The 72,089-nt window shown below is 37.9% G+C and overlaps 1 protein-coding gene across 1 annotated transcript; it reads left to right on the forward strand.

Moving 5' to 3' along the window:
- Nucleotides 1-9,873: 9,873 nt before the first annotated feature.
- Nucleotides 9,874-13,499, forward strand: LOC145121932 (uncharacterized). The gene is made up of 5 exons (XM_079057612.1): nt 9,874-11,288; nt 11,571-12,521; nt 12,581-12,680; nt 12,760-13,383; nt 13,473-13,499. Exons 1-5 carry the CDS (start codon nt 9,874-9,876, stop codon nt 13,497-13,499), a joined length of 3,117 nt encoding a protein of 1,038 aa, XP_078913738.1.
- Nucleotides 13,500-72,089: the final 58,590 nt, after the last annotated feature.

A 72,089-nucleotide genomic window follows, 5' to 3' on the forward strand; every position in this document is an offset into this window, starting at 1 on the left:
ATGACCATGTTTGGTAAATGGACACATATAATTAATTCCATAAGTGGCGAATTGCTAATAATTAGTCACAAAAACAATTAATTTTTGTGACTATAGTCTATCATACAGAGACACACAATTAAGTGAAATACAATCATAAGTATTATAAAGACACACATTTTGTTAAAATTAAGGACTATTCGGTATCGTAATAAGACTATTCGGTATATTTTAGATACATATAATTACGGTGAACATGACCATGTTAGGTAAATGGACACATATAATTAATTTTATAAGTGACGATTTGCTAGTATTTCGTCACAACAACAATCAATTATGGTATCTATTGTTAACCATTTAGCCACACGTTAAAAAATGATGTAAAGTAACCATTGTATAATTATAGAGACATTGAAAACCAATAAAACATAGCCAAATTTATATTAAAGCCTCTTTAATTTAATATGTATTGTTACTTTTTATACAATTTTAGACACATTAAAATAATTTAAATTAAAGTAATCAAACCCAACAATATGAAACAAAAGTAAAATTCATAATTTGATATTACTAATAATTAAAATCCAAATCCATACATTAAATTCCTAATTAAAATACCAAAAAAAAAATTGTTCTAATTTCAAGAATTTAAATAATGGTAAAAAAATCAATCACATCATAAACCAAAACCTAAACATAACTAGGCATTCTTCTTATTTGTATTGCTCCTTGTCTTCTTGAGAAAGGCATCCGATGAGATGTAAGTTGGTTTCCTTTTATTTGAGTTTTGATGTTGATGTTCTTGATTTCTGGTACCTATAACAACAACATTGAAACAAAAAAAATTGAGTACATCAAAACCTTAGTATACTACTTAATGAAGAAAATAAAGTGTAATGCAGAAAGTAGTAAACATAATTAAACAAACCTTTGACTCGGGTTGCACAAGGTATTTTGGCCATGAAACAAAACTTTTATATGCATCCTCAACTAATGTGAATTCTCCAGTTTTATGGGGTAGAAATGTTTGTTTTATTACCACTTCATCAATGGAAACTTTATAGCAATCATCTTGTAGAGGAACTCCATGAATGAATTGTCTTTCTGATGATAAGTGAATTGCACCACGAGCAACGATGTTCCTTTTATACGGATGTGATAGAGTACACTTGATTGGATACAATGATAAGTAATATTAGAATCAGAAAAAAAAGACATAAATGTATATTCAACATGTAAAAAACACTTAACTGGTGAAGGGGTTTATTTGGTGAAACGGTTGGTATGTCAGGATTGATAGTGGCAGTCTTAGAGTCAACAGCTTTTCTGGTGGGTTTTGTATTTGCCTAATATAAAGGTTTAAGACATATATGTAAAATTATATTTTAATATAAAAGATAAATTAAAAGTGTTGAAAACTGTAAAGTAAGTATAAACTACTGTTACAGATTTCATGGAAATCAATTGTGTATCGGGAGTTGCAGTTGTAGAGTTGGTTTGAACTTTCTTGGTGGGTTTTGCAATAACCTAAATAAATTAAAGTCCCAAGTGAAAAAACAGAAATTAGTATAAAAAAAAGTATATCAATGATTATCTTATAAAATGATAACATACTGGTGTTACAGGTTCTGATGGTTGCTTGGTTTTGAGACTAACAGGAGTTGTTTCACTACTTTCAACAATCTTGTCACTTGAAATACCCTAGCAAATATAAAGAAACATGGAAAATGTCTAAAAAAATGCAATTTACAAGTAACATTGAAAATACATGTTGTTAATAAGATTACTTACAACAGTATGAGACAGACTTTGAAAATCAGCTCCTTTTGCATTAAGATGAGCCAAAACTAGCTTTAGTGTTTGATCTTGTTCATTAACCTTTGTAGACAAAGCCTTGAGTTCAACATCTTTTTTCTCAAGCTCAAGTTTTCCATTATGCAGTGCAACTTTAAGATCTTTAATTTCTTCCTTAGATGATCCTTTGCTACGAGGAATATTGACATATCTGTTGTAAGTGACTCCTGTGCCGACACCCTTTAAAAATCCTCCCTTTTCCTTGCCAAAAACTAAGGTCATGGCATCCGTGCCTGGTTCAACATTAACTTGTCCTTCTTTTATCTGCTTTTCTTGTTCCATCTAGCACACAAAATATTAATAATTATTGTCCTAATAAAACTGATTAAAATCTTTATAGTAATAGTAATAAAAAAGTTTATTGAAGTTACTAGTTTATCCGCCATGAGTTTAACATCTTCATCCTTAAATACTCATTTACTTTCATGTCCTTTACACCACATAATTGACCTTGGGGGCATTTCTTCCTTTGAAATCACTTTCTCTTCAATCTTGATAAAAAAAATTAAATTGTAAACAATATAAAATAAAATTTTGTTAAGTAGCATACTATGAAGGTAATATAATGGATCGTATAGCTAAAAATAAAGCTTACCAACTTCCGCCTAAGAGTAGTATACCCCCCTCGTCCCATCCGATGAGCGTACTTTGACATCTTGCGCGCTTTGACTGTCTTTTGTGACACAACCTGTCTAAAAAAAAAAGATTTGTCAAGCACTTTTTGGTAATTTTATGATAAATGAATGAAGAAGTTTTGGGAAAAAGTTGTAACATTAAACTCCTCAGATTGCGTATATGTCACAAATTTGTTCCAATCATCTTTTTCAGTAATTATTGCCCGATATCGAATAGGGATTTCTCCAAGCTTTTTGGAATTCCCTAGATGTGGCTTGATGTAAGCTGCATACAATTTCCTTCTGAAGTTTCGTAGAAGGATACCAAGCCTATTCATCACAAATCTTTTTCCAGTTTCATCAACTTTAAAATAGCGCTAAAATGAAACAATAATGAATTTGTTAGTATTTAATACATGATTTGTAAATAAAATATGAGATGCAGTTAAAAAAAGTGAAAAAAATATTTACTGTAATCTCTTCCCAAAGTTTGTCCTTCACTTCCGGTTTTACTTTCGTCCAGCAAAGAGAACTTAATCCCACCTTCTCGCGGACAAGATCTCCCAAATAACTAACAAACACTGCATTATTCTTCCCTGTAAACTTACCGAATTCATCAAACTTCACACGTTTTTTTCTACCACCAGAATTGACATACTCGGTCTTCAGCTTTGGCAATCGAGTCAGTCCCCTCTTCCTAGGTGACCTTGTAGGAACTTTGCTTTGCATTTCTTCTTCCGAATCTGAATGGCTATTGTAGTCATTGTCATTATTTTCACCATCTTCTGTGTCCGATTCATAAAAATGTGTTCCATCATCTTGCTCATATTTCATATCATAGTCAGGCATATCCTCATGTTGTTCCTTGTTCACCTCCATGATTCTTCTGTTGACATGAAACATATGAATTAAGTTTGATTATTTGTATGTTTAATAAAAAGTATGACTAACTTATATTACATACAAAATTTCACATTACACATTTCATCGAACAGTTGGTGTGCAACAAGCACAGTAATATGAAGAATCAAAAATTTTATGTTTTATGTATAATCCCCTAATCAATACAATCAATAACATTGACACCATATACAGAGAATATACTTACAGTAGAAATGCGTGATGAATGTTGTTGAATGATGAACTGAAATATAATCCAACTGGGATCGATATAACCTAGAGAAAAACCACACAATGGTTGAAAAAAATCAAAGTCTTTCAAATAATACATTGTTAGTACGTCCTAATTTGAGGGTGGTTACCAAATTTACCAGATTTTCCTTCATCTGATGGATTGATCTTCATAGTTTTGGCGGTGAGATAGATGAATACTTCCCGCATTGATTTGGAGCCCAAAACAAAATGGAAAAAATGTTTGCCTCCCATTATATTTGCATAATTTTGATTGACGAATTCAAATTTTTTCCAAATTTTGATCTGATAGTGAACTCACACGATGAGAAGCGTAAATCGTGGTTTGGAAACATGTTCTGGCTTTTGAAACATTACTACGAGTTATTAGATAAAAATAGAAATGTTACAACTTTGGTCCTTGTAAATTAACAATTTTACGTTAGGATACAACTATATCACTATTGAAATTGAAAAATATTTAACATTTAATTATGTATATACAATGGGATAATAGTATAATAAAACGAAAATAAGAATAAGGTCTAGTTAGCGTACTAATTTTTCCGTGCGAACACTTTGTTAAGACTTTTTTTTTTATTTTATATTAAGTAAGAAAAAAAATCCATACACCTACTATAAACCCGTTTCGGTCCTAAACCCGTACCCATATTAGAAACCCATTTTGGTCCCAAACCATTACCAACACCCCTACATGACCTAATGATGGTCAACCCATACCAACACCCGACCACCTGGAAACCATACCCGTATTAGAAACCCTATTTGGTCCTAAACCATTACCAACACCCCTACATGACCTAATGATGGTCAACCATTACCAACACCCGAGCACCTGCAACCCATACCCATATTATAAACCCATTTTGGTCCCAAACCATTACCAACACAACTACATGACCTAATGATGGTCAACCATTACCAACACCCGACCACCTGCAACCCATACCCGTATTATAAACCCAATTTGGTCCCAAACCATTACCAACACCCCTACATGACCTAAGGATGGTCAACCATTACCAACACCCGACCACGTGCAACCCATACCCATATTATAAACCCACTTCGGTCCCAAACCATTACCAACACCCCTACATGACCTAATGATGGTCAACCATTACCAACACCCGAGCACCTGCAACCCATACCCATATTATAAACCCAATTTGGTCCCAAACCATTACAAACACCCCTACATGCCCTAATGATGGTCAACCATTAACAACACCCGAGCACCTGCAACCCATACCCATATTACAAACCCAATTTGGTCCCAAACCATTACCAACACCCCTACATGACCCAATGATGGTCAACCATTACCAACACCCAAGCACCTGCAACCCATACCCGTATTAGAAATCCAATTTGGTCCCAAACCATTACCAACACCCCTACATGACCTATGGATGGTCAACCATTACCAACACCCGACCACCTGCAACCCATACCCATATTATAAACCCATTTTGGTCCCAAACCATTACCAACACCCATACATGACCTAATGATGGTCAACCATTACCAACACCCGACCACCTTCAACCCATACCCGTATTAGAAACCCAATTTGGTTCCAAACCATTACCAACACCCCTACATGACCTAATGATGGTCAACCATTACCAACACCCGAGCACCTGCAACCCATACCCATATTATAAACCCAATTTGGTCCCAAACCATTACCAACACCCCTACATGACCTAATGATGGTCAACCATTACCAACACCATAGCACCTGCAACCTATACCCGTATTAGAAACCCAATTTGGTCCCAAACCATTACCAACACCCCTACATGACCTAAGGATGGTGAACCATTACCAACACCCGACCACCTGCAACCCATACCCATATTATAAACCCATTTTGGTCCCAAACCATTACCAACACCCCTACATGACCTAATGATGGTCAACCATTACCTACACCCGACCACCTGCAACCCATACCCATATTATAAACCCATTTTGGTCCCAAACCATTACCAACACCCCTACATGACCTAAGGATGGTCAACCATTACCAACACCCGACCACCTGCAACCCATACCCGTATTATAAACCCAATTTGGTCCCAAACCATTACCAACACCCATACATGACCTAATGATGGTCAACCATTACCAACACCCGACCACCTGCAACCCATACCCATATTATAAACCCATTTTGGTCCCAAACCATTACCAACACCCCTACACGACCTAATGTTGGTCAACCATTACCAACACCCGAGCACCTGCAACCCATACCCATATTATACACCCAATTTGGTCCCAAACCATTACCAACACCCCTACACGACCTAATGATGGTCAACCATTACCAACACCCGAGCACCTGCAACCCATACCCATATTATAAACCCAATTTGGTCCCAAACCATTACCAACACCCCTACATGACCTAATGATGGTCAACCATTACCAACACCCGACCACGTGCAACCCATACCCATATTATAAACCCAATTTGGTCTTAAACCATTACCAACACCCCTACATGAGCTAAGGATGGTCAACCATTACCAACACCCGACCACCTGCAACCCATACCCACATTATAAACCCATTTTGGTCCCAAACCATTACCAACACCCCTACATGACCTAATGATGGTCAACCATTACCAACACCCGAGCACCTGCAACCTATACCCATATTATAAACCCAATTTGGTCCCAAACCATTACCAACACCCCTACATGACCTAATGATGGTCAACCATTACCAACACCCGACCACCTGCAACCCATACCTATATTATAAACCCATTTTGGTCCCAAACCATTACCAACACCCCTACATGACCTAAGGATGGTCAACTATTACCAACACCTATCACCTGCAACCCATACCCGTATTATAAACCCAATTTGGTCCCAAACCATTACCAACACCCATACATGACCTAATGATGGTCAACCATTACCAACACCCGACCACCTACAACCCATACCCATATTATAAACCCATTTTGGTCCCAAACCATTACCAACACCCCTACATGACCTAATGATGGTCAACCATTACCAACACCCAAGCACCTGCAACCCACACCCATATTATAAACCCAATTTGGTCCCAAACCATTACCAACACCCCTACATGACCTAATGATGGTCAACCATTACAAACACCCGAGCACCTGCAACCCATACCCATATTATAAACCCAATTTGGTCCCAAACCATTACCAACACCCCTACATGACCTAATGATGGTCAACCATTACCAACACCCGACCACATGCAACCCATACCCATATTATAAACCCAATTTGGTCCAAACCATTACCAACACCCCTACCTGACCTAAGGATGGTCAACCATTACCAACACCCGACCACCTGCAACCCATACCCATATTATAAACCCATTTTGGTCCCAAACCATTACCAACACCCCTACATGACCTAATGATGGTCAACCATTACCAACACCCGAGCACCTGCAACCCATACCCATATTATAAACCCAATTTGGTCCCAAACCATTACCAACATCCCTACATGACCTAATGATGGTCAACCATTACCAACACCCGAGCACCTGCAACCCATACCCGTATTAGAAACCCAATTTGGTCCCAAACCATTACCAACACCCCTACATGACCTAATGTTGGTCAACCCGTACCAACACCCGACCACCTGGAAACCATACCCATATTAATTTAAAAAATGATTTTATATATTTATAATTAATTTATATATAAATTTATATTTTGTATGGTAATAATAAAAACAAAGCAAGTATGGATGTTACACTTATTTACTATTATATATATTAATGTAAATAATATATTAATGTATAATACAATATCGATAATTATTATCACAGCCGTCGTTGAAATTGCACCTCCCCTGTAGCCTGCTATTAATCGGAAGTGATGGCATGCGTCGATGTCCCTTCAGCTCCGAATGACAATCCATTTAAATCCTCCCCTTATATCAAAATCGTCATTCTTACATCTTCATTACCAACATACGATATCTTCTATTATTTGCTCCTACTCTGTGAAAACAACTCCGACGATCAATGGAAACAAAGATGAATGCTGATCCATGGGCAAATCCGAGGTTCCAACTCTGGAGTGTAAGCAGTGAACCACCGCAAAACACACCATTAGTAGAGTACGGGAAAGCAAACGATAAGAGATTCACCATTAGAGTTGTACATGGCGGGTTTTTTATAGACTATCCAGGTTAGTCGTATCAAACGACAAAAGTTAACTTTATTTCATATGTCAACATCGATTTTCTGAACATGGAGATGCTTGGTCGTTTTTCGAAAAGCTTGGGGTATACAACTATAGGTAACTGGTATTATATGCCAATCGAAGAAAACTGTGGGTTGTCAATGATTCCAATTCTAAATGATGATTGTTTGGGAACTTTCAAGATGATCGTTAGGGCACACCAATTCCGAGAGATTGAACATCTATATGTTGAACATAGGCCTGTATTTGTTCCAACCAATTTCCCCTACTTTTTGATGAACTCACCATCCGAAAGAGTTGAGAAGCTTATTCATCTGTTTGTAACAGAACACCCAATGGCAACAGTTGATGATGGAATAGCATACATCAGACATATGCTAAACATGACCATTCTAAGAGAAAAAATGGAAGATGCAATGGACATGGCGAAGGAGAATGTGATAGCATGGAAGAATATAGTGTAGGGGACCTATGTTGTACTCCATTTTGTGTTTAATACAGAGTACATATGAAACTCTTTTTTGTAAGCAATATGATGTTGTTTTGATTATAACTGTCTTAGGGGCAAAATGGGAATTAATTATAATTATAATTTTATGTTGTTATTTATATTGTGTTTCATACTTATAACTGAGTCAGTATTGTCCATGTTTTACTGCATTGTTTTGTAAACAAAGCAATGTACTTTTCAACTTATTTCCACTTTAGAGGTAACTTATTGGTTAGATTATTTAGTTTGTGCCATGTTTGTTATCAACATATGGAGATTATGCTAAAGCAGGGGTATATCCGTCAACTAATTGTTTTTATCATAAAAGAAAGAAAATGTTATAATTTCCATTAAAACTATGTTTGAGATATAAGGGTATAATGGTCATTCAGTATATATAATGAAAAGAAAAAGGAAACATCATCTAAGGGTATGCATCATCATAGTATTGTCCCTGTTTTGCTGCATTGTTTTGTAAACAAAACAATGTACTTTTCAACTTATTTCCACTTTAGAGGTAAGTTATTGGTTAGATTATTTAGTTTGTCCCATGTTTGTTATCAACATATGGAGATTATGCTAAAGCAAGGGTATATCCGTCAATTAATTGTTTTTATCATAAAAGAAAGAAAATGTTATAATTTCCCATTAAAACTGTGTTTGAGATATAAGGGTATAATGGTCATTCAGTATATATAATGAAAAGAAAAAGGAAACATCATCTAAGGGTATGCATCATCATAGTATTGATAGAAAAAAATAAGTTTATCTTGGATACATATATGATGTGCATAACTACAATTAAACAATAAGAGTGCGAGAAGAATCAGGGGTATTTTTGTCATTTGTTTTTATTTCCAATTGTGAAGGGTAATTAAAAACAATGTGCAACCACAGTTAAGTATATTGTCTCACATGAGGAAAGTATGATTGATGGTAAATGTGGTTATCTTAGATCAGTTCTATAGGAAGCAGGGGTAGTTTCGGCAAATGTTTCTCTTTTAGTTTATTGTTATGTTTTTTTCGTAAACTAATAACTTACAAACAGTCAGACACCCCAGTTGGTAAGTGTAAATGTAGTTAAAGGTATATTTTGGAATGTCATGGGTTCGAACCCCATTAGGAATAATTTTTTTCTCTTTTTTTTTTGTTTTTTCTCGATATATCCTTGATCATCCACACCTATTGCGTAGATATTAATTTTTAGACTATATGCATTCCCATCGAATCACTCTCTGCTTACTACAAACGCATTGCAACTACGTTTATAATTCAACCACGAATTGATACTTCAACATGAAATTCATACAGGTACACATACTACCTTAATTTATACAGGGACATAAAAAACAATTACCTTCAGAATATTAATCTTTGCTATTTCGTTTGGTCATGTTTCATTATATATTCTTCAATTAACAAGTATTTGGTTTCCAGTTATTGGATTTAATTGTAATGTGATCTTTTTCGTTTATGCACACCAACTGTTTGTTAAAATGCTTCAATGAATAGGAAACATATATTGCTTGTTGATGCTGTTATAAACTGAATATGGATAAGTCTTGGATGGGAGCCTACAGAACATCAGAAACGCATGTAAAGGGTGTTGCAGAGTTTTTGAAATATGCAGTACATAATTACAAGATTTCTAAAAATATGGATGCTGTAGATACCAAAAAAAAGATAAGAATTCCATGTCCATGTGTCAAATGTGTAAACCACATATCTCATTCGGTGGATGTGGTAGATGATCACCTATTTAGGAATGGAATTGATCAAACATACACGAATTGGAATAAGCATGGAGAAACAGAGGAACCACCCAGAAATTATATATATGAACATAATTTTGACATGGACACGTCATACGTTGTTGATTCGACGACCATGAACACAGAAATGCCAGCAGATGCTGCAGAAACAGTAGAGATGGTGGAAGCTATAGAAGAAAATTTTATTGGGAACCCTAAGAAGTTTAGAGAACTGATTGAAGATGCCGAGAAGCCCCTATATATAGGGTGTCCTAATTTCACAAAATTATCTGCAGTCATAAAATTACTCAACCTAAAGAGTAAGTATGGAGTATCAGATAAGTGCTTTACAGAATTATTGGTTTTGATCAAAAATATGTTACGAGAAGGTAACGAAATGTACAGTAGTACATATGAGGCCAAAAAAGCGTTCAAGGCAATGGGTTCAGGGTATACTAAGACACATGCATGTGTCAACAACTGTAAACTTTACAGAAACGAATACACAGACATGGAAGCATGTCCTACTTGTGGTAAATCAAGATGGAAGGTCGATGATCAAAAAAATAAAATTTACAAAAATATTCCTGCAAAAGTTTTGTGGTACTTTCCAATTATTCCGCGCCTGAAACGACTTTTTCAGTCTAAGACTACTGCAAAAGATTTAACATGGCACGCAACAGACAGAAAGGTGGATAATGGTGTTTTAAGTCACCTAGCTGATTCACCAGCATGGGCTGCCATTGATGACAAATATCCTGACTTTGCTAGCGAGCCAAAAAATTTGCGGCTAGGCAATTCGGCTGACGGGGTCGATGTGAATAGAGGAAATAGGAGTCATAGTGTGTGGCCTATTTTAACTGTCATTTACAACCTTCCACCATGGTTATGTATGAAGAGAAAGTTCATCATGCTTTCTTTATTGATTTCGAGAACACCAGGAAACGATATTGATGTGTTCCTAACACCTTTTATTGATGATATACAATTATTATTTGATATTGGAGTTGAAACATACGATGCATATGCACAAGAGCAGTTTAAACTACGTGCAGTAGTGTTATGGACTATTAATGATTATCCTGCTCTAGGTACATTAAGTGGTTGTCCATACAGCGGATTTCAAGGTTGTGTTGTGTGTGGAGAAGAAACACACAACATTAGACTCCCTAAATCGAAAAAGCAGAGTTATGCTGGTCATAGACGATTTCTACCGTATGTTCACCCGTTAAGAAGACAAAAAAAAGGAATTCAATGGACAAAAAGAGTTCTCACCCTCTCCAGAACCTATGAATGGGGAGGAAGTATATAACAAGGTCAAATTTATAATTAATAAATGAGGAAAGGTGTCTAAGGGAAAGGAGGCAGAAATCCAACAATCTACAAGTGGAAGAGGTGGGAAGAAAAATAAAAAAAGAGAAAATCACAGAAAGTGGGTACTTCAGATGTGGGCCAGCAAAATAATACATACTGGAAGAAATTCAATATATGGTATAGACAGCTAAGGTATTGGCGCGACAATTTGATTCCACATTGTATAGATTTTATGCATGTCGAAAAGAACGTGGGCGAGAGTTTAACCGGAACTGTGTTGAACGTTCCCGAGAAGACGAAAGATGGTTATAAAGCTCGATTGGATTTGGTTCATTATGGTTTAAAACCAGAGCTGCATCCTAAGATAGAAGGGAACAACACAACACTTCCCGCAGCAGGTTGTACATTGACAAAAGAGGAAAAAGACAAATTCTGTGAGACTTTATACAACTTAAGGGTTCCTCAAGGGTATTGTTCTAATTTTTCTAGTTTGGTGAGTCTGAAGGATAGGAAGTTGATCGGACTAAAGTCACATGACTATCACATGCTCATGCAACAATTTTTGCCCATATCAATTCGATCTATTATGCATCCACCCACCAGAGTTGCTATTACAAGGTTTTGTTTCTTTTTCAAATCAATATGTAGCAAAGAAATCATACTGGATGAGCTCGATAAGTTGCAAGAGGAATTATGTGTAACCTTATGCCTTCTTGAGAAACACTTTCCACCATCATTTTTTGATGTGATGATTCATTTAACCGTTCATCTAACTAGGGAAGTAAAATTATGCGGTCCAATATTCTTTATATGTATGTACCCGTTCGAAAGGTTTATGAAGGTTATTAAGGGGCACGTGCGAAACAAAAATAGACCAGAAGGATGCATTGCAGAAGAAAATGTTGCAGAAGAGACGATTGAGTTTTTTAGTGAATTCCTCAAAACGATGGATAGTGTTGGTATTCCCCCTGACAATCATAACACATGTGGAATTCAGATAGGTGTAGATAGTAGTTCTATTACGGACGGTAGTCCTCTATCAGCTGCTAAATCGGTAGAAGTTTCCGCAGAACTATTCAGAAAAGCACATTTCTTTGTATTGCAAAATACATCTGAAGTACTCCCGTATATCAAGTAAGTTTTTTTACATGTATGTTTTTTTTGTTATAATATTAACATTAATGTATTGACAGACGACACATGAATTTTTTGCAACATCAACACCCTACTAAACGAAAGGCACAACTAGAACAAGAGCACAATAATACATTTGGTCATTGGTTACGAAAGGAGGTATATTTATTTCATATGTGTTGTGTTTTTTGTTATGTATTTCTTTATATCTTAAATTTATTATCTAATTACAATTCAGGTAGAGAGAGAGTTAGGGGGCTGTAGAGAAAGTATAACAGAGACAATGAGATGGATTTCACATGGACCCAATAAGAACATTATTAAATACGATGTATATGCTATCAATGGATATACTTTTCGTACAAAAGCTCGTGAAGGTAAAGTTTACCAAAACAGTGGGGTTAGTGTCGTTGCAACTTACACACACATCAGTAAAGAAGTTGTAACATATGCCAAAAACACTTATTATGGTGTTTTACAAGAGACATGGGTACTAGATTATCATTTTAAACGAATTCCAATTTTCATGTGTGACTGGGTTGACAATAGAAATGGGGTTAAAAGGGATAAATTGGGGTACACACTAGTTGAACTAAAAAGATTAGGCCATGAAGGTAATCCCTTCATATTGGCCTCACAAGCACAACAAGTATTTTATGTCACAGACCCACTCGATCAAAAAATGTCTATTGTGTTCAATACACCTCCCAAAAATTACAGAGATACATATGAAGATGTAGATGAAGAATTTAGTACAGTAGTTCCTCAGAATGATAATATATTGCCACGTGTAGACACACTTGAGTTGCAGAAGGAAAATGATTATTTTCGTACTGATTGTCATGGTATTGTTATACGTACGGTATGTGTTTCTTAATGTCATGAATTACATTTGTAGCGATAATATTTTTCCTTCTTTTAACATTTAATGATCTTTATTTTTTATTGTAGAAGGGAAAGGCCAAACCTTCATCCTAGCGTTACGTGGAGAATAAGAAAATGACAAAAAATGATGATGTACTTTCCTTAATATTTTTTTACCATATTATACCATCAAACTATTCTGGTGTAATATTGTTATAACTCAAAGTTATTTTTTTTTTCAGTTTTTTACTATAATGGTGGATGACATGTTATAACATAAACTCCATGTTATAGTAATGTACTTTCGTTATGCAATGTTAGACAAAGTTGTATTCTTTTCATTTATTTATCATACTATTCTGTTAAAATAAGTTGTATTCTTTTCATTTTTAATGGTTTCTGATCTGGTGCAATTAAAAGAATAGATGATAAAAAGAGCAATTTGATCATTTCTTATAGCTCTTATTCAACACAACTATATTGTTATTTGTTTTTGTTTTTATTATTTTTAGTTTTTTTTAGTTTTCTTCTGAAATTGTTTCTAACTTTACAAAACTGCAATTCATTTTTTTTCATTATTTTATACAACCCTTTAATTGCAAAATAAGCAATGTACTTTTATAAAATGCCATGATTTAACTTTTTGTTCATTTTTAATTCTGCCAAATGATATCAAAGATAATTATGGTCAAATTTAAGAGTCTTTCAAATACAATAGTACAACCAAAATAAACATTACATATGTGTCTATATATAGCTGTAATCGTAACTAAATGGTACCTACACACACAATATTTGTTTCTTCTTAAAGCCAATTCATAATATTTTGACACACATAATAAATGATACATGACCATAAGTAACCAATACTAACTTGTTTTAATTTCTTGCGTTAACTAAGTACAACTAGTACAGAACCTCCCTATGGACACACAAATATTTAGTGTGACCATATGTATCATCTTTTAGCTACTTTGTCTGTTATGTGGCTAAATAGGCACCAGGTAACAAACACACATAGAAATAACTCATGTCACGATACGTTAATCTACTGTCTCTCATAAAAAAATTATGACAATCTTAATCGATACCTGTGGCTGATTGTGACTTATGGCCTCAGTGGTCGAGTGTGACTAATATTTGTCATATTTGGTATAATTAAGTGTGGTTAAAGTTTTGATTTTCTATATAATGGCCACACAAAATAATTTAAATGTATCCAAAAACAGTCTCTAAATTTTTTTAGTGACCTTTGGCCACACTTTTAATAAAAAGTGTCACAGGCCGTTTTTCAGAAAGTGTGACCGTAGATCATTTTTGTACTAGTGTTTCCTAACAATCGAACTAATATCTTTTGTTCCTGGAGATGGGTGACTTAATCCGCGAGATGACTACCAAATTTGCCAAACTGGAGAAGTTCGAAGGTGTCGACTTCAGGCGTTGGAAGAAGAAGATGCACTTCATGCTGACTACTCCAAGACCAGCAGAGCCTGTAGAAGGTGTTGTTGAGATGGCTGAAGAGACAAGAAAGTGACAGAAGTGGGACAATGATGACTACATCTGCAAAGGTCACATTCTGAACGGCATGTCTGATGCATTATTTGATATCCATAGTGAAGCCTTGTGCGCCAAGGAGTTGTGGGACACCCTTGAACTGAAATACATTACTGAGGATGCTTCTAGCAAGAATGTTCTGGTCAGTGACTTTAATAATTATAAGATGGAAGATTCAAGGTCTGTCACTGAAAAGTACAATGAACTCCTTGGCATATACGGTCAGTTTAAACTGCACTGTATGAATATGGATGAATCCATTGTTGTGTCCACTATCATTGACAAACTGCCTCCGTTCTGGAAAGACTTCAAACATAACTTGAAACATCAAAAGGAGGAACTGTCATTGGTTCAACTTGCTAGTCACATTCGTATTGAAGAATCTCTTCGTGCGAAGGAAAGTGACAAATCTGAAAAACCCAAAAGAAAAGTTGAACCTGGACAACCCTCGGTTCATATGGTTGAAAACAAACCAAGGAACCAGAACCACAAAGGACATGGAAAACGTAAGGAGGAACATGTCCCAAGCAACTCCAATAAAAAGAGAAAGGATCTGGTTTGTTGGAGGTGCAATCAAGTTGGGCATTGCAAGTGTGATTGTCGTGTGAATTTGGGCAACAATGGTGCTGGAAACAGTGGAGCCAATGGGAAAGTGAACGGGTCTTCGGCCCAAGTTACAGGAGGTCAGTTTTTGACTAACTTTGATAATTCTAATCATAATTATGTTTATTATGTTTCATTTATCCCTGAATCATTCTATTTGCAGGATGATGATGTAGCTTGGTGGATCGACTCCGAAGCAACGAACCATGTATGCAAGAATAAACGGATGTTTGAAACATTAACTCCGGTTGAAGATGGGTCGGTGCTGAAAATGGGAGACGATTCTTATATTCCTATTTGTGGTTTTGGTGTCGTGTGTCTTGAATTTACTTCTGGAAAGACATTTAAGTTATTTGATGTTTTGTTTGTTCCCAAGATTCGCAAGAATCTTGTTAGTTCTAGTTGTTTGAATTTTGCTGGTTATAAACAAGTTATTGAGTCGGATAAGTTTGTTTTATCCAAGGGTGAAATGTTTATTGGCTTTGGATATTTAAATAATAGAATGTTTTGTTTAAATATTGTTGACAAATTATTACCTGTTCAAAATTCTGCATTTGTATCTTCTGCTTCTAATGTTGATAAATCTATGCTTTGGCATGTAAGATTAGGTCATGTCAACTTTAGAAGGATGCATGAGATGTCAAAAGATGGATTAATTCTAGCCTTTGATATGACATCTGATAAATGTAAAACATGCATGCTTACAAAAGTGACAAAACAACCCTTTCTTAGTGTCACTAGAAATTCAGCTGTTTTGGAACTTGTACACAGTGACCTGTGTGATTTCCACTCCATTCCTTCTTTGGGAAATAAAACATATGTGGTCACTTTTATTGATGACTGCACTCGGTTTTGCTATGTGTATTTGTTGCATTCTAAGGATAAAGCCTTCGATAAATTCAAAATATACAAAACCGAGGTGGAATTGCAATTGGGCATTCCGGTTAAATGTCTCAGGACTGATTAGGGAGGTGAATAGATGGATCCCATATACTTCCAATAAGTGGGTATCATTCATGAGACCACAGAACCTTACACGCCCCAACATAATGGTATTGTTGAACGCAAAAATCGAGTTTTAAAGGAAATGGTAAACTCGATGTTGGCTTACTCGGGATTGAGTGAAGGATTCTGGGGAGAGGCCATGTTAACGGCCTGCTATTTATTAAACAGGGTTCCAAATAAAAGGAACAAAACAGTCCCATATGAACTTTGGTTCAAGAAAAAGCCGAATTTGAGTTATTTTCGGGTTTGGAGATGTTGGGCAGTTGTAAAACTCACCGATCCCAAAAAGAACAATTTGGGAGAACGTGGAATTGATTGTATATTCATTGGATATGTTGAACATTCCAAGGCATATAGGTTTTATGTAATAGAACCTAATGATTCGGTTTCGGTTAACACTGTTATCGAATCACGAGATGAAATTTTTGATGAGATGCGGTTTTCATCGATTCAAAGGCCTAAGGATCTGACTTTTGGTGCTTTTAAAGAGCAAAATTCAGAAATTCAAGATGGTGGTAATGTGCAAGAACCACAAGAGCTTCGTAAAAGCAAAAGAGGCAATATTGCGAAAAATTTCGAATCCGACTTCCAACTGTATTTGGTGGAAGGTTCAAGGGATGAAATTAATCTTGAATACTCTTATTGCTATAGTATTGAAGATGATCCTAAGATTTATCAAGAGGCCATAGAGTCTCGTGATAGTGCCTTTTGGAAGGAAGCAATTGATGATGAAATGTCATCAATTCTTGAGAACAACACATGGGTGTTGTCTGATTTGCCTTCAGGTTCTAAACCACTCGGTTGCAAATGGATTTTCAAAAGGAAAACGAATGTTAATGGGACTATGGACAAATTCAAAGCCCGGTTAGTCATTCAAGGTTTTAGACAAAAACCCGGTATTGAGTACTTTGATACGTATGCTCCGGTTGCACGTATTGCTACTATTAGATTGTTGATTGCTTTGGCAAGTATCTACAATCTGGTTATTCATCAAATGGATGTGAAAACAGCGTTTTTAAATGGTGATCTTGATGAGGAAGTTTACATGAAACAACCTGAAGGTTTTATTATGCCCGGTAAAGAGCATATGGTTTGTAAACTTGTCAAATCTTTGTATGGGCTGAAACAAACGCCTAAACAATGGCATCAGAAATTTGATGAAGTTATTTTGTCCTCTGGTTTCAAGACAAACCAATGTGACAAATTTGTTTATAGTAGATTTGATGATGCTACTAAAGCTGGGGTGATCATTTGCTTATATGTAGATGACATGTTGATTTTTGGTACCGACCAAAATCAAGTAGATGAAACAAAGAAATTGTTATCATCTAAGTTTTCTATGAAAGATTTAGGAGAGGCTGATGTAATTCTTGGAATAAGAATTAAAAGGATGAACAAAGGTTTGGTAATGACTCAAAGTCATTATATTGAGAAAATTCTCAAGCGGTTTAATTTTACCGACTGTTCTCCTGTGAGTACTCCTATGGACCCAAGTTTGAAATTAATGCCAAATAATGGTGTTCCTATTTCACAGTTGGAATACTCTAAGGCTATTGGTAGCTTGATGTATGCCATGACAAGTACCAGACCTGATATTGCTTTTGTTGTGGGTAAGTTGAGCAGGTACACTAGTAATCCTAGTGCTCAACATTGGCAAGCAGTGAATAGAGTGTTCAGGTATCTCAAGGGAACCATGGATTATGGCTTGAGTTATATGGGAAGTCCTTCGATTTTAGAAGGTCATTTGGATGCAAGTTGGATAACCAACATGGAGGACCATTCCTCAACTTCTGGTTGGGTATTCTTGCTTGGTGGAGGTGCCATTTCTTGGGCTTCCAAGAAGCAATCTTGCATTACAAACTCGACAATGGAATCTGAGTTTGTTGCGTTAGCAGCTGCTGGTAAAGAAGCAGAGTGGCTAAGGAATTTAGTCTATGAGATTCCTTTGTGGTCTAAACTGATAGCACCTATCTCTATCCTTTGTGATAGTCCAGCCGCTTTGGCTAAGGCATATAGCCAGGTTTATAATGGCAAGTCTAGACACCTAGGTTTTAGACATAGTATGATTAGAGAACTAATCATGAATGGTGTGATTTCGGTTGAGTTTGTCAAATCGCAACAAAATTTGGCAGATCACTTGACTAAAGGTCTGACAAGAGAATTAGTGCACAAGTGTGTAATCGGGATGGGATTAAAGTCCATTTAATTCTATAATGATGAGACACCCAATTCCCTCCTAATATAATGTTAGGAGTTGAATTCAATGTGGAAAGCTCATACTTATAGATTGGAACACATGAAGTATTCATCCCAGGTATGTGTTCGGTTCTGCATGTTAGCCAAGTTGAAGTTTAACTTCTTAATAATTCCTTTGATAAATGTATATGCAGATACATGGAAAGGAGTTACCTACGTGATTGTGAAGTGTAGCTGCATTTCAAGAGGTTATGGACTTGACCTTGATACGATCATGAGAGGATTGGGACACACGGCTTTATAATAGTGTCAAGTTGTAATTTGCTAGAAATTCAATAAACTAGTATGTATTTTACTTTCTGGTATTCAAATGGGTTGATGGGTTCAATTCTTAGAACACCCTGATTCTCGAGTATTTGCAAATGTATGATACTAAGTGGAAATTCAATCGTTTCGATATTTTCATTATGTACTAGTTTGGTTTGTTTGATAAGGTTATGTTTGTTCAAGGGTTACACTAAAATGGTGGAGGATTGTTGGTGATTTTAGTGTCACCATGTCATTTTAAGTAACTGGAACTAACATGTGAGCTAAGGGGCTTCATAGTTTGTACTCTAATATATGTACGGGGTTGTGCGGAGTGCACGCATGTATAAGATCGAATTAGAAGCCGGTTCGACGACTAGTCGAGGGTCCGGGGGCAGCGCCCCGGGTCTGGGGTTTCCAAAAGGGCAGCGCCCCTTTGGCGGGGTCTAAGGGCAGCGCCCCTAGCGGGGTCCAAGGGGCAGAGCCCCTGGCTGGGGTCCCGCTGAATCCTCATTAAATCCGGATTAACATTACTTGCTTCCAAAGCAACTAATGACGGCCCAACCTAGTAAAACCCTAATATCGTTTATTATATAAACGACTCTTCTTTTCAGAAGAGGGTTATGATCTCAAGCTCTCGTTTGATCATACTTTCACAGAATCCTCTAGCATATTCACTTATGATTTCTGTGCCTAGAATCGTAAGTGTCCACTTGGATTATCCTAGGCTGAATTTCTTGTAACCCAGGCATAGGGTAGAAATATCAGTTCGGAAAGTGATATCACGATCTAAGTCGATATCCAGATCTCCAATACAAACCCTAAATTTCCCAACATCATATAAATTAATCACCCACACACCATTTCCCCATCTCACACTGTCTCTGTAGGTATACCACTTGATATTACCTTGGTGCCCAAGGTATGAACTGAACAAAGAAAAAAAAGAACAAGAACGATGAATTAATTGGTGAACTTTATTGCTGGAAAAAGTTAATTTTAACATCCTAAACATTAACCTTATTTATACTAATAAAACTAGAATCCTACTCTACTACCAAAACTAGGAAAAACAACCTTCTAGAATCAAAGTTATCCTAATATAATAATACTTTCCTTATTAACTAACTGAATAATCCAACAACCACCCCCTTAATCGGTTTAGTCATAGCACTCATTCATAGCAGTGTTGAATCACCACCTTCTGGAACCATCCCGACCTTTCCCGGACACCCAACCTCCATCTCGGTCACTTCCAAAGTCTTCTAACAACCCGTTTTAATTGTTGATGACACATGTGACATATACCATGGCATCCCGTTGGACATGTTCATTAACATCTAGACTTTTCCCAGATTCCCGACCTCTCCACAGCCAGATCCAAAGCCATCCGATTTGAACTCCAACTCCATTATGTTCACAGCATGTAGTTTTTCCAATCACTTCCTTTGTTTCGATCACCGATGTTCAAAGAGGCATTTCCACCGACTAAGAAAACAAAGCCACCCGCTTCACCGTTTTATTTCAACCTGCCAAACGAACTGAATCCAAAGCCACATGCTTTGACGGATCCTTTATGCCCGGTTTTCATGCACCTATTGTGGTCTCCCCTTATCACGAACAAGTCGATGTTATGTGAGGCTCCACTCTATCATGTTGATAGCTGGAGGAAGAAGGAAAATGTCACATCCCCAAACCGGAACGGCGGAAACGTTCGGGGGCGGAGGACGTCATGTTTAGTATCACAAGACATGTATCATAGTAATCAAAGTAACAAACAACCATTGTATTAATATTAAAGTGTTTACAAAGTAGTGATTCACAAAAGATTGAATCCAAAAGTAAATAACAAAACAAGACATGAAGCTACTATGTTCCATCTTCTGAATCCCAGCACTCGTACCTGTCTACTAGTTACCTGAGAATACAAGTTATTTTGAAAGAGTAGATCAACATTTAAGTTGGTGTGTTCATAAGTATTTTAGTGATGTATTAGTAAGTTGAAAGTTCCTTTAGAAAAGTTCGCCTGTTCCTCCAGAAGATCCTATACCTTCTGATATGATGAAAGATAAGAATAATTGGCTCTACAATGCTTTCTATGAGTACTAAATGAATATAAGTTATATAGAATACAGATCAAACAAACAATCGATTGTGTGAATCTGCCATAAGCCCACAACCAAACAAGGAACAGGGAATGAGGCGGAAGTCACACATCCCATTGTTTGTTAGATCTTTACTGTATATAACCCTGTTGCATTCATTTGGTACTCACAGAGTTAATTTTAGTAGTTCCTTTATATTTGATGAAAACATTCTTTAAGAAAACCCTTATTTATTTTATGTAAAAATGGTAACCACTATAGTTCCTTCTATAATCACTTAGTTTATACTAGCTATATATAATCTAATATCGAACAGATAGTTAATTGTGTGAATCTGCCCTAAGCCCACAACCAAACAAGGAACAAGAAGTAAGGCGGAAAGCACACATCTAACTATCTATCGGATATTACATATATATAACCTTAATGTGTAAACTAAGGTATTATAGAATTAACCATTTAATGTCCTTTAAGTTATACTGGTTTAATAAAATGGATTAAACCTTTCACTAATAAGTTTCTAGTTTAGTTTACTCAATGGTCTATCTGAAAGTATGTTTTTGTACTAGAAAACAGTGTATTGAATTTTGTATACTGTGACCTGACCTATACCTGGTACTCCTTATGATTACTTGGTGTATACGGAATATATATATAGTCATGATCGAATAGATAGTAGACTGGGTGCATCTGCTCTAAGCCCACAACCAAACAAGGAACAGGAAATGAAGCGGAAGGCACACATCCTACTATCTGCTGGACTCGATTAATATATATATCCCTAATGTATCTACAGAGGAATAATAAAGTTAGCATTATAGGCCCCCTTCTAACTGAATGTTCATGTTATGAATAAGTTAGGAGGCGTTGTTCTAATATTTGGACAATTACTAGAAGTAATGAAATCTTGTACTCTTAATGCCTCAGTCGATACTACTGTGAGTTTTGTGTATATTTATGTCTTTTATTTATTATTGTCCGGTACTTTGTCTATGTACCCTTTATAAATAATTCCTGTATCATACCCGTGTTTGCTAACCCTGGTACGTTGTATTTGTACCTTTGTTAGCGTAAACCCGGTATGCTGTAACATACTCGTGTGTTACTAACCCTGGTACGTTGTATTTGTACCTTTGTTAGTGTAAACCCGGTATTCTGTATTATCTCGTGTTTGCTAACCCTGGTACGTTGTATTTGTACCTTTGTTAGAACAAACCCGACATCGTGTTTGCTAACCCTGGTACGTGGTATTCGTACCTTTGTTAGTACAAACCCGGCGTGATGTATTACCTTAATTTGTTATAAATAATGAGTTAAAGATACAATCTCTTCCTAGGATACTAGGAATATATAGTATAAGTGTGTAATTCATGATTAGCTCTTCTGTTATAGTTATAGTATGTTCCTCCCTGTACTAGTTATAGCATGTTTCTCTCTGCACTAGTTATAGTATGCTCCTCCCTGTACTAGCTATAGTATGAACTCTCTGTAATAGTTATAGTATGCTCCTCCCTGTACTAGCTATAGTATGAACTGAACCCCTAAACTATACCTATTATAGTTTACTAGTATGTTTGTTTGAATTGTTACTACCTTGAAATAAAGACTCATTTATCTACCAAGTTATGATTGTACTTTAAAAACGGAGTTTTATAAACCATAAAGTAACATAACTTTAAAAGAGTTTTTGCAATGATTTGATCACTTAAAAACACATAAGCAATCCTTAAAAATGATGTTTATCACAAAACATTTACACAATTATCATTGTGTTCAGCTTGTATTCCCCCCTTAAAAGCATTTAAAACATTTAAAAGATTGATTATAGGGGTATGAACTCACCTTATGTGGGTGATTCAATTGTAGCTTCGCGTAAGGATGAGAAGTTCCACGAATGAATTCCCGAGACACAAACGAGTCCTAAATGACATATAATGGTATATATAGGCATGTAACTAGTGTTTTACACAACTAACATGCAAGAAAACAACCTTAGGGACTAAGAAACACTTGAACTAAGTGTGATAATCACATGTGATTGATCAAAGGGGGGTTTTAGGCCACAACATGGAGTGTACGGCCAAGGTGTGCACGGCCATGGAGTGTACAGCCGTACACTCATGGTAAAACATGACAAAAATGGGTGTTTGATCCATGGGGAAGCTAGTATGACAAGTGCTCAACAAAAGGATGAATAAAGCTTTCATTTTGGAGGGCTTTGAGGTGTGTACGGCCGTACACTCTCCAAAATGGATGTATTTTTGGGTCTTGATTCAAGGGGGTTCAAGGTTTCAAGTGTTCTAATGGATAACTAGCACCTAGCAAGAGTTTAAAGCCTTAGATTATGGACTTAAAAAGGGTATACGGCCGTATATAGAGTGTATGGCCGTACACTCTTGATGTTCTTGAGTTTTAAAGATGTTTCATGGATGAAACATGAAGAATCAGGGCTTGGATCAAGTGGTCTTTCAAGTATAACAAGTTTAAGGATGAAACACTTACGTTTTTGAGGCTTTGGAGTGTTATTGGACGAAGCTAGTTGAGAGAGAATGGAGTTGTTTTCGGCAAAAGAAGGAAGAAATGAAGAAAATGAAGTGATCTTATATATATAGGAGGTCGTGTACGGCCACATTGAGTGTACGGCCGTACACCCATGTATACGGCCGTACACTCCTCTTGAAGGAGTGTATGGCTTGAATACAACTCGATGAACTGAAGATAACATATCCCTATACCCAATCCTTAAGTGTATTAGGCTTAGAACTCATAAAACTATCCTTATCAATGCTAAAAGATAACGTAAATGAGTCTGACTCTCAATTGATTCGCTGGACTTACAAGGGAAAATTTTTTGGGTTGTCACATTATCCCCCCGTTAGATGGAATTTGGTCCCGAAATTAGCTTTCTGATCAGTACTACTGGGGTTGAGCTCCTCTGATTGGTAGAATACCCACTCGTAGACCTGGGCAACTTTGCCCTTACGCTCATGATAGGATTCTTACCTGGTCCATCTATCATTACCTCGTGTATACAAGTCGTATAAATTAAGATTAGTAAGATGGTAGGATGTGCGACTCTGCCCCAGGTCCACAACTAGACAAGGAACAGGAGATAGGGCGGAAACACACATACTAAATCTGCATAATCATAATTATATACTACTCTAACGTATACACTTAATAGTGATAGGTGGGCTGTATTCGTCCTTAGCCTCTGTGCTTGAGCTTGATCTGTTGAACGAGTGGTATTACGGGAAAGTCTGCTGAGTATAAGGTGGCAAGGTTTCGGAGGGCAAGGTACTCCTCGCATGAGTACTTCGGGGTTTAGAAAACGAGGTAGACGATTCCGAGGTCTGGGTCGGGCTGTCGTTACTAATGACGAGGGTTTCGTTGATTTGACGGTCAAGGTGACAGAAACATATGAACTTAGTATGGTGAGGACCACACAAATCCATGACGAATGATGACAACGGACCCTTTACAGAAACAAATGTTAAGCCGATTTGAAATAAACGATTGTTATTCGGTGGTGTATCCCGAGTGTGTTCGACAATGTACTCTGTGTAAACGTTCTAGTGCTTTCTGTTTTCTCCTTGATATTACCATTGCCACAAATCGTACCGCAATGAGCGAGTACTAATAGTGCAAGTGTTTTGATAACTAGTGTCAGTACTTTATGTTTCGATCCTCTTCGGTACCTCTATGATCGCCTGACATATACAAGTTATGTATAATTAAGATGAATAAGACGGTCGACTGAGTAACTCTGCCCTAAATCCACAACCAGACAAGGAACACGAATTAAGGCGGAATCACTCACTCTAAGTCTGCAAAATCTTAGTTATGCACAACCCTAATGTATATTCTAAGCCATCATAGTTTCCCTGAACGGATCTTTAGTTCTCTTGTGAATGTTGTGACTCGTTCAGACGAATGAGTTATTATAATTACTTTTAAATGTTTTTCCCCAAGTTTTAATCTTATATAAATATAAATTAAATTTTAAAGTAATTTTATTTAGAAGACGTACCAAAATCTCAAAAGAGGGCTCCTTCGTTGCTCCTTTATGTCAAGTCATTAGATTCCTCCTTCTCCTCCGTCACCTCTCTCTGTTGGGCAGTCTCTCTTGGCATGTTCCATTTCACCACATGCATGGCATACCTGAACTATACCAGCATCGGTGGTTGAAGTGATGTGCTGAGTCGGAGTTCTGCAGAAGCTAACTCCTTCGTCATTTCTCTCTGTTGGACATTCCTTCCTGAGGTGTCCAGATTCGCTGCACTTGAAACAAATCTGTTTTACTTGGGAGATTGGCTGTGCCGGCGCCCTGCAGAAACGGGCAGTGTGCCCCTTTCTGTTACAATTTCTACAGTGTAACTCTCGGCAGGCTCCATAATGATGGAAGTTACAATATTACATTTTGGGCGATTCCCCGCATATTGTCGTCTCGGCGTTGGCGTGTCAGGTTTGGCAACTGCTTTTGCAATTGCAGGGGTGGTTACGGATTGTCGTCTCTTAGTAGGATCTTGAGCCGACTTTTTCCCCTTTTTACCCCAGAACTTTCATTTCTTGTTCTTAGGTTTGTGGTCTGGGGTGTCCTTGTCAACCGACACTCACTGGTTCCCTTGATTGTTACTGTGATTAGTATAACTAGCACCATTTCCGCTCCCTGACGTTATTAGCATTGAAATGTGCCATGACGGCTATCACAGCAGCTGTGACCGCAGCCTGAAAAGTAGCGGAGTCTATCTGCAGAATTGGTGCCTCGCCTGTTGGTTGGTTTCCTCCTTGTGAAGACATGATTCTGTTGCATGGCAAAGAATGATCTCGTGAGTAATGATGGTCATCACTAGATGTATCCCATCAACTAAAATGTATTAAACAATTTCACGCTTTGTTGGACTACTCTCAATATCTCTGTCAACATTTCTGAGATATGTCCATGATAGTAAGTTGAAGTGGGTTTTGTACGAGTGATATTTGAACTAAGTTATCCTTGTTTCCTAGTGTATCTGGTTCTGACCTTCTCAAGGTTCTGAAAAACAATTCATAATGGGAGTCTATATATAAAATAAACTTTATGAATTAGAAGTGGTTATCCTCGAATGAATTTCTGTGAACTGAATATCAGTTACTGGCTGCATGAAAAGTAATAATCTTAACACATAGTGTGAGTAGTGTATTCACTAACTCACTAAGTCAGATAAGGTTATTATTTATTAGTGTGACACATAAGACGTTTTGTTTCTTCGGCTGATCCTTTTCATAAAACTTCTCATGAACCTGCTCTTGTTCCTCCTTGACTCTTCTGCTGACCGCTACGAGGAAGTGGTTACATCTATATGGGTTTGTCGTGCGAGAATGGAAGTGTCTAAAGAATTCATGAGTTTAAGTGTAACATTATGGGGTGATCATTTCCAGGTCCTCCTATAATTGCGCAATGTATATAGGTTGTATATAATTTAAGATTAAATAGACCTTCGAATAAGTGATCCTACTTCAAAACCACAACCAAACAAGGAACAGGTAGTGAAGCATAGATCACAAATTCTAAGTCTATAAAATCTCAATTATATAAAACCTTGGAAGTATACACTCCGGAATCATAGACCTACCAGAAGGGTCTTTTAAATTCTCACATAAGTTGTTTATAGTGCCTAAAATACTCCTATAGTATTTTAATGTATTGAACTTGATATGTTTTATACTTGTTGTTTCCTTATAGTATCATAAAATACTCCCATAGTATTTTAAATTTATGTACTGATCTAGAAATCCCTTGAATGGAGTTAGGTAAGTTTTAAGGCTGTTGTAACACCACATCACTCCCAAACACATGTCAGTCACATCTCAAATAAATATAGTTGATCAGGCTATATTGATTCCAGATGTGATTACATAACTGTCCAGGTTTGACCGCAGTGTTCAACCTTTAAATACTTCTGTTCTGTTCTTCTTGTGATACTTGTTCTAGTATGTATATATGTATAAGCAAGTATGTATACTTTTGTAAGGTATTGTTATACCTTTAAAATATATTATTATCCAGAGCACTTCGGCCCCATTGTATTTATAGTTGTATATCTTTTATATGTTGATATACTTAGTTCACTATAAACAATGCTCTGATACCAATCTGTCACACCCACAAACCGGAACGGCAGAAACGTTTGAGGGCGGAGGACGTCATGTTTAGTATCACAATACATGTATTATAGTAATCAAAGTAACAAACAACCATTGTATTAATATTAAAGTGTTTACAAAGTAGTGATTCACAAAAGATTGAATCCAAAAGTAAATAACAAAACAAGACATGAAGCTACTATGCTCCATCTTCTGAATCCCAGCACGCGTACCTGTCTACTAGTTACCTGAGAATACAAGTTATTTTGAAAGAGTAGATCAGCATTTAAGCTGGTGTGTTCATAAGTATTTTAGTGAGGTCTTAGTAAGTTGAAAGTTCTTTTAGAAAAGTTCTCCTGTTCCTCCAAAAGATTCTATACCTTCTGATATGATGAAAGATAAGTATAATTGGCTCTACAATCCTTTCTATGAGTACTAAATGAATATAAGTTATATAGAATACAGATCAAACAAACAATTGATTGTGTGAATCTGCCTTAAGCCCACAACCAAACAAGGAACATGGAATGAGGCGGAAGTCACACATCCCATTGTTTGTTAGATCTTTACTGTATATAACCCTGTTGCATTCATTTGGTACTCACGGAGTTAATTGTAATAGTTCCTTTATATTTGATGAAAACATTCTTTAAGAAAACCCTTATTTATTTTATGTAAAAATGGTAACCACAATAGTTCCTTCTATAATCACTTAGTTTATACTAGCTATATATAATCTAATATCGAACAGATAGTTAATTGTGTGAATCTGCCCTAAGCCCAAACCAAACAAGGAACAAGAAGTAAGGCGGAAAGCATACATCTAACTATCTGTCGGATATTACATATATATAACCTTGATGTGTAAACTAAGGTATTATAGAATTGACCATTTAAGGTCCTTTAAGTTGTACTGGTTTAATAAAATGGATTAAACCTTTCACTGATAAGTTTCTAGTTTAGTTTACTCAATGTTCTATCTGAAAGTATGTTTTTGTACTAGAAAACAGTGTATTGAATTTTGTATACTGTGACCTGACCTATACCTGGTACTCCTTATGATTACTTGGTGTATACGGAATATATATATATATATATATATATAGTGAAGATCGAATAGATAGTAGACTGGGTGCATCTACTCTAAGCCCACAACCAAACAAGGAACATGAAATGAAGCGGAAGGCACACATCCTACTATCTGCTGGACTCGATTAATATATATATATCCCTAATGTATCTACAGAGGAATCATAAAGTTAGCATTATAGGCCCCCTTCTAACTGAATGTTCATGTTATGAATAAGTTAGGAGGCATTGTTCTAATATTTGGACAATTACTAGAAGTAATGAAATCTTGTACTCTTAATGCCTCAGTCGATACTACTGTGAGTTTTGTGTATATTTATGTCTTTTATTTATTATTGTCCGGTACTTTGTAGATGTACCCTTTATAAATAATTCTTGTATCATACCCGTGTTTGCTAACCCTGGTACGTTGTATTTGTACCTTTGTTAGCGTAAACCCGGTATGCTGTAACATACTCGTGTGTTACTAACCCTGGTACGTTGTATTTGTACCTTTGTTAGTGTAAACCCGGTATGCTGTATTATCTCGTGTTTGCTAACCCTGGTATGTTGTATTTGTACCTTTGTTAGAACAAACCTGGCATCGTGTTTGCTAACCCTGGTACGTGGTATTCGTACCTTTGTTAGTACAAACCCGGCGTGATGTATTACCTTAATTTGTTATAAATAATGAGTTAAAGATACAATCTCTTCCTAGGATACTAGGAATATATAGTATAAGTGTGTAATTCATGATTAGCTCTTCTGTTATTGTTATAGTATGTTCCTCCCTGTACTAGTTATAGTATGTTCCTCTCTGCACTAGTTATAGTATGCTCCTCTCTGTACTAGCTATAGTATGAACTCTCTGTACTAGTTATAGTATGCTCCTCCCTGTACTAGCTATAGTAAGAACTGAACCCCTAAACTATACCTATTATAGTTTACTAGTATGTTTGTTTGAATTGTTACTACCTTGAAATAAAGACTCATTTATCTACCAAGTTATGATTGTACTTTAAAAACGGAGTTTTATAAACCATAAAGTAACATAACTTTAAAAGAGTTTTTGCAATGATTTGATCACTTAAAAACACATAAGCAATCCTTAAAAATGATGTTTATCACAAAACATTTACACAATTATCATTGTGTTCAACTTGTATTCCCCCCTTAAAAGCATTTAAAACATTTAAAAGATTGATTATAGGGGTATGAACTCACCTTATGTGGGTGATTCAATTGCAACTTCGCGTAAGGATGAGAAGTTCCACGAATGAATTCCCGAGACACAAACGAGTCCTAAATGACATATAATGGTATATATAGGCATGTAACTAGTGTTTTACACAACTAACATGCAAGAAAACAACCTTAGGGACTAAGAAACACTTGAACTAAGTGTGATAATCACATGTGATTGATCAAAGGGGGGTTTTAGGCCACAACATGGAGTGTACGGCCAAGGTGTGCACGGCCATGGAGTGTACAGCCGTACACTCATGGTAAAACATGACAAAAATGGGTGTTTGATCCATGTGGAAGCTAGTATGACAAGTGCTCAACAAAAGGATGAATAAGGCTTTCATTTTGGAGGGCTTTAAGGTGTGTACGGCCACACCAAGTGTGTACGGCCGTACACTCTCCAAAATGGATGTATTTTTGGGTCTTGATTCAAAGGGGTTCAAGGTTTCAAGAATTCTAATGGATAACTAGCACCTAGGGTATACGACAGTATATAGAGTGTACGGCCGTACACTCTTGATGTTCTTGAGTTTTGAAGATGTTTCATGGATGAAACATGAAGAATTGGGGCTTGGATCAAGTGGTATTTAAAGTATAACAAGTTTAAGGATGAAACACTTACGTTTTTTAGGCTTTGGAGTGTTCTTGGACGAAGCTAGTTGAGAGAGAATGGAGTTGTTTGCGGCCAAAGAAGGAAGAAATGAAGAAAATGAAGTGATCTTATATATATAGGAGGTGGTGTACGACCACATTGAGTGTACGGCCGTACACCCATGTCTATGGTCGTACACTCCTCTTGAAGGAGTGTATGGCTTGAATACAATTCGATGAACTGAAGATAACATATCCATATACCCAATCCTTAAGTGTACTAGGCTTATAACTCATAAAACTATCCTTAACAATGCTAAAAGATAGCAGAAATGAGTCTGACTCTCAATTGATTGGCTGGACTTACAAGGCAATATTTTTTGGGTTGTCACAGAAAATAGGAAGATCACCCTGCTTTAGGGGGACTTAAGTAGATTCCCTCATCTTTCGCAACTCCTCGCTAATCATTCTTGTCCGATTAATGTAAACACAACCCTTTTATTTTTCAGCTTTTTGATCTTTCTTCCTCGCTTATCAACGTCTTATTCTCTCTTTTGACAACCCCGACCTCTTTAATCAAGCTTGTTCCGAGAGCACTCTTCCACCGAACGACAAGACAAGGTCACAACCACGTTTACCGTCTTCCGTCACCCGCAAAACGAACCAAATCAAAGCCATCCACTTTGACGTCTACCCGTCCGTTTATTCCGCGCCTCCGGTTAGTCTCTCGTTAACTTAGAACAAGCCCGATCAAGAGAAATCGTGGCTGCTTGCTATCAAAAACTGAATCACACCCCCTTCAACTTAACCCAATTCCGGCTATATCTGCCTCACGGCGAAAGGCTACGCTTTTCTTGAAACCGACTCTCAAACCGGCCTTCTATGTCTTCACGAACCCTAGGCTCTGATACCAAGTGTAGGTATACCACCTGATATTACCTTGATACCCAAGGTATGAACTGAACAAAGAAAAAGAAAAGAACAAGAACGAGGAATTACTTGGTGAACTTTATTGTTGGAAAAAGTTAACTTAAACATCCTAAATATTAACCTTATTTATACTAATAAAACTAGAATCCTACTCTAATACCAAAACTAGGAAAAACAACCTTCTAAAATCAAAGTTATCCTAATATAATAATACTTTCCTTATTAACTAACCGATTAATCCAACAGTCTCAACGGCTTCACCTCCATCTCCCTGTTAACATTCAACAACAATAAATACCCAATAGATCATCTACTGAGAAATAAAATTGTCCTACGCAAATAAGTAAAAACACATACAAGCGAAATCCCACTCAAACCACATGAAAATTTTAACCAAAGTCTAGCATTATAGGCTATGGGAATACCACCACCACATCACACAGGGGCGAAGCCAGAATTTCGGGACAAGGAGCATACATCATAATAAGATAATAACTTGTTTTGATTATATAGTTAGTTTAAGATTGGAGGTTATTCTCTAAGATCATGAATAAAAAAAATATAATTTACTTATCCAAAATTAAAATATAATTGTTTTAAGTTCAATATTAATAGACTCTTCTATATTATTCTTTTCACATTGGGAGACATTTTTATAAACATCTTCTATAATAATATTATTAACATATTGTAATTGTAGTTCATAAACATTTTCTTTTTGTTTGAAAAAAAATCAATGGTTCTTTATATGCTCCGGACTAATTTACCTCATGATTATCATATTACCAATCATAATAAAATTATTAATTATAAATTGCAAAAATTTAACATGTTAGAAAAGTGAAAGGTTTTCTATTACTAATTAGAAAATGAAATGCTGGTATATGGTAGCAACGACATCACCTTCTTAATTACAACCAAATCCCCACTGTTAATAAAAAAGGCACTAAGTTTCAAATATTAAAATAAGATGAAAGGAGCTTTGGGCTTTATTTACCGAAATAGGCCCTAAATTTAATAATGGGCTGTGTATTATGTCCAATACTATATTAAATAATTGAAAGACTTGGAGGGGGCGCAACATCCGGCTGCCCCAATACCGGCTCCGCCATTGACATCACATCGTGTTTATGTCATATATAAGAAACGCGATTTCTCGTATCGTGCTCGTGTTCAAAATTCGACACGCTAATAACACGATAAAAACACGAAATTAACTGTTTGTGTCATGTTCATCTTCGAGTATATATTTAGTAGCATTCTATGTTGTATTGTTATTATATGTTATTTTCTTGGTATTACTCGTGTTTGTCGTATGTAAATTATTTTTTACAAGAACATACGTTATGATATTATGCAAATTGTTAATTGTAGCTATTTTTTGTAGTGTGATGGTGTTTTTCGTTTTTTCGTGTTTTTCGTTTTTGTCGTCTTTTTATTGTGTCGTGTTCGTGTTAATAAACAACAACGCAATATCCTGTCGTGTCATGTTCGGGTTAAGAAAAAGTAATTTGTGTCGTGTCGTGTTAGGCAAATATGGATGACTGCCTGAATTGCCACCCTATATATATATATATATATATATATATATATATATATATATATATATATATATATATATATATATATATATATGGGACGGTTCACTTGATATTAAAAAAACTAGTGATCTTGATATTCAACCTCAACCACATATTTCTCATTTGCCGTTCTAACGCTCCAGCATACCGGCATCAGCGGTGTATGCCTAATCATAAATGATTATATGGAAGAAAGGTAAAATCATATATGATTATACATATGTGTATATTCACGGATTGATTAATCATATATGATTATAACGGTTGACGATAGAAGAGGTGGTGGTGGCAGAGGTGGCACTACTATAAATAACGGAGGTGACAGTGGTGGTTCGGTTGGTGGCAAAGGTGCTGGTACTGGTGGTGGTGGTGGTAGTTGTGGTGGTAGGAAAGGTGGGGGAGGTGAAAGGAATGAACGACACTACATAATCATTTATTATTATAATTTGTTTTTGGAAACGGCAAACGAATTAAGTGGAGCCTACTCACAATATTCCAACGAGCACCACGGGTTCGAGCTCCTTTACAGGGCAAACCCATCCCCCATAGGGATTTCCAGGGAAAAATTCCCCACATGTGGCACCACAAGAGGTAGTTTATGGGAATAACACTCCCAGCCTCACGCCCCACATGAGTATAAAACCCGGTGCATCAACCCAGCTAAGCTGGACATCACTTGCATTTATTATTATAATTGACCCGCCCCGCCGGTACTCCAGAAGGTTAGAGCGGTAGATGTGAATTATGTGGTTGGGGTTTAATCTTAAGATCTCTATTTTATTTTGAATCGCAACGGAACCTACCTTTCTCTCTCTCTCTCTTTATATATATATATATATATATATATATATATATATATATATATATATATATATATATATATATATATATATATATATATATATATATATATATATATATATATATTGTAACACCCGGAATCCAGAAGGCTAATTAAGGTAAGAAAATCTCCAATCAAGAGGGCAACCCGTCGAGTTCAAGGGTGGGAACTCGACGAGTAGGAATTTGTCACGCGTGTTTTTGGAAGACCAACTCGACGAGTTGGAGGGGACCAACTCGACGAGTTGGACTGGGTTTGGGAAACCCTAGATTCGGGATTTTGAACCCTATTTAAACACCTTAATCCTTTTACCTTGGCCTCATTTCCAACCTCCATTGTCCTAACCCTAGATCTCGAAACCCTAATGCTATTGTGAGTGTTTGTGAGCTATTTCAATTGTTTTAGTGTGTGTTTTGAAGCCATTGGAAGAAGGAGAAGATTGAGGACACAAGAAGGAGTTGTAGATCTAGAAGCTTTGCTTCATCCAAGACATTTTGCTGGTATAAAGCTTGAACCTTGCCTTGTAGTTGATTAGATCTCTTTGTTGGGGTTAAGTTTTGGTTCAAATGCTATGATTCTTGGGACCTGGATGTCCCAAATGGAATTACACTTCAGATCTAGTGTCTAGAGGGGCTCTCATGGCATAAAGGTGCCAACTTTATGGCCATGGAAGTCCCATGCAACCTCTAAGCTTCTATTTTGGCCTTTCTAGCTCTAAATGGCCATGCATGTGGATAAATCTTGAAGCTTTACGAGATCTTCTTGTCCCTAGAGTCCAGATCGATGACCCCATGGTCTATCTTGCAGCTTTGGTGATGTTTGGATTAAGACCTTGACCTTTTTGGGTTAGGGTTTGAGCTTAATCCATTTAGGAAATGTATTAATGGGTAAAGTTGGAAACTTTACCCTTCTAGTAGCAATTCCAGTCTGGATTCGGAGTATAGAGTGTAGATCTAAAGAATAAGGGCTTAATGCATTAAGAAATGCTAACAGACTTAAGAACTAAACGAGTTCATAGAGAAACTCGACGAGTTGGGTCGAGGAATCCCGATTCTGTTAAAGGGAAGAACTCGACGAGTTCATGGAAGAACTCGACGAGTTCATGGAAGAACTCGACGAGTTGGATCACGATTTCACAGTTATGTGATTCATGGGAACTCGACGAGTTGAAGGGCAAACTATGACTTGGATGTTGACTTTGACCTTGACTTTGAATTTGACCAAGGTTGACCCTGGAGGGTTATGAAGTATGAAATGGGTTCAAAAGGGTTTAGTGGACTCCATATTTGGACAAGTGTAGGTGAGGGGTAGAATGGTCTTTTACCCCAGTGACGACTTATGGCTATGTTATGAGAATCCCGAACTTAATTAGTTTGTATGATGACTAGCAGCACGGGGAGCCGAAGGATCAGCAATTCGGGGATTTGCCAGCTAGCAGCCAGAGAATTATCCGTGGGATTAAGCTTTACGAGGCGAGTTTCCTCCTGTAGGAACGGGTCGAAAGCACCAATGTCGGCCCGTATACGTATGATTAAATTTTTATATGTATGCTTTTCCAGACGAAGGTCCGATGTCAGGCGGGTTCTTGGTGTTATTTCAAGGAAGTGAATCTTGGTGAGCAAGCTTGATGTGGCTTTGGGGTTGTAGATCCAGAACCCTCATTCTCTTGGGAAGCTTCAGGAGGTTTAAAGTTCTTATCTTGATTCCTTCTCATGCTAGTTTGAGTTTAGGGCAAGATTTGAAGCTTTTATGGTGTATTAAGTTATCCTTGTGAGTTGGAGCCACTCCAGGAGCTTGGAGTGATAGATCTTGCCCCTTCTGATGTTGTTAATAAAAATGCCATCTTAATTGTGAGTATTTGAACAAGCATGAGTTTGATCCCTTATTGTGACACTTGTTGGACAAAATCAGATTTTGGTTCCCATTAAGTCATTCAAAAAAGTAAAGTTGCCAACTTTATGAGTTATGGACTTAATTCGAAGGTTTCCTGAGATTTGGGGGCTAAGTGCTTAATGAGTTAAGTCAAAAATGAGTTTTTTTTAAGGACGCTAATACGTCGCGCGTAATGTGCAGTACACCCTACGTACAAATTTTTGTCCCCGTCCTAAATCGTTGAGCGTACTCCGAGCGTACAAGGTGTATGCCGAGCGTACGCGTCCAACATGCAGTTATGGAGTTCAGACCTTTTTGGACTTTGGAGCTTGGGTCTTGGGCTTGGATCGAGTTTTTGGGCTTATTCGTTGAAGTGAGGTTTTATTTTATTAAGTTGGTAATAATTTATTGGGTTGCCTTATTGGGCCTTGTGGTGTCATTTCGGTTTTGGGTTATTTTTAGGCTTGGTTGCTTGGGGCATTGTTGGACCATCAGAGAACAAGTGTTTTGGATTAGAGAGAAGTTAATCGGCTTTAGGGTAAGGCCCATGTAAGGGTTTGGGTCCAATTTGGAAAATTATGCCATAAGCAGGCTTTGGATGATTATTTGGTTTGTGGGCCTTTTGATTGTGAGTTTGGGCCTTAGTCTTGGACCAAACTAGGTGAAGGGTAAAATGGAATTTTTACCCCCCCCCCATTTATGGATTGTTGTTTTTGGGTTTGGAAACCCAATTTTTAATTGAATGTTTTCATGTTTGTTAGCGCGGAGATTCCAACGGATTTGCAGTCAGAGATATATTTGTGGGTTCAGCTGTCGAGGTGAGTCTCCTCACTGTACTATGGGTCTAAGGCACCGATGCCGACCCATTTGGTTTATTTATTATAGGAAGAACATGGGGCTGGCCCTTGGCATTTTGTATGAAAGACCAGTGTGACAACTCGAAATTCCTATCTGGTACAAATCTTTCAAAAATGTAAGTGTTTCTTCTCTTGATTTGTTCATACAACACTTCATCTAGTAGTTATACATGATTTCATCCATGAAATCTTCTCTTTTTCATAGATCTTCATGTGTTCTTCATTTCACCAAGAACACCAAGAACACACACTAGTGTTTTTGCCTATAAGTAAGTACACTCCTCCTAACTAGTTATTTACTTAGAATACTTGTTAAACCATTGAAAAACATCAAGAATACCCAAGAACACATGGGTTTACGGCCAAGGCAATCTCCTTGGACCGTAAACACCATAAGGTGGTGCATATGTGCCATCATTACCTTCTAGGGCTTGGGTATTGGACTAGAACCTTGCATGCATGAGCTAAAGACCTTAAACCACGAAATGGTAGGAGTTACCATGGGTTTACGGCTGTAAACCCACTTGGACCGTAAACCCAAAACCGTAAACTCCATGGGAGTTGGTCCATGAACCGTAAACCCTAATAAGGGGGCCATATGAGCCCTAGTCCCTTCTAGAGCCTTGGAACCAAGTCTAGATCACTTCTTTGAGGAGTATAGCACCTTAAACAAGCAAAAGAATCAAGCACACATGAATTTACGGTCGTAAACTCATGGGGTTATGACCATGGGCCGTAAACTCTAAGAGTTGGTACAAATTGTGCCACTATTACTTCCTAAGGCTTGGACTTGATCATAGGATGCTTAAACTTGACTTGTAGGACCCTAAAACACACAATGGTACTAATTACCATGAGTTTACGACCATAAACTCATGGGGGAAATGACCATAAACCGTAAACTCATGTGGTGTTACCATATGGGCAGTAAACTCCAATGTGAGGCCATACTCTCTTTAGATTCAACCCTTTGGTACTCCTAGCACTTGAATCAAAGTGTTTTCCATGTTCTAGGGTGTCCTTACTTGATTAATTAGTTGTTAAATGACTAATTAGATACATATATGTGTCATTTCATGTTAAATAGGATCCGTGTGTGTGTTCAAGTCTTCACTTGACACTTAGCATCATATTCGACACTTTCATCCAAAACACTCACTGCAGGTGAGTTCATACCCCTTAATCAACCTTTGAAATGATTTTAAATGCTTTTATGGGGGGAATACAAGTTGAACTATTAAGTTATTATATCAATCACATATGATTAATAACTGTCAATCAAATAGATTTTTGCATGTTAAACTGTTTTATTCAGCTAAAGGTTTTCATATATTACTTTCAAATCTCTTTTAAAGTACTATAATCTCTTTTTTTAAATTACTAAACTTTTATCAAAGTCTTTTCAACTTATATTCTTGTTAGATTCATGTCTATATAGATATAGTTATATAAGTAGGGTTTGAAGGACTTAGGACTGATAGCCCGCTTTATTTTCTGTTCCTTGTTTGGTTGTGGACTTAGAGTATCCGGTTATTTGTCCGAGTGTCGTTGAAGTCCTAGTTATATATTATATATATCTGTTTAGATATTAAAACTCTTACTCCAGTTCAACGCCTTTGGGTAGCAAAGGTACCTAGATAACCTCTCAAGTAAACTATAATAGGTATAGTTTAGAAATCAACAATAACTTTTATGAGGAGAAACTAGCTATATCAATATTCTAAAACATGTACTTTTAGTAAAAAGAAACGTATATAGAAATCAAAACACGAGATACATCCTCATGACGCGGATTTCACCGTTGTCGAGTTGGTAACTAGAGTCTCCTGGAGGGAGAGCGGGCATTGTGTGTATAGATCTATACGGGACAGACCATCCCACATCCCGACTGCTAGCTACAGTCCTGGCCGACCAAGCCAAGGGGTGACAAATGTCACATTCATTTCGACGCCAGCAGGTCGTCGTGTTTACATCCGTCAATCAGTATGGTTACGAGTATCTTCACATTTACCTTATAATTCGTGGTCTTAAGGTAATTAATACCACGATAGTTTCTACATATAAAACTACAGTAATACAATATTTTCCCTAATACATTAACTTGGAACGTTTTTGATATAAAACGATAATGTAAAACTATATTTTGATAATGATAGTAACATTCGGGAAAAATGCACTTTAAACACAAAACGGTCGAGTCTTGGAGGATGACTACTTTTAGTAGAGAAACTCATTCTTTTAAACCTGAAACAGTCGAGTCTTGGTAGAAGACTGATTTTAGTAAAGGAACTCATTCTTTAAAACATGAAACAGTCGAGTCTTGGTAGAAGACTGCTTTTAGTAAAGGAACTCATTCTTTTAAACATGAAACAGTCGGGTCTTGGTAGAAGACTACTTTTATTAGAAAATATAGGATTTTCTGGAAGAAATTCAAATACATCAGAAACTTTTATCACGTTCATCTAATGAGATTATTTTGAGGAAAAACATGTATTTATATCAATGTCATTAAAATACTTATGAACTCACCAGCATTAAAATGCTGATACTCTCTTTCAAAATAACTTGTATTCTCAGGTTGTCAGTAGACAGGTACACTCCGGGAGCTTTTGCGAAGTCAGCATTGTACCGAGCTGCACCTTATGTTATTCTCTATATCTACTTTGATGTTGTTGCTAAATGTAACCTATGTAAAAACTTATACTATTAATGCAATGGTTGTTGTACTTTGATTACTATACTGCATGTGTTGTGATACTTGACATGACGTCCTCCACCCCAGAACGTGTCCGCCGTACCGGTTTTGGGGTGTCACAGATTGGTATCAGAGCATTGTTTATAATGAACTCAGTATATCAAATCATAAAAGATATACAACCTATAAATACAATGGAATAAAAACACTCTGACCAAGAGTTATACTTTAAAATATAACCATATTTTACAAAAGTATAAGTACATCCAAAATAAATATACTAGAACAAGTTGTTGGATAAGGTGTCTAAGTCCATAACTTATTTGGTATATACTTGACCCGACCCGACATGGTCCATTTGGGTTGCACTTCACCCAAACTGTTTATAGATAATTTTATGAGAATTGTATACTTACAATTTATTAATATATTATAAGTTATAATATATTAATATAAAGTCATGTTATTTAATTAGTTTTAATCTTGAATTAATTATGAATTAATTTAGTGATTAAAAGGAAGACTAATTAAATCATGGGCTATTATATTTATATGGTGTGGGCTAATACTCATTTGTTAATGGGCTAAGCTTATATGGAAGTCCATGGATGATCCATGGAGCTTTTAACCCATGGATCCTTGGAAAAGAAAAGACATGGGTTATTAGGGTTTCACCCTAACCATGCACACTATATAAACAAGCTCATGTTGCATGAAATAACACGCTAGTGTGTGTGTAATAGTGGTGGCCGATTTCTAAGTGTTAGTATACTCTCTCATACATTTTCCAAGTTTGTGGTGATTTGTGATTTCCATTTGAGGCATTCACATTATTGGTGCTTGGCTCTCAAACTCCAAGGAATCAACAATCAACAAAAGGTATGTAATTCATCTAGTCCTTTTATGTTTAAAAGTACCCCATGCCATGCTAGATAGGTTATAAACCTTGGAAAATAATATTTTGCATGTACCTTAGACAAACATAGATCCAAGGTTTATTAGGGTTGCATGTACACTTAGGAAGTGTTAGAATGCTCAAAACCCAACAGTGGTATCAGAGCCTAGGCTTGTTTGTTTGATACTTGATGCAAAATAGTGATAAAAAGTCGATTTTTTGCTGTCTGACTGATGAACTCGCCGAGTCCATGGGGGGACTCGCCGAGTTCATGTCTAAACTCATCCTACTCGCTAAGTAGGTTCGTGCACTCGGCGAGTAGGAGCCTCAGAATGCAGATTTTCGACTTTTGCTGCTGGAAATGGACTAGAAACATTACCCTAAACTGTTTTGGTGTTTTAAAACTTGTTTTAGTTGGTGTAATGGTTGTTCTAATCTATTTACAATAGCTTATATCAAAATTTCATGCTTTGTATGTGTTCATATAATTCTTGAAACTTTGATGATCATGTTCATGTTCTTATGAATTTAGAAGATGATAGGAATTATTTGCTGAATTGTTTAGGATTAATTCTTGATCATTTATGTGTTTTAATGGAATCCATAATTTGTCCTCAAGTTATGGATTTCCAAAGGTCACTTCTTTTAAACACACATTTAAAACACATAAGTTACATAAAATGAAGAGTCTTCATTTTTATGAACCTTTAATTCATAAGTTATGAAATGAAAAGTTTTGGATAGTTACAAAACTTGCCCTCAAGTTTTGGAATTTGTAAAGTTTCACACACTTTAATAAACTTTAATTCCAAACCCTTAGAGTTTTAAAAGTTAAAATTCAACCTTTATACTATTTATAACATTAATGGTTAATTATTATATATATGTATAAGATCAAGTCGTTTTACCGTTAGTAGGCCTCATTCACGAAGCCGGTCTATAAGGGGGGTATAAGGTTGTTGCCTATAAAATGGCAACTTAATGGGTGTCCATTCTCACCCACCGCTTCCTTGATCGGTGGAGGGTCGTTAGCCGAACGGGTAGGACAATGACTTTAAATTCTCATTAAAAGTATAATGAATATTATAAAGTAACTAAACCTTTTATAAATTCCCAATCTTAGTTACTTTAGGAAAATGTGAATATGGTGCTAACCCATGAAATTCACACTTTGTACCTCACCAAGTCGTTGGTGGAGCGTGTGTGGTTAACCGGTACACTAACTTGGACTAGTAAGGATCACGAAGGGTGACTTAATGTTTATCATAGATCGGTGGAGCGTGTGTGGTTAACCGGCACATCGATTAGGTGATAATATTAAGGGTACCAAGTGAGTTTGCATGGTTATTCACACCTTGTTTTGTGATCCTCGGCATCCCAGTCACAAAACTTGAAGGGCACAATCGAGATTGAAACATGCCATTGAAAAGTTCAATGAATCTCAAAAGATCTAGGAGTTTCAAATCCAATTAAAACCTAATAAATTATTTCGTTTTTCATGGTGGAAATTGGTGAATCGTCATTCACCTACCTTCAAATATTTTATAGCTTGGATTACGGCATCCCTCTTCCAAGTTATAAAATATTGTGTTGGGTCCTAGCCTTAATATTTCATATTTGGTGTAATATTAAGGACTTGAATCAACTAACTTGATTTTCTCCCATTGTAGATGTCTGGTTCAGACAACTATGATCTTTCCAAATCGCTTGAAACAAGCTTTCCTCCTGAAGATGATGTCCCTCAACATCATGCTTCACTCCCCCCACCTCCTCCATTTATTCTCCCTGACCCACAAGCCCGAAGACTTGAAAGGTTCAAGATCACTCAAGCTCTACTAGAAATGAAACGTAAAGATGGAAGACCTGTGTGCACTTATGTCTTAGGAATGAAGTCACACATAGACAGGTTGAGAATGTTGGGTGCTGTTATTTCAAGGAAGTTTGCTGTTGACTGGGTTCTTCAGTCACTTCCTGAGTCATATAGTGAGTTTATTAAAGACTACCATATGATAGATCCCGACATAACCCTAATAGATCTTTCTTATTTGCTTGTTGCTGCTGAATCAGCAATGATTTGGCGCAATGGTCAAGCAAATATTGATGGAAAATCTATTTCTCAAACTTCCATGGACATGGACAATGGTAACATTGGAAGTCCAGAAAAGCTTTCTCGTCCCAATGGAAGGGGATCGGCCTTGGTCAACCCGGTTGACTAAAAGGTAAAGGGAAAGGCTAAGTCTGTGATTGTCTCGTGTACCATTCCCAAAGAGTCTATATGTTTTTATTGTCATGAGAAGGGACATTGGAAGCGAAGCTGCCCTGAATACCTGAAATATTTGAAAGCAAGTAGAGACAAAATGTTTGACTCGGCTTCAGGTAAGTCCACTATCTAACTTTGTTAAAGTTCCTAATTGTTGATTCTTATTACATGATGTGACTAGGTTGCATCTTGATGTTTAGCAGGATCGAGCAAAAGGAAGGTTAAAAGAAGAGTGTGTTGAATCTGATCACGAAGATGGATTTCTATCGCATGGTTCGAGGATCGGATTTTTGAGCCACTACTTAAAAGTTATGATAGATTGCTAAGAAATATGTAATAGCATAGTTTTCATTTAAAGTTGCATTGTAAGGAATATTTTTCCGCATTTTAATAAAGAAATAAAAGTTTTGTTTAGTTTATTTTATATTATATCCCCTTACAATGGCATTTATGGAAAATTGATGTTTGTATGTTTCTAGCAATATTGGAAATATGAGTTTGATTCTCTCATATGTGGTAGTGTCTGAATTTACCAAATGAGGAAAGGTTCTCATCACCCAAGCTTCAGTTAGACAGAAACTTGGAATCATACAAGTTGTATTGTATGATGAATGAGAATTTTCATCTTTGTAAAATTGAGACTAATTCATTGATCACATGCATATGTCAGTCAATTGAAGGACTAAGGAATTAGGCACACTGGGTGTGTGCTGGTCAAGGTCCACCACAAAGATCAATTCGTCATGATTTACTAAAGATTAGTAAATATGGTTATACTTATAAGGTTAAGTATAATTCTGTAACATTGGAAAAGTTTCAATGTATGGCAGAACGGATGAGAAGAATCAAATTTGGCAGAGAGATAAAAAGTTTCTCAAATCTGAAAAGATGGGAGAGTACTTTAGTATCATGTTTTATGATCATCTTAATGATTATGAAACCATATCACAAATTCATACTCTAAGGACATCTTAGTGCATTGTTATGACTAAGATGAGGGGTCGTGAATTGTTGGAATGGTAAAAATCAAGAAGATGGATCATACTTCGTTCCAAAAATAACTCTTAGAGTCATAACTCCAAGATTGTAACATTGAGTGACATAAAGTAAGGTTTAAAACACTTATCAAATGTAGTGTAAAATGTTTTCTACTCCTGTACATTTGAAATTGGTAAGTTGTGATGTCTTGGATAAGACAAAGACCAACTAAGACCAATTGTGTGAAGCGTTTATCTTGATAAGAGTCCGCACTATTCCTTGAATATTTGTTTTGTCAAGGAATGGTTCTTGACTAGGGAAACTAATATGTCAAGAGGACAGTGGGAGTCTTAAAGATCCTGAAAGGATTTCAAGATTTAATCAAGAGTAAAACCTGAGTTTTATCACTAGCACACGACTTAAGGTTTGAAACCTATTAAGTTGACATAATTCTTGTTTCTGTGTATGTTCCTATTAAGTTGTCTATGCATATGAGTTCTGTTAGTTCTAAACTGTATGCATAATAGCTTGGAAGCATTGGTGGGCCTTGTGCTACCAGATGACAAGAAATTAAGATTGAACAAGTTCAATCCATGTAAGGCTGAATTTGTTACTAACCTTGTCTTGTGATTATGGTTTTGACAAATTCACATGGATAGAAACTCATACACTATAAAATCTAAGTGTCATAAGGTTTCTCTCTGATTCATGAAAATGATGGTGAGGAAATGCTTTCACTAAGAAGATTTTAAGTAGATAGCAATTGTGATGTTTGCATTCTCAAAGACGTTAGTGGAGCGTGTGTGGTTAACCGGCACACTAACATGGACTTGTGAGAAATGGCAAAAGTCTAAACAATTAAGACTATGATTACGACATCCCTTTTCATAGTTCTGGAAATTGTTTAGACACACATGTGAGCTATCTAAAAAAGGGTGTACGAATCTAAATTTCAGAAGTCCAGCTGATTTCTGGAAATATGTCAGAGCTAGTGGGAGCATAAGTGTTATGCTGATAATCATCATGTTAGTGGGAGCATGATTATTATGCTTAGTGTTGCAAGTTAGCAATGTTAATTATAGAAAAACAAAAGTTTCAATTCGTAATGTTGTAGGGGTTGAAAAAGTTGTTTTGCTATAATTAAGGGAGAGGAAATTATACTTCATTTCAATTCTAAAAGCTTAGATTGAGTTTTTTAATCATCTTTAGTCAAGGATATATATATGTATTTTATGTTGGAATGGTTCAACTTAAAGAAATTCTATATATATTGCGTTTTCAAAAAAAAAAAAAAAATTCGATTATGATTACAGCATCCCTCTCCATAGTTAAATTTTGAAAACATGGCAAATAAAAAATATTGTAGCAAAAGACTGGTCTGGTATCATGTCTTTATGAGAAACATCATGAATCGTGTCCCATATGCTTCGGATATAGGATCGATTGCATGTGCTATAATATTCATCCTTTCTAAATTTTCCACATGCTTAGGGCATTGAGAAGGGAAAAGTCTAGAACGGGATATGACTAAAGTGATTAAGAAATTGTCGAGGACAGTCTGAGGCTCACCAAAGATTGGTTGCTCAGGGACAGTTGGAAGTATAGTGTTAAATTTTGGAAGGACCATATGGATATATTCTGAAAAGAGGTAGCTCTTGTTCAGATATGATAATCAAAATAGGAATATGGAAATTTTCCATATTGAGAGTTGGATATTAAGAATGTATGAGAAATTTAGAAACTTTTATGCAAGAAGGATGTTCAAAGCAATGTACTTTGAATATGAGAGTTCGTTTCCATAGAGTTGATCTCCTTTGGAATCCTCTATAATGACTGATGACAAGGTTTTGGTGACCTTGTGCATAATCATTACGAGAGGATCAGTGCATATAAGTTTAAAATCTAACAGTTTTTTTTTGGTAAAAGGTAGGAATTAGGAATTCTTACATTTACAATAAGGATTTGGGATTGTGAAATGAGCATCATTGGAATCATGTTCAATTGATCTATTTCACAAAGTAAAGATCATAGACAAACATAGTGTGCATACTTGGAGTATGGCATTACTATTGTTTAGAAAAACAAAGTGTACATGCTAGGAGCATGGGACGACTGTTGTTTTTGTTCAAGTATTAAGTTGATTATTTGAAACATTATACAATGAATAATGTGTAATCAATATGGTGATAAATAAAAGGTGGTTTTATTTATATTCAAAAGGGTTCTGAGACCATATTGGATTCGATTATTATTGTGTTTCACTTTGCATGTTTTGACTTCCAGAATAGCTAGGTTATTCTTTCCGAATGACTAAGTTATTTAAACACTCCACAGTCGTTCATATGTTGGAAGTAGGTATGAATTAAGACTGTCATGAATCGAGTTTGTAGATGGCTAAACGTGTTTAGACATAGCAATGGTTGCTACAACATTCATGAGTACTCATAAGTTATGAGTATTGGAATTAACCCACGCTCACTTGTATCACTTCATGGAATTTATCTCGAGTGATCGTGAGACGGTAATATCATATAAGTCTTCAAACCTAGAGATATGAGTTGTTACCTATGAGTTGGTTGTGCATTGATTGCACGAAAACGCATCAGTAACTTGATGTTATAAAACGTGCCTTTGTGTATAATTCAACAAGTAGTAGAAACAAGTATATGAGTCGAAGTTTATCTGTTCCTTCTAGTCCTTGGAGGATTAGAAGCGATATCTGGACCCCTCGATGATTTTGTTTTGACCTATGTACCGGGCCCGGTCAGAACCTAATTGATGTGTTCAATTTAGTTCTTTGTCAAACAAATCGGAAATCGGGAAACAAACTGCTGGACAATAAGTACGACGTTGTTCCATGTATTTGTCCGGCTGATATCATGAGAACAGAGTATTATATGATCACTTATCTAAAATGGCGCTTCATAGTTCAACAGAGTTTTCGAGAGCTACGATTGCTGGTTGGTTCCTGAAGTAACATACGCAAATACAGTTATTAGACTTATCCAAGTGGGAGACTGTTGGATAAGGTGTCTAAGTCCATAACTTATTTGGTATATACTTGACCCGACCCGGCATGGTCCATTTGGGTTGCACTTCACCCAAACTGTTTATGGATAATTTTATGAGAATTGTATACTTACGATTTATTAATATATTATAAGTTATAATATATTAATATAAAGTCATGTTATTTAATTAGTTTTAATCTTGAATTAATTATGAATTAATTTAGTGATTAAAAGGAAGACTAATTAAATCATGGGCTATTATATTTATATGGTGTGGGCTAATACTCATTTGTTAATGGGCTAAGCTTATATGGAAGTCCATGGATGATGCATGGAGCTTTTAACCCATGGATCCTTGGAAAGAAAAAGACATGGGTTATTAGGGTTTCACCCTAACCATGCACACTATATAAACAAGCTCATGTTGCATGAAATAACACGCTAGTGTGTGTGTAATAGTGGTGGCCGATTTCTAAGTGTTAGTATACTCTCTCATACATTTTCCAAGTTTGTGGTGATTTGTGATTTCCATTTGAGGCATTCACATTATTGGTGCTTGGCTCTCAAACTCCAAGGAATCAACAATCAACAAAAGGTATGTAATTCATCTAGTCCTTTTATGTTTAAAAGTACCCCATGCCATGCTAGATAGGTTATAAACCTTGGAAAATAATATATTGCATGTACCTTAGACAAACATAGATCCAAGGATTATTAGGGTTGCATGTACACTTAGGAAGTGTTAGAATGCTCAAAACCCAACACAAGTATCACAAGAAGAACAAGAATAAAAGTCTTTGGATGTTGAGCATTACCGTCAAACCTGGACAGTTATGTAATCGTAAGCTGGAATAAATATAACCTGATCAACTTTATTTATTCGAGATGCGACTAACGTGTGTTTGGGAGTGATGGTGGTGTTGCAATGAATCTGAAACTTACCATATAGGAATGTTAGAGCCGAACCTAAAGTTTAAAATACTATAGGAGTATTTTATGATACTATAGACTAACCATAACCCAAAAAGCATGTTCAGAAGTTCTAGAATCAAACATGTAATTAAAATACTATAGGAGTATTTTAGAAACCATAAATAACCTTGCGTGAAAAACTAAAAAGACCCTTATTGATCGGTCTATGATTACCGAGTGTATACTCCCAGGGTTATATATAGTGAGGATCTCATAGGCTAAGAATGTGTGGTTTCGCTCTACTTCCTTTTCCTTGTTTGGATGTGGATATAGAGTAGTATCACATATTCGAAAGTCTATCAGATCTAAGTTATATATGATTTGTGTACACTACGTAATTGTAGAAGGACCCGATAAGGATCACACAGTAAAATGTTTTAATAATCTCTTGAGATTCTTTAGACATTCCCATTCTCGCATAAACCCCTTTAGAAAACCTTATCCATTTCAGTAATCGGCAGAGGAGTCGATAAAGACCTAGAAGAGGTTCATTGAGAGGATTTCCAAGTAGGAAATAAATGAACAACGATGAGACTATTGAAATCACCATGTGCCTATACCTTTTAGGGACGTCAGTGGGAAATTCGCCTGAACTTCCGAGATTCCAGTCATCCATTATGAAGTGATGACGATCAGAGTCAGAATCGAAGTAAGGCGGAGCAGAAATTCGATATGTCTACAGGAGAAGAGAACCCTATATAAATACCCGAAGAAAACCAACGTTTATTCCAGTCAAGAGTAAACAGAGAACAGAAGGAGCCAATGTATGAAACCCGAGAAGTGTTCTATCCCTATAAAGTCACACTAATAACCCCTAAAATTAATACAACTTAGTGAGTCAGTGGTTACACTACTCACACTATGTGTTAGGCAAATCGTCTTTCCCGTCACGACTAAGATAAATAGATCGGATTACAAAATCTCAATTGAGAGTGTTTAGCCCTAAACTTTCATGAGTCTTTTGTTTTTCTTTTTTTTGTGTAATCTTCATTCCGAAGTTCTTTCAAATCTTTTCAAGCCGGAGAGTGAATCTCTCCAGTATAAAGATAACTCAGTTGGAACGACACCCATTTTATGGCTTTCCGATACACTTACTTCTACCCTGTTACCAGGACTACATCATAGGGATGTAGGTCGACACTTAGAGAACCATAACTCAAAGCGCGGGGAAAATTTTATGCCTATTATAATAAAGGAAAATACGTCTAGGGGTAACCATCGTCTCTCATTAGTTTGTGTTCCTCATCGTGTAGGAAAAACCATGCCTCCGAAGAAACGTAACCAACCCGCTAGCAAGACACCGACTCTTCAGATCGATGAAGCTACGTTCCGAGCTGCAGTTTCAGCAGCCGTAGCAGCTGTCATGGCTCACCTGAATGCTAACAATGCAAATGTTAGCAGGAGCACTATCGGGAATCCCGATCATAGCAATGGACAACAGCAACCAGCACCGGTGTGTAAAGCCACCCAAGAACTCCAACCTAATTCCCTGAAAAGAAAGTTTGAGAACGAGAAGGGGAGTACCTCGACTCAAGGACCTTCCGAAGGGCAGCAAGCTGAGGTAGACAATACCCCTGTGAAACCGCCTGTCTCGACACCAAGAAGACCATACCTAGGAAACTTTCCCCACTGCAGCAAGTGTAACTACCATCATTATGGAGCGTGTCGAGAAACCTTTTGTGTTAGGTGCAACATGAAGGGGCATACCGCTCGCAACTGCAGAACCCCGGTTGAGTTCATTACATCAACCACCAATGTTGGGATCAGTCCAACATGCCACCTATGTGGTGAAATTGGGCATCTCAAGAGGGACTGCCCAACTGAAAGAAATGACAACGACGCAGGAGGAGTTTAACCCTAATACCTAGGGGAATATCAAGGAACCCGGTAGAATTTTGGTACGCTTCTCAACCTTAAGTAGCTAATCGAAAACTTTAAATAATCAATTCTAATTGTAATTACTCCCTCGTTAAGGCAAAAGTCGCAGCACTGTTGTAAAACTTAAAAACCCATCAGGTAAAGCTATGATGGCTTAGTATATATGTTAAGGCCATTTATAATTAGGATTGATAGACCTCGAGTGAGTGATGCGGCCTTATCTCCCGTTCCTTGTTTGGTTGTGGATTTAGGGCGGAGTCGCTCAGTCAACAGTCCTTTTAATCTTAATTATACATGACTAGTGTATACTAGGCGATTATAGAGAGGCCTCGTGAGAAACCTATTCATGAAAAGTACATCTTTCCAAAGTATCGGGACCCCTAGCGTTCAGCGTCAATCATGTTGGTCCAAGTATTCGCGATAGTAATACCATGGACGAACCCGAAACGCTAAGAACTTGTGTGCTCTGTTCAGCACATGGTCCTATCAATCTTCATTCTATATCGTGTCGATGTTTATTAATTTCGACACTACCATCAGCCATGGTTCGACGTGGTTCGACCATACGAGAATTCCTAGTGCTGTGTAAAAAGAACTTCCACCTTATCCTAAGCGTCAAATAAAATCATTTCGAACCTAATAGAAAACCTAATGAGAACCATCTGTTGTCTCTTCCATCCAACCTGTAGACGTACCCAGGAGAGGGGTACCACGCGCTGTTAACCAGACCCCCCTTAGACATTAAAACCAGAAGCGAAAGGCACTGCAGATATTTCGGAAGACAATAACCGCCCGAGGCCTACTCAGTAGATCCCCCAGAAAGACCACTTGCACCGCACGATCTAGTTCGTGAATCAAGAGAAAGACCTCATGGGATTAACTTACTACTACTGGGTATATGCATTAGGGTGGTATATAATTTAGGTCAATAAGATTTAAGATGTGTGCTTCCGCCCTACTCTCTGTTCCTTGTTTGGTTGTGGGTTTGGAGTGAGGCCACACATCTGAACATCCTGTCAATCTCAATTATATACGACTTATATACACTGAGTAATTGTGATTGAGCCGAGTATGAGGTCTACCACGAACCTTAAAATAAAACCCTTCATCATATACCCATAGGAAAGGAGCTGAAGTCAAGAGAACAATTGTGGGTTGGGCTACTAAAATGACTACAAATTCGAAAATTATTGTCATCCCGGGGTAAACCAACATAGTAGCTGACACCCTCAGTTAGGAAAAGTAACTCAAGTCGTAAGAGTCAAAACATTGACCACGACCATCCATTCACGCCTGATCCCACAAATTAAGCAATCTCAGTAGTGGGCCAAGAAACCTGGAAAGCTCTGACAGGTTAAACTCTGAGAGGAATGGATGGGGAAATTAGAGGTTCTGAGTGACAGATTCTTATGCCCTCTAGATTTAATCTAGATAGAGAAACTCGGTAACATCGGAAGAATAGCTGCAAGGGATGCTCGCACTACTCAAGCACTTCATTCATCCAGATACAGACGAGAAGTGCCTAGGTCGGAAAGAGTTGTGATGATACCTCGTCATGTGAGAAAGTTACCGTCGCCCTATAGATGATAGTCTGCATTCACCAAAGTTAATACTAGGATTCTAAGAACCGCATGATTACCTCCGCGACCAGGAATACTTGAGTAAAGTAGACAACAAGTTGCGTTAAGCTTTATAACCCAGGTCATAAAGAGATTGTGGACTCGACACCAGTCTAGGTGTTAGTCGACGGGTTATACAAGATCACGTGCTTCCTACAAACTAGAGGAAACAGACACAATGGAGAAACTAATGGAGCATGTCTTAGAGATTTGTTAGACTACTAGGTGTTCCAAGGAACATTATCTCTAAGAGATAGTAGAACCACCTCCCAAGATAGTCAATCACTTCAGAAAATCTCTAAGGGCGAAGCTAGCCCTGATCAGAGACTGCTATCCATGAAACAGCGAACCGAATGAGAGAACGATTCCTTCCGATTAGGGATTATGCTGTGAAAGCATCTATTAGACGATGATGAAAATTGGAGTTATCTAAGCATCATCTGGTAAAACCCTCTATCATCCTGATGTTGAGATATTCCGTTAGAAACACCTCATGAGTCGAAAGTGCAGGTCTTTTCTGCACTGGGCTGAGGTAGATGCCACGCAACCAATAGATTCCAGCATATACTCAGCACCTTCAATGATCCATAAAATCTCCGAAAGCAAACCAGTAGGGAATACGAATCCGAATACGACCTGAGACTCCTAGGAATCCAATCAGAAGGACTACACCTACAGTAAGAGAAAACTTTTGGAACTTCAGAATGGTGATCACGCCAAGTGATGATCTCACCATGGAAGTACATTATGTTTTCGGTACGGAACGTGCTATTTTCCCAAGAACTTAGGACCATCAGAGATTCTTAATAAGAATTGGTCCAGCATCCGCCAGACCCCAACTACTTTAGGGATTCCATAAATTCCACCCTAATCTATCCACGTCTTAAACTTGAAAAAGTGCTTGTCCGACGAGACTCTTGTAATCCCACTCGACGAGATTGAAATCAATGAGAGCCTTAACTTCATGGAAGAAACTGTAGAAATCATGGACCGAGAGATCAAGCGAACAAAGCAAAGCCGTGTCCGATAGTGAAGGTTCGCTGGAACGCCAAGCGAGGACTTGAATTCACTTGGGAGCGAGAGAATCAGATGAAACTGAAATATCCTCATCTTTTTGCTTAGTTAATTGTAACTACTTATTTGCTTAAACTCTAATTTCGGGACGAAATTCCCTCTAACGGGGGGATGATGTGACAACTCGAAATTCCTATCTGGTACAACCATTCACCTCATTAGAAGTCAGATTTGTTTTTGCTAACTTTTAAGCTGTTTGGAGTCATTTTGAGTGTTCTAAAGCCTAATACTTCAGGAGGTAATTATAGGAAGTATACTTAGAGTTTGTTGTGCATCATTTATGTCTCAAAACTCCAAGAGTTTGGAGTTTACGGCCCCAAACATGGAGTTTACGGCCGTAAACTCTAAAGAGTATAAATATGACACTTAGTCATGTTTGGCTCATTCTTCACCTTCCAAGCTCAAGAACACCCTCATTCTCTCTCAAGTATCATAAGATCTTCTTCAAAATCTTTCAAAAATGTAAGTGTTTCTTCTCTTGATTTGTTCATACAACACTTCATCTAGTAGTTATACATGATTTCATCCATGAAATCTTCTCTTTTTCATAGATCTTCAAGTGTTCTTCATTTCACCAAGAACACCAAGAAAACACACTAGTGTTTTTGGACCTTAAACACTCTTACAAGCTTCCTATAAGTAAGTACACTCCTCCTAACTAGTTATTTACTTAGAATACTTGTTAAACCATTGAAAAACATCAAGAATACCCAAGAACACATGGGTTTACGGCCAAGGCAATCTCCTTGGACCGTAAACACCATAAGGTGGTGCATATGTGCCACCATTACCTTCTAGGGCTTGGGTATTGGACTAGAACCTTGCATGCATGAGATAAAGACCTTAAACCACGAAATGGTAGGAGTTACCATGGGTTTACGGCTGTAAACCCACTTGGACCGTAAACCCAAAACCGTAAACTCCATGGGAGTTGGTCCATGAACCGTAAACCCTAATAAGGAGGCCATATGAGCCCTAGTCCCTTCTAGAGCCTTGGAACCAAGTCTAGATCACTTCTTTGAGGAGTATAGCACCTTAAACAAGCAAAAGAATCAAGCACATATGAGTTTACGGTCGTAAACTCATGGGGTTATGACCATGGGCCGTAAACTCTAAGAGTTGGTGCAAATTGTGCCACTATTACTTCCTAAGGCTTGGACTTGATCATAGGATGCTTAACCTTGACTTGTAAGACCCTAAAACACACAATGGTACTAATTACCATGAGTTTACGGCCGTAAACTCATGGGGGAAATGACCATAAACCGTAAACTCATGTGGTGTTACCATATGGGCAGTAAACTCCAACGTGAGGTCATACTCTCTTTAGATTCAACCCTTTGGTACTCCTAGCACTTGAATCAAAGTGTTTTCCATGTCCTAGGGTGTCCTTACTTGATTAATTAGTTGTTAAATGACTAATTAGATACATATATGTGTCATTACATGTTAAATAGGATCTGTGTGTGTGTTCAAGTCTTCACTTGACACTTAGCATCCTATTCGACACTTTCATCCAAAACACTCACTGCAGGTGAGTTCATACCCCTTAATCAACCTTTGAAATGATTTTAAATGCTATTATGGGGGGAATACAAGTTGAACTATTAAGTTATTATATCAATCACATATGATTAATAACTGTCAATCAAATAGATTTTTGCATGTTAAACTGTTTTATTCAGCTAAAGGTTTTCATATATTACTTTCAAATCTCTTTTAAAGTACTATAATCTCTTTTTTTAAATTACTAAACTTTTATCAAAGTATTTTCAACTTATATTCTTGTTAGATTCATGTCTATATAGATATAGTTATATAAGTAGGGTTTGAAGGACTTAGGACTGATAGCCCGCTTTATTTCCTGTTCCTTGTTTGGTTGTGGACTTAGAGTATCCGGTTATTTGTCCGAGTGTCGTTGAAGTCCTAGTTATATATTATATATATCTGTTTAGATATTAAAACTCTTACTCCAGTTCAGCGCCTTTGGGTAGCAAAGGTACCTAGATAACCTCTCAAGTAAACTATAATAGGTATAGTTTAGAAATCAACAATAACTTTTATGAGGAGAAACTAGCTATATCAATATTCTAAAACATGTACTTTTAGTAAAAAGAAACGTATATAGAAATCAAAATACGAGATACATCCTCATGATGCCGATTTCACCGTTGTCGAGTTGGTAACCAGAGTCTCCTGGAGGGAGAGCGGGCATTGTGTGTATAGATCTATACGGGACAGACCATCCCACATCCCGACTGCTAGCTACAGTCCTGGCCGACCAAGCCAAGGGGTGACAAATGTCACATTCATTTCGACGCCAGCAGGTCGTCGTGTTTACATCCGTCAATCAGTATGGTTACGAGTATCTTCACATTTACCTTATAATTCGTGGTCTTAAGGTAATTAATACCACGGTAGTTTCTACATATAAAACTACGGTAATACAATATTTTCCATAATACATTAACTTGGAACGTTTTTGATATAAAACGATAATGTAAAACTATATTTTGATAATGATAGTAACATTCGGGAAAAATGCACTTTAAACACAAAACGATCGAGTCTTGGAGGATGACTACTTTTAGTAGAGAAACTCATTCTTTTAAACCTGAAACAGTCGAGTCTTGGTAGAAGACTGATTTTAGTAAAGGAACTCATTCTTTAAAACATGAAACAGTCGAGTCTTGGTAGAAGACTGCTTTTAGTAAAGGAACTCATTCTTTTAAACATGAAACAGTCAGGTCTTGGTAGAAGACTACTTTTATTAGAAAATATAGGATTTTCTGGAAGAAATTCAAATACATCAGAAACTTTTATCACGTTCATCTAATGAGATTATTTTGAGGAAAAACATGTATTTATATCAATGTCATTAAAATACTTATGAACTCACCAGCATTAAAATGCTAATACTCTCTTTCAAAATAACTTGTATTCTCAGGTTGTCAGTAGACAGGTACACTCCGGGAGCTTTTGCGAAGTCAGCCTTGTACCGAGCTGCACCTTATGTTATTCTCTATATCTACTTTGATGTTGTTGCTAAATGTAACCTATGTAAAAACTTATACTATTAATGCAATGGTTGTTGTACTTTGATTACTATACTGCATGTGTTGTGATACTTGACATGACGTCCTCCACCCCAGAATGTTTCCGCCGTACCGGTTTGGGGTGTGACAACCAGGAGGCGGCTCCTGGCAATCTGTATGCAAGACCAGAGTCTAAACTCTGGCAGTTAATTAGTTAAATAGTTGTAGATAGTATGCTAGCTGTCTTTGTGATGCTTGCATGGAAGACCAGGAGATGGTTCCTGGTACTTGTCTGTAAGACCTAGGGTTTTGGCCCCCGACCTAGGAAGGAAGACCATGGTACGGCTCATGGCATAATGGCAAGACTATGGTTGGCACATAGCACTTTCTATTGAATGTTGGATATGTATGTTATGTATGGCTCGTATGTTATGTATGGTGTGTGGTATTTAGGTAACTCACTAAGCTTTGTGTTTACAATTTGTGGTTTATGGTTTCAGGTACTTCCGGTTCGAAAGGGAAGGGCCCAGCTTGATCGCAGCGCATACACCCGTTTTTTCCGCAACTCGTGATTTTGGTAATGAACTCTGATAATTGTTTGTATTTTGAAATTCTTTTAAATGTTTGAATAAAGGATAATTGAGTGTTTTGATTATATTAAAAATAAAATTTTTACCCTAGTTTTTGGGATGTTAGAAGTTGGTATCAGAGCCTTGGTTTGAGGGATTCGGGCATACTCTCGGGTGTGCCTGAACTCAAACTGAGGGTTTGGTGAATTTTTTTATAAAATAAACATTTAGTTAAAAAGGGATTTCTAATCAAGAAAGGGGTGTGATGCGTGCAATCGGCCGAGCTCAAGTAAGTGGTTCACAGAATACCAATACATGTTTATTATGATATATGATATGATTATGAGAATTGCATGCTAGATTAGGGATAAGGATCTACTCAGGATTCTATAATAGGATAGATGCATTTATATGCTTGATTGTATGAGCTTTAGAATTGCATGCTAGTATGGATTTCAGATAAGTAGATAGAATTGCTTGATTAGTGTATGCTGGTTAGATTTTTCGTTGCCTGAATGTTGCTTGCTTTGTGCTTTGTGGGGCTCTTAGCAATATGGATCAACTACTAAGTGAATACGCTAAGTCACATGTGGCACAGGTTAAATAATCTCAAAGTGGTGGATCTGGCCCTATTGCGCAGCTCTTGTTTGAGTGCATCAGTTTGAGAAGGTGGCTTAAAGGATTCAGGATGATTCCTGAGGAAAGTATGGATAGGTGTGTACAGTAGTATTGGGCTCATACTACTGAAAGCACATGATCCATACTCGAATCAGGGAGGGTCTTGGAGAATCTAAGAAGCTTATGGGAGGAGGATTTGTGGGTATGCTATGATCATTGGCATGTTGTATTTTAGTTTAGTGATGAGCACTCATGGAGGAGGTTCAGGTTCTGGTCCTGGCTCATGTGTAGGTACTGAGCCGATTAGCGAGCAGATGCGGGAGTTCATCTCGTCGGAGATTACCTGCGATATTTTGGAGCAGACTTCTGTTATCTTTGGTTCGGTCAAGGAGGGGATTTTGGAGATCTTGGATGAGCTCTTGGGCGCGCTCTGTGCTGAGGTTATGGCTATCGTTGGATCACGCACTCTTTCTTTCCGTGAGTTTCGTGTATGTGGAGCTCCTGCGTTCTATGGGGAGAGGGACCCCATTGCTAGTAGGAGGTGGTTAGCAGATATGGCTAACACGTTCAGGACGAGTTTCTGCCCTGAGGAGGCGAAGGTCATATTTTCTTCCAACCTTTTGAAGGATAGGGCACGAGATTGGTGGGAGGAGGTAGGACGTGAGGTCGGTGATGATGTTGTTGATGCTATGTCATGGGATGATTTCTCGACCAGGTTCCGAGCTGAGTTTGCACCGGTGATTGAGGTGCAGCAGTTGGCGCAAGAGTTTTAGGATCTCCGCCAGACTACTGAGACAGTGGTAGAGATCACTGCCAAGTTCCGGGAGAGGGCTTTATTGGTTCCGCAGTATGCGGCAGATGAGAAAATGAAGAAGGTAAGGTATCATGATATGCCGAGGGATGATATCAGGGAGTTTGTGAATATATCAGGGTGCAAGACCCTAAATGATATGATTTCTAGAGCCCAAGAGCGGGAGATCGATTTGGAGCACCTAGGGTAGAGGGGGACAGATTAGGTGCATATAGTGGAGGGTCCCGGGAAAAGACTCAAGACTTATGATCAGCGTTTGAGAGGCCAACAAGGTCGTGGTCAGTGCAGCACATGTGGGAAACTGCATAATGGGGTTTGTTGTTCCAGGGGTTTAGGCTGTTACAAGTGTGGCAGGGTTGGTCATGTCAGCAGGGATTGCCCTCAGGGGGCAAGCCCATTATGTTTTCATTTCAACCAAGTGGGCCACAAGAAGGCTGACTGTCCGATGTTGATAGGAGGAGCAGTCAGTGCACTTGCTCCGGCTACCTTGAGGATCACTGATGGTCGTGAGGGTAGGGCTGGAGCCACAACAGAGAGGAGTCGGGCATTACAGTGTCAGACAGGGGAGGTCAGGACTCCAGCAGGCGATATTGCGGGTATGTTATCTTTTGCTTTCTTTCAGTTATTATCAGTATTTAAGTTGTTTGGAATTTTGTATCGGTTTGGGTAAGCATCATTTAAGTTTTAATTATTGGTTATTGGTTATGTTGTATCGTTAGGAATTGTTATATGTCATTCGCATGCCATGAATCATTAGTGGGTCAGAAGGGGTTACATTTTGTTGAGCGGGTTTCAGTATGTGTTCGGTAGTTATTCTGGTTTTTGGTCGAGATCGGTTCAGGGGTATTATGTGGAAGGTCTATGGACAGGATTCAGCGGGTTAGTTCTCTATTATCGTCAGGGTTCAGTGGTTTTAGCAGTTGTGCTTGGTTGGCTCTTGGGGGTACCAAGGGAAGTGGTCTAGTTCTGAGGTTTTGGTATGGGCATCAGTTCATAGGGCTTCAAGATTGGGTGTTGTGTCAATAAAAGCGTTTGGGTTATCGGTTTTGTTGGGATTTCGGGGAGTGTTCATATGGTCTTTAGGATTGTGCAGTCTTTGGATTTGGCTAGTAAGTGAAGGTTGTCAGCGGTTCGATTAGGAGGGGTAAGAAGGATTGGGAATCCTTCAAACCTTGTGTGCTGGGGGAGCTTGGCCAAGTCAAAGTCGGGGAGAACTGTTGAGGTTTCCGGGAGCGGAATCAGACGTGAAACTAGGATGAGTTTCACATTCCCATCGGGGAGGAAGGCGGACCAAGTGGTCGTCTGGATTAAGGATTGTACGAGTTGGGAGTTCGGGAAACTTCCTAACAGTTGGTTAGCGTCATCTTGGTAATGGATAACAGGTTTTGATGGACCCAGGTTGTAGATTCCAGTCATGACTCAAGTTCAGCTTGGGTGCTTGGTCGAGTACGTGCTCGACTCTGGGTGTGCTCGGATTAATAGATGAACGGTAAGACCACGGGCGGTGGCTATGTCAAAGTAGAGGTCTTTTAAGACTGCAAGGTGGCCCATAGCATTCACTAGTTGGAAATTAGTATAGAAGTGTTGTAAGACTGCGGGGTGGCCTGTAGCATTCACTAGTTGGCAGTTAGTGTGGGAGTGTTGTAAGACAGCTGGGTGGCCCGTAGCTTTCACCGGTCCATGTGCAGCGGTGAGGGTGTGGCAAATCCATGATTTGTCACGGATTTCTTCAGATGGTTTAGACCAGGGTGGGTCAGTTCGTAAGACTGTGGGAAGGACACAACATGCTTGGAATCAGGAAGTGGTGGGTCATTGGAGATCGGGTATGATATAAGACTACAGTTGGTCATGTAGCTTTCATTTTAGCATTCGATTTGGTGGCGAGATGGTTTGGGAAACTATCGCCAGATGAGGTTTTCTCTCGGAAGTCGCGTGGGGTGACTGTGTATGTGTTTTTTTTCGACTCAGCAACCGGGCAGGATTCCGGTGTTTTAGTTAACTGGCAGACAAGTTGGGACCAGGGAGGTCTCGGCTGCTTTTGGAAAGCAGTTAGGGGGCAACAAGATAGTCGGGGCAGTTTCAGTGATTTGGGATTCGTGTGTGGAGTCGCTTGTTATTCAGAGCATATGCTAAGTCACTTGCAGTGTGGATTAAATAATCTTAGAATAATTGAATTGATCCTGTTGTGCAACTCTCGTTTGATTCTAACCGTTGCGGGGACGAATCTTCTACTCGAAGGATTATCTGGGCCTTCTGTCAAGTGTAGGTGTTCTGCAGCTATATTTGGTCAGTGATTTTGGCTCCCGATGGAAGCATCAAGATAATCGAGGGTAGAAGCGTTTTGTTTGGTCAGGAATTCTGTGAGGATTTGGCATGGTAGTGGTTCATTGTGGGCGGTCTGTCGGGGAGTCAGACCAATTTGAGGTTTTAGGTTTTAGAAAGGTAGAAGTGGTTTTCTACATAGGTTTAAGGATTCATTCTGCATTCGGGTCAGAAGGTTCTGCTTAGATTAGGTTCGGTTGCCTTGGGAAGGCCGTTGTATGCTCAAGGTTGTGAGTGTGTCCCCCAGGCTGTCGGGTATGCCGGGGATGATAAGGAATGATTTCGAGTACGAAATCAAATTTAAGTGGGGGAGAATTATAACACTCAGTTTCGAATTGTTTCATTATTCGGGGCTGTGGCCCGATCATCAATTATCATAAGGCTTAGGCTTTGGGGAAGAAATGATTTGGCCTATTTGGATGTGGGTGTTATGGATTAAGTAATCCGGGTGTTCGTTTGTGTTTTAGAGCCTAAGGGTATCATCGTAATTTGGCATCTCGGTTTTTTATGGATTTTGATTTTTATTCAGAAAGTTTTATGGCTAGGGTGAGCTATCAGAAGTGTAGGGCTTCTCGTCACCTTTCTGTCGATATAAAGTTCATTGGAAACGGACCTAAGACGAGGAAGTTATGGCCGTTTGAATTTATTGGCAGAAATGGTCCCTAGTTGAAAAGAATTGCAAGATTGGTCCCATGCATGTATGGTCTGATGCCAAGTATCTGGGTGGGTACGCCCAACGTAAGCTGGGGTACGCCTAACGTAGTTGGCAGAGTGCCAAACCCTAAAAATTAGGGGTTTGTGTACTATTTAAGCATCCTTATAAATTCAAGGCTCTCTCGTTTCTCAGCCTCCACTGATCTTAGAGCCTCATTTCGAACCCTAATCCCCTTGGTGGTGTATCCTTGAGATTGGAAGTGATTTTGAAGGGTTCTTGGTGTTATTTCAAGGAAGTGAATCTTGGTGAGCAAGCTTGATGTGGCTTTAGGGTTGTAGATCCAGAACCCTCACTCTCTTGGGAAGCTTCAGGAGGTTTAAATTTCTTATCTTGATTCCTTCTCACGCTAGTTTGAGTTTAGGGCAAGATTAGAAGCTTTTATGGTGTATTAAGTTATCCTTGTGAGTTGGAGCCACTCCATGAGCTTGGAGTGATAGATCTTGCCCCTTTTGATGTTGTTAGTTCATAAAAATGCCATCTTGATTGTGAGTATTTGAACATGTATGAGTTTGATCCCTTATTGTGAGACTTGTTGGACAAAATCGGATTTTGGGTCCCATTAAGTCATTCAAAAAAGTAAAGTTGCCAACTTTACGAGTTATGGACTTAATTCAAAGGTTTCCTGAGATTTGGGGGCTAAGTGCTTAATGAGTTAAGTCAAAAATGAGTTTTTTTGAAGGACGCTATTACGCCGCGCGTAATGTGCAGTACGCCCCATGTACTGGTTTTTGTCCCTGTCCCAAATTGTTGAGCATACTCCGAGCGTACAAGGTGTACGCCGAGCGTACGCGTCCAACATGCAGTTTTGGAGTTCAGACCTTTTTGGACTTTGGAGCTTGGGTTTGGGGCTTGGATCGAGTTTTTGGGCTTATTCGTTGAAGTGGGGTTTTATTTTATTAAGTTGGTAATTAATTTATTGGGTTGCCTTATTGGGCCTTGTGGTGTCATTTCGGGTTTGGGCTATTTTTGAGCTTGGTTTCCAGAGGCATTGTTGGACCATCTGAGAACAAGTGTTTTGGATTAGAGACAAGTTAATGGGCTTTAGGGTAAGGCCATTGTAAGGGTTTGGGCCCAATTTGGAAAACTGGGCCATAAGTTGGCTTTGGATGATTATTTGGTTTGTGGGCCTTTTGATTGTGAGTTTGGGACTTAGTCTTGGACCAAACTAGGTGAGGGGTAAAATGGTCTTTTTACCCCCCCCCCCACCCCATTTATGGATTGTTGGTTTTGGGTTTGGGAACCCACTTGTTAATTGAATGTTTTCATGTTTGTTGGCGCGAGGATTCTAGCGGATTTGCAGTCAGAGATATATTTGTGGGTTCAGTTGTCTATGGGTCGAAGGCGCCAATGCCAGCCCATTTTGTTTATGTATTATAAGAAGAACATGGGGTGGCCCTTGGCATTTTGTATGAAAGACCAGGAGGCGGCTCCTCACAATCTGTATGCAAGAACAGAGTCTGAACTCTAGCAGTTAATTAGTTAAATAATTGTAGATTGTATGCTTGTTGTCTTTGTGATGCTTGCATGGAATACCAGGAGGTGGTTCCTGACACTTGTCTGTAAGACCGAGGTTTTTGGCCTCCGGCCTCGTAAGGAAGACCATGATATGGCTCGTGGCATAATGGCAAAACTATGGTTGGCACATAGCACTTTCTATTGAATGTTGGATATGTATGTTATGTATGGATCGTATGTTATGTATGATATGTGATATTTGGGGAACTCACTAAGCTTTGTGCTTACAGTTTGTGGTTTATGGTTTCAGGTACTTCCGGTTTGAAAGGGAAGGGCCTGGCTTGATCGCAGCACATACACCTGTGTTTTCCACAACTCGTAATTTTGGTAATGAACTCCGATAATTGTTTGTATTTTGAAATTTTTTTAATGTTTGAATAAAGGATAAATTAGTGTTTTGATTATATTAAAAATAAAATTTTTACCCTAGTTTTTGGGATGTTACACAATGATTGAATGTGGAATAGAAGGATGGCCCTTCGATTCGAGAACAAAGAGTATGTTCTCCAGAAAAACTTATTGAACAAAGAATACGCCTGCTACCAAATGCACTATGATGATGCAACAACAGTTGATTGCATCATGGTCACCACTATGACCCCTGAGTTGAAGAGATTTTATGAGGACTACTGGCCTTATGAGATGAACAAGGACCTTATGGAAAATTATCAAAAGCTAGCTTGTTAAGAAAAGTACGAAGTGTTCAAATCTCTTATGCCATGCAAGATGAATGAGGGAGAATATGTATGTAGCCACGTGAAAAGAATGCAACGATACGTGCAGCGCCTTGTTAGGCTAAATGTGCATTTTGATGAGGAGTTGGCTATTGATATAGTCCTAAAATCCATACCAAGTTATTAAGATCAATTCATCCTAACCTATCATTTGAAAAATAGTGAGACCACCTTGGCTCAATTGCACAACCTACTGCATACTGTTGAGGCAGGAATGAAGGGAAAGAACTCAAACCATAATCCTGCTAGTGCTCCCGTTCTGGCCATTGCTCAAGGAAAGGGGAAGAAGAGGAATGGTTCTCCCAAGCAGAAATTGAAGGGAAAGGCCCATGTTGGTTCGTCTAGTAGTGGCCCAAAGGCTAAACCCAGTTCCGATATTCTTCACACCTCTGATCCCAAAGAAGCCACTTGTTTTTATTGCAATGATAAGGGGCATTGGAAATGAAACTGCCCAAAGTATGTGCAAGACATCAAGGATGGCAAAGTGAAGCCATCTTCTGCAGGTATATATACTATTTCATCTAATAACTCATCATCTTCTCGTTCTTGGGTCCTTGATATAGGATTTGGATTTCACATTTGTTCTGATTTGCAGGGGCTAAGAGAAATGGAGTTTATGGTCTAGTTCTTGATCATGGGGAATAGGCAGTCTTCTCCTGTTACCAAGATTGGAGTTTATGGTCTAGTGCTTAGTAGCGGTGTTTGTTTAGATTTAATAAATTGATGCTACTCATCAGAGATGACACGTAACATTATTTCTTTTCATGCTTTATTCAGACAAGGTTTTAGATATTCATTTAATGATTTGAATGGTTCTATTTCTTCTTATAAAAATGGTGATTTTATATTTGAAGCTTTACCTTGTGATGGTGTGTATGAAACTGTGATGTATGTTTATAATGTAACATCCCGATGTTCATGTACTTCTAACTCTTTCATGTCATGATAATTGGTCTGGTGGTTGCATTCTTGGAGTTTAGACACAGCGTGTTGGAGGCACCAACACGGCGTGTCTAGTCATTAAAAGACGCATGTTTTGGCTGAGCAACACGACGTGTTTTCCCTCTGGGTATGGCGTGTTGACCGCTGTGTGTGAAACCTTAATATTCTGGGGTTTAGTCCCCTATTTAAGGATTTTGGGGGCTAGGTTTTATCCAACCTTAGACTCCATCTTCCCTCTCAAGCTCAGAAAGAAACACTAATATTTTCCTCTCCCATTTGTGAAGATTTTTGGTGTTTGGAAGGAAAAAGGTGAAAGAAGGAAGCAAGGATTCAGCTAGCTAGCATCATACTTGAGTGTAGCACTCTCCTGTACCATTATAAGTGTCCAAGTACTGATTTTATCATTCATAGTCACTAGATCTTGAGTATGTCCCCTTTTTCTCTTTGTTATGGGTTGATGCATGGAGGGATCTCATAAAGTTTGCACCTTTATGAATCTCCAGGTCAAGGAGACCATATAGTGGCTTGAATCTGGTTTCAACCAAAGTTTCGATGCCATGGATGGAAAGTAGGTCATGAATCCCCTTTTTACCTAATATGGGTTCAAGACATGCATTGGACATGCATGTCATAAAAAGCACCAATCTTTGGAAGGGTTTAGGTGGTTGAACCACTTTTGGAAGGAAGGGACTTTGGATCTTGAGGATTAAGGACTTTATGGTTAAGCCCTTAAATCTTCAAGCCGTGTGGATGGGTTTTTGAACCCTTGGAGTGATCCAAATGGATAAAGTTGGAAACTTTATCCTTTTTGATAGCATTGGAGTCTAGATCTGGGCCTTGGAGTCCCTGGTATCGAAGGAACAACTGAATGTATTAAGTTCAAAAAAACACGGCGTGTTTGCAAGCCAACACGGCGTGTTGGCTGGGGTTTTCCGGACCGTTTGATTGCTAACAAAACACGGCGTGTTTGCTAGTACACATGATGTGTTGGGTCAACACGGACTGTTGACCTTGACCGTTGATTTTGACCATTTGACTTTGAGTTTGACCAAGTTTGACCTTGAGGGTTGGGTATTCTGGGTTTTGATAGAACTGGTCATTTGATGGTTGTAGGCATTTGATTTGAGAGCTGAGATTCGGAGTCGGACCTTGTGAGTTATGTGCTACTTGTGAGGTGAGTCTTCCTCACTGTACTTGCGGGTCGAAGACACCAAGGCCGACCCTTTGGATTTGATATGCTGTTATGTATGCTATAGTGTTGTAGTGATCTATTAGATCAGTATCCTAGTATTTAGGATGTTGCTATGCTTAGTGATCTGTAAGATTGGTCTATCTGTTTGCTGGCTGGTTAATAGTATGTTTATCTGTATCATGTGCACATGATTGGTTGGTGGCTGAGGCTTCACTGCTTTGTGTGTAAGCGAACATGCCGGGGCATTCCAACCCGATGGTTGAGGTCCTAGGGTATTCCATCCCGATGATGATTGGACCCATAGTATGTTGGCATTCCAACCCGATGGTTGAGGGGCCTGGGGTATTCCAACCTGATGGTTGATTGGGCCCATAGTATGATGTTTTCTATTTGTAATATTTGTTATGTATTGGTATTTTGGGAGAAACTCACTAAGCTTTGGGCTTTTAGTTTTGGATTATGTTTCAGGTACCTCAGAGGATCGCGGGAAGGAAAAGGCGTGATCATGCACCTCTTCATGTTTTACTTTATGATTTTGGGATTACTCTGATATTGAACTTATTTTGAAAACAATATGTCAACAATGATGGTTTTTGGGTTGTTTAAAAGTTTAAATTTTTCATGAATTTTATGGATGTTGGAAGTTGGTATCAGAGCCTTGGTTTGAGTGAATTGGAGGAACACTCATGTGAATCTAGTCTCAAACTAAGGAAAAAGAATTTCAAAATGATTTTCAAATGGTTTTCAAAATAATTAAAGAGGATGCGATGTGTACGATCAGCCGAAGCTAGTAAGTAGACCCCAAAATACCATACTATTATCTGATATTGTGATATGTTAGAACAGCATGCTAGTGATAGGCTAGGGATCTTGAGGTTTTTCATGATAGAGTTGCCTGATTATATGATGCCTAATAGCATATGGTTTTCTCTAACGGAATTGACATCATTACTGTAGTTGCTTAGTATATGCATATTGAAACAAAAAGTGACCCTCTTCAGCTATAAGGAACCACAGACTTTTGCACTTGGTGATACCGCAGAGAAGCTACTACCGGAGACTGTGTTTGTACGTTGAAGAACCGCAGAGTTGAAGATGAACCGTAGAGTAATGTTCTGCATGAAGATAGTTTATGTTACTTTAACTGACATTGCTTGTATTCCATGTATTATCCGGTGAACCATTCATGGTCACCGTAGTCTGTTACTTTTAGATTATTTTACTATTTCGATGTAAGTTTTGGGACTCTATAAATAGAGCTTCCCACTTCCTGTATTCCTTAGCAATTTACCAACTATCAATCTATCGATCACTGTGTTTATGAATATCAGATTGTTCATCTCTTTATATTAAGTTATCTTAACTGATACTTAACCGAGTCCCTCTTCACTTGTGTTGTTCATCTTATACTAACTTGTGTTTGCATGCAAACCTTGTTACGATTCAACCTCGTGTTTACTTGTTTACTGCTTATTGATCTAAACTTGCTGCTATTTATTTTCCTTACATTTCCACAATCTAACTATTATTATTGTTGAGCTAACAAGATCCACTGAGATTGAATTTAGTTTTGCAACTTATTATCTTGTACTAACGTTTTTTCAAGTTTTTCTCTCAACAATTGGTATCAGAGCCAAAGTGGTTGCCTTTTAATTCCTTTCAAAATCGAAGCTTTTGTTCTCAAAAAACTCTGATTTAAAAGGCCTTCTATACCACTAAAGCTCATAAGAAAATTAAAAAAAAACAAGGAAAATGGCACAAGCTTATTCTCTAAACGTTTCAAACAGTGTTGGTGGTTCTAATAAAGCCCCAATACTTATTGCAAGTGAATATCATCATTGGTCCCAAAGAATGGAAAGATATCTAAAGATGCTTGATAGAGTTGTGCGAAGATCTATAGAAGAAGGACCTCATGTCCCTATTCTCACTCCTGTTGTAGCAGATAGTGCTCAAGAAAGACTTGGTGGAGGTCAAGCAGCTATGAACAGACCTACCAACGATGAATTAGAAAAGATGGAGAAAGATGCAATAGCCTTCAATGAAATCTCGTGTGGTGTTGCTCCTGACAACTTCGACATCATCACCAACTGTGAATCTGCTAAAGAGATATGGGATGTTCTAAAAAATCTCTATCAAGGGTTTGAACAGGCTCAAGACAAGAAGCCCACAACAGCTCTCAATGAGTTCACCAACTTTAAAGCCTTACCTGGTGAAAGCCTTGATGACTCCTTCAAGAGATTCAACCTCATCATCACCAAACTTTCAAACGCTGGCACTGTAAGAAGCAACCACGAAACAAACCTGTAGTTTCTAAATGGTTTGGGTAGACATTGGACCACGGCTAAGATGATAGTCCAAGGAGATAGAAAGATCCAAACTCTCTCACTGTTCAAGCTATATGGTGAACATCAAGCCCAAGAATCGACGATGTTAAAGGAATGTGCAGACCTTGGTGGACCACTTGCTTTGATGGCTCAAACTCCACAGTTTAAAACTCCTCAGTACCCATATCCCACATAATCATCATACCAATATTCATATGACAGCTCACCGCAGTCGTATGAAGCTGATGTAGAACTTGATGACGAAGAAGAGTTTCAGAATGCCATTGCCTTGGTCAGCAAACAGTTTAATAGACTCCACCACCATCCTTTCATAAAAACCAATTGTTCACTAAACCACCTTTCAATCGCAATTTCAACCCACAGAGTAACTACCCAAGATATCCCAGAAATCCTCATCATCAATACAGTTGCAGAATGCTCCTTCAAAAGAGACACCGCAAACAAACAAACCTTCAGACTTCGGTACCACTACCGAAGACAAAGATGGAGTCATTGTTTGCCATAAGTGTCACAAGGAAAATCACTTTGCCAAAGACTGCAAGGCATACATAGTAAAAGATAAGGCATTCTAACTCAGAATGGCTCAAGAAATGGAGGAAAAAGAAAAGGCAAGAGTTTATGTTGCTCAAGTGAGAAGGGATCATCAAGTGTGGTCCTCGGGTGATGAAGATGAAGAGATTGATAACAACAAGAAGAAAGGGAAAATATGCATGGTGGCAACGAGTGAGGAAGACAGATCAACGAACCTGCAGAGGAATTACTGCTACATGGCAAAAGATGGAACTCTCAGCATCGTTGAGCAGGTAACAATTATGATTCAGTCTAATGATTACAGCATGCATGATTGTGAACCTTACTTAGAAAGACTTAATGACACATGTGCTACCGTCCTTACAAACTACAACAAAGCCCTAGATAAAAAGAACATAGCGAACCAAGAGTTGTACCATGTGAGAGGAAGACTAGAAGACAAAAATCTTAAGATCACTATGTTAGAAAAAGACTTGTTGTTAGACAAGGATGCTAGAATGTTAAGTGAAACTCAAATAGATATTGCTTTGAATCAACGGGATCTTGCCCGAAAAGAGATTGTACGTTTGAATCGTTTAATAGAAAAATTGTTTAATAAAACTGAAGCAATTAAGAATTTAGTTAACAATGGGACCATAGACAAAACTTATAATTGGGGATGGTCCAATGGGTACTCTACCGATGAGAACTCTCCTCCTTGGTTTGATGTCGATCGTCCCTATGTCCCAGCAGACCGGACTTTTCATTATCCGGTCAATGACAAAACTTTTCCCGAAGACATAAGATGTCACTTCGATAAACTTCGTGAACGTAGCAACAATTGTGTCGTTGAGGAAATTCTTCCTGAATCCTCGGGTAATCTAGATGGTCTCTTACCCATCATTGGCACAATTTGACCCGGGTCTCAATCCAGTTTAGATGTGGATGAAGAAATTGTTTTGGAAGGATCTGAATTAGTTGTAAATTGTACATCCTTGCCTTCCAAGACATGTCCCAACCAGGATTCACCAAAGACTTACTTTGTGGTAGTCCAGTCTTCTCTACCGCAGACCCTGTCAAAAGCACAACTACTCTTCAGCCCATTTTGCATGAACTACCCATTGATAATTTCGAATTTGGAAAATGTTCTCAGAGTCATGAACTCTCTAGTTCTGATGACTCAAGCCCTCCATTTTTACCACAAACAAAGAATTCCAAGAAACCTCGACTAAATGTTTTTGATGTTGTCCCACCAAAGATGGAAGAAAAATTGGCTCTGGAAAAGGAGATCAGATCCCGACGTGAAAAGCAGGAAGCTGACTCCAAAAACAAAAGTTTCAAAAACCAGAACAAAATTTCAAAGAAAAGGAATTTTGAAAAACCCACGACTGCAAAAAAAACTTTTCAAAATCCACTGCTGTTGGTGGATCGTGCAAAAAGCCATGTCCAGTGACTAAATCTCTTGACTCAACCAAAACTGAAAATTTTCAAAAAGAGGTCAAGTCGACATCATCAAATTCCTTAAAAGACACAAAAATGAAGGGTATTTTACACACTTCACAAACTTCGAAATCCATTCCATCAGTCAGAAGGTCTAAACCTACGACAATCCCTTTCAAAAAACCTTTTCAAAATACAGTGGACACTACCAAGAGACACCAACCTCGGACCAGTCACAAACAAAAGAGCACACCCTCCAGACCGTTGACTAGGTATGGTCTATGGATCAATGAAAAGAACTTTTTTTTTTGCTTTTATCAACTGCCATCGAAGACTTGTCTAATCCCAGCTCGGAAAACTCCAAAAGATGTGACACATCGTGATTCCAAACAAACATGGAAAAGGAAATTTGTATCCAAGACCCACATGCATGCATATGTTAAGAAAGTTTCCCACGTTACCACAGGATCCAAACTTGCTTGGGTGCCCAAACTAACCAATTGATTGTGCAGGCAATGTGCAAGGAGGAACAAGAAGAAGAATGGTTAATCGATAGGGCCTGCTCCTTGCACATGACTGGAACGTTGGAATACCTTCTAGGCTTCAGGCCAATCAGTAGTGGTGAACACGTCACCTTTGGAAACAATGCAAAAAGGATCATCAGGGGTTATGGAGTATTGACTACGTGGAGCTTCTCTATTCAACGAGTTGCTTACGTAGAAGGTCTAAAACATAATTTGATTAGTGTGGGTCAATTATGCAAAGCTGGTCATCGGGTTGATTTTGATAATGAATATTGCTACATCATGATGAATGACAAGAACATTTTCTTGATCAAATATAAAGCCGAAGGGACAACGTATCCATTGGATGGCTCTCTGATCATTGGCAAACTATAGTTATGTTTTCTGTCCAAGGCAGTGTCTGAAGTGAGTTGGTTATGGAACCACAAACTTGCTCACCTCAACTTCAGATACATCAACAACCTTGTAACCGAAGAGTTAGTCCGTAGACTACCAATCTTGATATACAACAACGATACGTTATGCCTAGCCTGTGAGTGTGGTAAAAAAACTAAGGGTAGCCATCCTCTGATAGTTGATTCTTTAATCATTGAACCTTTAGAGCAACTTCACATTGATATCTGTTGTCCATCAACCGTAGCCAGTCTTCACCACAAGAAATATATTCTGGTCATAGTTGATGACTTTACTCGCTTCACTTGGCTCTTCTTTTTGAGACTCAAATCAGACACACTGTAGATCATGATAAACTTCATCAAGGAAATAGAGCTACAGATCAAACTACCAGTCGGACAGATAAGGAGTGATAATGGCACTGAATTTACTAATCAGCTCTTAAATAGCTTTTTAGTTTCCAAGGGAATCAACCATAATTTCTCGGTACCTTACACACCACAACAAAACGGAGTAGTTGAGAGAAGGAATAGAACATTGGTCAAAGCAGCTAGATCGATGTTGAATTTTTCCAACTTACATCTCTACTTCTGGGCAGAAGTAGTGGCAACTGCATGCTTTATACAAAATCGAAGCATCATTTGCAAATGCCTAAACAAGACTCCCTATCAAGGTCTCAACAATCGAAAATCCAATGTCCGATTCTTTCACATTTTTGGTTGTAGGTGTTTTGTGATCAACAAGGATCATCTTAACAAGTTTGCACCGAAGTCAGATGAAGGCATTTTTCTGGGCTACTCAACCAAAAAAGTTGCAGACAGAGTTCTCATACGGCGTACAAGACTAATAGTTGAAAGCTTTGATGTCAAATTTGATGACTATTACGTCCGCAACACCGCTCCTTCAACAGAAACAAAGTTTATCTTGGAAAGTGATATCCCAACCTCATCGGGTCCGTTAAACATAGTTGAAGTGAACTATGATGATCTCTTCGATCCCGCAGAGACAGCACACCTTTCAGAAATTTTGGTGTCTCCGGTAGCCCAACAACAACATACAGAAGTATTTGGACCAATCCTGTCTGAAGGAACGTCACTCAATACTTCCACCTTGCCGGTTGATGGGGAAAGTTCAGTTGCTTTGGAAGTTACAACCATCGAGGTTCCAGTATTTGAAGATGCTGCTCCAACACCTACCCATAGACCAACCAATCAATCAAACGTATCTGAAGACTCTGAGGATGAAGAAGATGAAAAAATTGATACAACAATGGATCCAAGGATTATTAATCACTCTTCAGTCCATGAGGAACCAATGTCATTGGCTCAGGGGGAACCGTAATCGGTTCAGGGGGAACTCTCATCTACAATCCAGGGGGAACTTCCATTACCTACCGCACAGCAAATTCCAATAGTCCAAGACTCATCTGCGGGATGTTCACACATCGAGGGGGAACTACCTTCTTCAAGCAGACCCAAAGAGTCCTCAAACGTAGCGGATATACCTTCAACCGCAGCCGCAGACCATCAGCAATCTCATCTACACATTTGGACGAATGATCACCCACCGAGTCAAATCATCGGCAACCTGTGTTCAGGTATTCAAACTCGTTCTTCTAGTTATTTAAATAACCATTGTCATTTTGCAGCATTCATGTCATCCGTCGACCCCAAAACCATAAAAGAAGCACTTATGGAGCCTAATTACATCATTGCAATGCAAGAGGAACTTGCTGAGTTTGAACGTAATAAAGTTTGGAAATTGGTACCGAAGCCAAAAGGCCACACTATTGTCGGTAAAAGATGGGTTTAAAAAAAAGTTAGATGAATCAGGTGTGGTAATTCGAAAGAAAGCATGCTTAGTTGCAAAAGGGTATAGTCAACTTGAAGGTGTTGATTACGATGATACATATGCACCGGTTGCTAGGATGGAAGCCATACATATTTTCTTAGCGTATGCAGCTCATAAAAACATCAAGGTCCATCAGATGGATGTGAAAATTGCTTTCCTAAATGGTGAACTAAAAGAGGAAGTTTATCTACAACAGCCTCCAGGCTTTGAAAGCTCAGAATTTCCAAATCATTATTACAAGCTGGAGAAAGCTCAGAATGATCTATATACTCTGCGGGTCTCCTTATTTCTTTTTGTCACGCCCCCGAACCAGACGGCGGAAACGTCCGAGGGCTCGTGTGACTATCAATTAAAATATCATCACAATGAATATACATGAAACATAACACATTCATCACCAAACATTATATATTACAGCTGGTATTGTTCACATCAAGTACATTGTCATAGATTACATAAATTCAAAGTATTAAAAGCACGTTGAGTGACATTACACAAAATAAATCCATACACACTTGAAAGTCCTCCTGCTTAACGATTACCTGAGAATACAAGTTATTTTGAAAACGGTCAACATATATAATGTTGGTGAGTTCATAAGCATGTTTGAATAAAAGTCTTTGTATTGTTTGTAAAACCCAGAAAATCCGATATTTTTTGTAAAAAGTCTAAGAAATGATGTGAAATTCGAGTATATGCATATGTGAATTTCATAGTAGTAACATATAGGAATGCAGTTCAAATTTTCTTTGTATTCTTTCTATTGTAAGTAAGTGGTATTTGACTAATAGTATTTCCCCAGAAAATCCAATATTTTCTAATTTATAAGAATTTCATGGTCTTTGCACTGTAGAATGTTTTGTATCATTATGACTTAAGAGTTTTTAATCTTCTGTAATGTCTTAATGGAAATGGATCTCTATATGA

This window comes from Lactuca virosa, chromosome 6 (genome assembly GCF_052849685.1).
Source record: "Lactuca virosa cultivar CGN04683 chromosome 6, Lactuca_virosa_CGN04683_v6, whole genome shotgun sequence".
Taxonomy (NCBI): Eukaryota; Viridiplantae; Streptophyta; class Magnoliopsida; order Asterales; family Asteraceae; genus Lactuca; species Lactuca virosa.

Bases quoted from the DNA above. Each gene is read 5' to 3' on its own strand.
- LOC145121932 (XM_079057612.1), top strand. From the start codon at position 9,874: ATGGATAAGTCTTGGATGGGAGCCTACAGAACATCAGAAACGCATGTA. The intron at 12,522-12,580 runs GTAAGTTTTTTT...ATGTATTGACAG, and splicing joins GAAGTACTCCCGTATATCAA to ACGACACATGAATTTTTTGC. The intron at 12,681-12,759 runs GTATATTTATTT...ATTACAATTCAG, and splicing joins GTCATTGGTTACGAAAGGAG to GTAGAGAGAGAGTTAGGGGG.